Genomic DNA, 70,996 nt, shown 5'->3' with positions numbered 1-70,996 from the left:
TTGGATACCACAGATGTAAAGTATTTACCAGTAGTTCCTCAATAATTAATGGAGTTCTTCCACGGCTTTTGTCTTCACTCTTTATACTGCCTTTAGCTTTATGTTAGTCTATGGAAAAGTTAGCTAATATTCACAAATGGCAGATCTCCATGGTAACAGCTGTTTTCCCGAACTCTATAGACCCATTTCTCTCAAATATTGGATAGTGGATGTTGGTCCACTCCTCTTCAATGGGTGTACGAAGGAACTGGAACATGTGTTGTATACGCTGATCCAGAGCATCCCAAACATGCTCAATGTTGATATGCCACACATGAGAGCAAAATTAAAATTAAAACTAGGTAGCATTGTTTATTGATGTTGTAGTCACTCAGCCACTTCCAACACAGACACAAATTTCAGATACATCTATCCATCCATCCTATTATTACTAGAGTTATGGCTATATCATGGTGATGCTATAACAAAGTGCTCCACTGAACGCTGTGTGCCGGCCTGAGGGCTGAAGCCGTGTGGATTCCTCTGAAGGTGTGAGTCAACTGCTCCCAGAAGTCATGTGACCCACACGCTCATGAAGTATTAATGAGGACACCTTCACTCACCCACAGACAGACGGACAGGTGGGGGTGAGGAGCAGAAGAGAGAGGAGACGGAGGACAAGGTGACTTCAGGGACTGCAGCCTTTTCTGTGGAGTGACAAGTGATTCAAGTTTACACCCATTGATTATCAAAACATCAAAGAATATCTTAGAATCTTAGAATATATTTTACAATAACTAAAAAGAAGAATATTTGGTTTACATTCGAGTAGTTATGACTAAAATAAGAAGAATCATCTTATTTCAAGGGTTTTGAGATCTAATTTTAAGCCAAATGAGATGCTTCTTCTCTAAGTGCATGTCCCGATTTAAAAGTTTAAGACCCGGTGAACGCGTAGAAAACATCTCAGCGTTCATTTTTTTTTCTCATCAGAGAAACAAACTTTCTTCCACCTTTCAATGTCCCATATTTTTTTGTTTTTGAAGCCCTTCAGTCACAGATGCCTCTGATTGGGCTGCAGTCGGATCCTCTGGCTCAGTGCTGGGGACATTTTTAGAGTCTTCCACTTGACTTTTTTTGTTCCATAACCCTCGGGATCTGACTGTTACTGCTTCCCACCTTCGAGAGGCTCTGCTTATGCAGCTTAACAACCCAAACACGCTCAAAACCTTTGCATCAGGACAATGTCATGACAGCATGAATGCCGTCAATCCATTTTCTTCCGCTTTCGGGGTTCCGGGTCGCAGGGGCAGCAGTCTCAGCAGAGATGCCCAGACTTCCTGATCCACTCACACCTCCAGCTGTTCTGGGGGGACCCCGAGGCCACACCAGGCCAGCTCAGAGACATAGTCCCACCAGCGTGTCCTGGGTCTTTCACAAGGCCTCCTCCCAATAGGACATGACCGGAACAGATGCCCTAGCCACCTCAGCTGCTCCTTTCGACGTGAAGGAGCAGCGACTCTACTCCGAGCTCCTCCCGGGTACCTGAGCTCCTCACCCGACCTCGAAGGGTGCTCCCAGCCACCCTGCGAAGGAAACTCATTTTGGCCGCTTGTATCCGCGATCTTGTCCTTTTGGTGATTACTCAAATCTCATGGCCATAGGCGAGGGTGGGAACGTAGATCGATCGATAAAAGATCGGTGAACAGAGTGAATACCTGACAGAAAATGACACTGAATCCACAATTTAGCACAGATCTGATCAGCTGCAAACAGATTATTTCAGTTTAATTGTTAAAGGTCAAAGGTCTACTCCCATTTCTTCCTGATGAGATCCAACCATGCACAGTGTGCATATTTGCCATCTTTCAACTGGTTTTAAACTTTGGATTGGGACTGTATTTGTTCTACAAATCTTCTGGAAAATTCACCATTTTCAACATTGTTTTTTGCAGTTTTTTGCAGTTTTATACGTAAGGGATAATGTATAGAACGCTGGTCATTATCAAGACCCCTCCGCTTCGCGTCGGGGTCCGGTTCGCCCTGTCGGTACTTATTTTCCCGATAATGACCAGCGTTCTATACATTATCCCGCTTATTATACGGCCATTTGCCAACTGAACACACACAACAAACTTCGTACGCTTTCATGAAGGCCGAAAGGTTTATTTAATGACATCCGCGACAAATAGTTCCCAAAAGTTTGCGCGTTGCGCTGCAGCGTTTGGCTAGGCTTGAAGCAGCAAGGCTAGCAGCTAGCCTAGCTACTTAGTTGAAGGCGCAGTTGGAGGAATGGTGATGAATCTTTGGGTAAATTGAAAGTTAGACTCACGCTAACTTCACGAGCAATTCCCCCAACTTCTCTCTCAGTGACGGGGACAGAGAGAGTGTCCGCTACTACGTACGCGCGGAGTGATATGAAAGCACGAACTCCGTTGCCATGGGCAGCGGTCATTATTTTTTTCAGAGGTCCTTTATCAGAAAATAATGACCGGTAGAACGTTGGGAAATCCCATTCAAATCAACGGAGCGTTCTACTTACGTTGTGAAGAGCCGTATAATAAAACTTTTTAATTTACAATTCTGACTTGAATATTCATAACATCTCAGACCTCCAAGGCCAGACAGGACCACTCGCCTTTGATGGGAAGGAAGTGAGTTTGGAGGCACTGCCTTCAACACCAAGGGTCCATCCAAATTCCTCCAATAATAGCTCCTATGTCCTGATCCCTGTGTCATGTGATAACTGTTAGATCCCGCTGCAGTTAGGAACCAATATTAGGAACTTGAGCTTCAGAGCAGTTTGCACAATCCAACCGTCCTCACCCAGCGGCGGAAACAAGAGGGGAAGTGACATCACCAACAGCTATTTCATAAAAAACTACATCACCACATTCACTTTATTCCGGAAGTTCGCGTGGGCGCCGCCATGAAGTGTGCCCTGCCCCTTTTCTCTTCTCTGTTAACATGGGACTGGAGAAGTCCACATAAAATCAGTCACTACACGAGCCGTTTTTCGGCCGCGCAGAGAAACGGTGCAGAGTTGACATGTCGGTGCAAATGAACATTGGACGTTTTACACAAATCAATCGACTAAACATCAGATTTGAGTTGCGAACATTTCCCCTCGTTCTCCACTGAATGAACAGGCTTCGCGCTCGACCGGAAGTGTCAGGACAACGGAAGTGCCGAGACAAGGCAAAAAGAGGCGAAAGTGGGCGGGGCGGAAAAAGGTGAATAGTATTAGACAACAAAAAACACTCGTACTGCTGCCACACAGTAAACATCCGGTGATAAAAAGCTGAAAAAAGTGAATTAAATGTGCGCATGTCAATCAACAGTGGTTGCCATGAATCAGTTGAGCGTGCGTGGTGTGGGGCTATGCGGCGCGGTGGTTTATGGGATGGCATGTAGTTCCTAATCACCGGTGAGGAACCTCCATAGGTCCCTTTGCCAAAGGAGATATGATAGGAAGCATTGAGGCTCCTTTTCTTAACTCCTTCTTAACTGACAGCCGTATTCAGACACTTTTTGTCATGGCAGACGCTGACGCACATCCGGTTTGGGCTTAGACCTCTTACCAATCTGCTCGTTTCGGATGTACCCCAAGGCAAGGCAGGGCAAGGCAAGGCAAGGCACCATTTTCCGATCAGGAAGTGACATAATAAACATCACACCGAATGCCAAACCAGGGGAAAACGAAATCTCTGAAATGAGTGAAGTTTTCCAGGCAGATTATCGGTGCTGCTGGGAGTGGAGGAGGCCAATTTTTCATGCTCGTATGATGAAATCTCCTGCGTGCTCCAAAGTCAAACTCTTGTTAAAAATAGCTCCGCTGAAAATAGCCCCGATGCGCTCCAGATGCAAGACAAAAATTCCTTTCATTCTCCAAAAGTCCGACCCAATGAAGAAACACGTTAACAAAACATACTGCTGGTAATTGTCACATTCTTTTACAATTTTTCATGAATAATCCATTTTCCCCCGTCCACACAGCTTCCCAGAAATGTTCACGCTCTTATCTGCCTTGCTGCATTTCGGATTTGTTGCACGTGCAGAGTAATTAACCGGTGCGTGTGTGTGTGTGTGTGTGTGTGTGTGTGTGTGTGTGTGTGTGTGTGTGTGTGTGTGTAGTAACGGGCCATATAGCGCCAGTTACAGTAAGTGACATTGCGTTTCCTGTCAGAGAAGGACCCCCCTGACCTCTGCTCACGTCACACGCCTGGACGGCCCGGCCAAGCACAACTGAACGTCTGCTCAGGCTTACAAGAAAGCAGGTTACGCTTCGAGGGGGGAGGGAAAAAAAGAAAGAAACTAAAAGACTGTGCTACCGGTAATTTCTCCCACTGTTATGATGGAAAACATATCTGGAGCAGGGTTTTAATGGGGGAAAAAAAAAATGGCACGATCTCGTTTAAGATTTGCAAACAGAGAAAACGAATTAGACGAAAGGGGTGACTTTTGAGAGAAAACAAAAAGGTCAATTTCAGCCAAAACTGAAGCTAAAGTTTGGTATTTTGAATGGTCTTTTACAGTAAAAACTGTTGAGCGATGTCATAACTTGAAATTCAATGCCAGTTTGAATCCAATGTAATGCTTTTAAATGACATTTAAGGCCTTGATTCTGGCACAATTCACTTTATGATTTCTAACCACCCCCGCCTTAACCGAGTGCATTTTCCCCAGTTCAGTTTTACCCAAATCTAAAAGCTTTTTGACTGAAGCTTACAGACCACAGGCCAGAGTAATGCCTCATTTGAAAGCTAATACCAACAAAACTGATCAGAACCTTTATGGCGAATTGTCAAGTGTTTTTATCCTTGTTTTTGTCAAGATTTTGACACTTTTCAAGACGTTTTTTAGATTTGGGTAAAGCCAAACTGGAGAAAATGTGCTTGGTTCAGGTGGGGGTTAAGAGGTTAAGGAAGCCGACGAGAAAAAAATAATAAAAGTGAGATCTAGTCTGCTGTGAGGGAATGTACTTTGAAATTTGTGTCATGTAAATAGCTTAAAAACCTGAGGCTACGGCTAAAAATAAACCTTCTCATACATAATTGATTCTCTGCTGCTTTCGAGCGGTTGGATAAAAAAAGGATCCAGATTAAATTATGTCTTGGATGTATTAATTGTGTGTTATTAAATGGTATCTTTCTGTGAAGCACTTTGGTGGGACAACTGTGACAAATCAATGGTTTGGGTTAAATCTATGGGACGTGGGACTAAAGGCTATCCCGGGTAAAATGGGACATCTGGTCACCCTGTTCTTGCTCTCACAGAACCGTCCGCACACTCGGGTCAACCAGGAGCTCGTTTCAGCCGGAGTTCGTAAGTGAGACGGAATTGAGATGAGAACAGGATGGACTAATGCTAATGGTAACGCTAACGCTAATTTAGCCTCTGACTTCCTGGTTTGGGGGGAAAATGCGCTCTATTTTGACACACAACAGTGCACTGGGTCTGTTTTTCTGTCACAGGTGTCACGTTTAAGGCAGATCTATGGTGCTAAATGAAATTCACTCTACTGCAAGAAAAAAAAATAGATTACCGCTGCTTTAATTTCACTGCTGGTAAATAATAAAAAAAATAAATAAAAAAAATCAGGTACTGGGGCCAAGTGTTTTTTAGCTCTAGAGAAGTCGAGCTGGACACTCAAATATATTCCGATTAACCTCTTAACTCCCACCTGAAACAAGCACATTTTCTCCTCTTGAAAAAAGGCGCCAAAATAGGGATGAAAACGAGATGTAAACACAAAAACGTGACGATAAAGTGACAAAAAAGCAACAAAAACGTGACAAAAAAACATGACAAACGCAAAAGAATAGTTACATTTCCGTCTTGTTTTTGTTGTGCTTTATTGTAACAAAAAAGCAACGATGCCGTAACAACACGGTTTTGGCAGAACGGGCCATAGGCTGTGAACTCTCCAGTCGAGAAGCTTTTAGATTTGGGTAAAGCTAGCACATGCGAAAGCTGATCAGCAACATTTTTGACTCATGCGGCATTCTCTCTTTTACACGTCACATTTGAGGCCCTCATACTGTGAAACAGGTGATTTCAACACGTACCTATGTACTATTCTCCCACTTGCACTTGACCCAGAATCCCGTTGTGATGAGAGACCCAACATGTCCGGTTATGTGGGCCGGGTCGGCAGCGCCCGATGCTGAGCCTGAGGGACCCACCACCTGCGGAGGAGCCATAAGGGGCTGGTGCAGCTGGAGTCATCTTCTGCGACCTGGCAACGGATAATCGGATGAAGACGGATGGAGTCTGTGGTTATTGCATTTTGTTTATTTTTCAGTCATACACACGCCAAACGCGACAAACAAACAGCAGGGGCATCATTAATCCCTGCTGAAAATCACTTTGAGTTCTGTAACCTAATAGGAGGTGGGTACAATTACAAAACTGGACTGTGCTTTATTTTTGCAAAGGCAGAGTGACCTGAACCGGCGACCAGAGGGGAGTGGGCTGTACTGACTGTGCAGCGGGTGTGTGACGTCTGTGGCGATCTGACTCGGTTGTTGTAAATATCCATTAGGCATTCCTGTTCCTGTCTGATTATTTTACTGTTCAGCCTAATGATTTTGTAGAGTGGTTTGTGGTGAATGGTGTTGAGAGTTCCAGACAAAAGTGTAATATTAAATGTTCCGACTGACTGAATGAAGTATTTATAGAAGGCCATGAGGACTGACGATGGACTTGAAGCTTACAGAGTTTCCTGAGAAAAGTCGTTGCTGACGCTTTGAGAAAATGTGTTCACTGTTGGGTTGAAATGGAAGTTTGTGATCTAATGTTGTGCCGATATTTGTATGCTTCAAAACACTCTATTGCATCATTGTTGATGTGGTGTGTGGGTGGGCTATGATGTCCCTTATGGTCTATTGCCAGTTCTTTTGTTTTGGATGTGTTGAGGTTAAGACAGTTGCACTTGCACCATTCTGTAAATATGTCCATTACCTTTGTAACTGTCCGTCTGTGTTGGCTTTGTCCATTATGACTGTGTCATCGGAGTATTTCATGTATGTGATCCCAGTGCAGGTGCTTCTGCATCAGTGTACAGTGTGAATAAAACCGGAGAGATTACAGATCCTTGCGGTGCACCTGTTGAGATGGTCTGTGGTGTGCTGAGGTGTCCGTTGACTTTGACCCACTTTTGTCTTCCCGTCAAAAGTGACAAGACCCATGAGATTAGATATGCATTAACGTCTATGTGGAGCAACTTTTGTGCGTTGGAAAAGTCTCCAGATGTGTGAGGGCTACATGCAGAACAGTCAGTACAGCATCATCAACCCTCCGGTGTTGCTTGTGTGCAAACTGAAGAGGTCTGCCCGTGTGCCAACATCATTCTGAAGATGGGACAAAATCAGCCTCTCAAAACATTTCATCACAAACGCTGCTAACGCAACTAGGAGTTAGCATCGTTATTAATTAAATGTTTTGAGCAGTCTTTAACTGGTGTTAGCATAACATTTGCATGTTACATTCATAGCTCGTGTTTTAGCTGCTTCTTTCCTCTAGTACAGGGGTACCCAAACTTTTTGTCTCCGAGGGCCAAAATGAAAAAGTGCCTGTGGGTCACGGGCCAAACACGGCGATGACAAGTGAATAATAATAAAACAAAAGCCTAGTTTAATAGAAAATTTAAAAAAAATGTAGCAGTATAGTGCAAAACATAAACAACAGCAACACCTGTATCTACAGTACCTACAGTGACTTTACCTCTTTCATTTGTTAACTCAAAGAAAATGCCATATTAGATTATTTTTTAAAGTGTCAGTTCAGCATAAATTATTTTTTAAATCAATTTCTACCTTTGTTGATGTCACCAACCTTTGCAATAAAAGTTGGCAAACTGGGAAAGTTGATGCTACAATGCTCTGTGATTGATAAACACAAAGACACCTCAACAGTGTTTCCTTAACTTTGCGAAAGGAGTGAAGCCCCAATTTGACGCTGGTGGCCAAAAAGTGTACTGCATCCATATTTACCATTGAGAATGAATGGGAGAGTTAGTATTAATCATACCGGCGCATAAGTCGTCACCCTCTGGCGGGCCAACGGAATTGTTTCGGCGGGCCAATTTTGACCCGTGGGCCCCACTTTGGGCACTCCTGCTCTAGTATTTGCCTTGACACCTCTATATGATTCCATAACCCTCACAGAAGGCAGCATTTGTCCACATTTGTTCTCATTGTGGCTTACAAAACTTTTCAGGCCGTTCTGTTGTTGCTTTGCTACAGCGCACATCTGTGGGGTTGTGTCGTGTAGTGGAGACACAAGCGTGTACTGGGTAGAGTAGACACGTGACAAGGCGAGTACATAGACTGAGGCGTGTGGGACACAAGTGTATTATGTGGAAAGACGCCTATACTGAGACTGTAGAGGGTCTTCTCCAAAGACAGTGTAAGGTCCTGGCGGGCCTCCAGCTGATGGGCGGACACTTAACCCACTGCTCCACTCCTGCCGCAACTGTAATGTAAATATGTTCTTTATAAGCAATTGGGGGGAAAAGTGAGTTTGAATAAGTTGGCCCTTTCAGATGATGTCGACTGTGTTCATGTGATGAGACGGTAACAGAGATGAGTCACTGCTGGAAGGCCAGACCCACAGGAGCATATACCGAGGAACTTCTGGATAATAACACTCTAATTAACTGATAATGCATCACACTATTAGCTCTGAGGAAACAACGGTGACCACAGCTCGTATGATGTTCAGTGTCCGTCTGCAGAGGCAGGAGCTGATAGGAACCACACTTGTCAAGATACCTGGGAATAATTAGGACAATGACGCATATGAAATCCTGAATGACGAAAACTTAAAGCAACAGAATCAAGCAGAAAATGACAAATGAAAAAAAAGAAGAAAAAAAAGAAAATGAAACGTTACTGCAGCAAAGAAAATGTACAGGAAAGGATGCAAACATAAAGGATTGATGTAAGTGCTAAATAAAATGGATGTGAAATGTTTTTTTTGTTTTTTTTTAAACTTGCATTGACGGTTTTACTTCAAAAAGTCAGGTGCGTAACAGGTTTTGTTTGCTGTTTATTTAATTCAAAAACCACAAATTTAAACCAAAAAGTGTTTTGGCTTTTTTATAGATAAAAACGAGAGGTGGGACTTTTTATATATTTTCGATGCTTCTTTGTATTTTCTTCCATTTGAACTCACTTTGGTGGAGACCTGAGTCCTGTGTGATCATTTAATAAGTTTAACTTTAGGCTGAGCTGTTTGAATGAAAAAAACTTGACGGTGAAATTGTTTTGTTCGTCTCAAAGCAACATCTGCAGGAAAAAGAAAACTGAAAAAGTGCCGCAAAAGTAAAGTGAGATTTACTACAATTCATATTTTTAATCACACTAAACCTTGTGTAATTAATTCATCCGAATGAATGGGGGGAAAAAAGTCGACATAACTTGCAATTACATTTTTCCCACAAATAAAAACATGTTTTTTTCACAATCGCACACCTTCCACCTCCCGCTGCCCTTATCTGACCGCTTACACTTATACAACTTTGTCCTCAATAAGGAAAAAAACAAACAAACCGCCACCGTGTCTACATGGGGCCAGCCGGGCACAGGAAGGACCATATAAGGGCGGCGGGGGGTATCCTTGTAGGATACATTGATTTTTTTTGTAGAAGTTTGCATTTTTTCTATTTTTTTCACTGGATATGATGAAATGGGTGTATTGGTCATCCTCACCTCCTGTGCAGTATAGCAAGGGGGGGAGGGAGGGGGGAGAGAGTAGAGGGGGGGGGGGGGGGAGTCAGGGGTGAGTAAGGGATGAGTCAACTTCCCTGCTCTATAAGAGATACCCTCATCATGGAGCCGACCAGTGGCAATCTGAACACACCAGCCGAGGTAAGGGCCACTTTCACTCTGCATACTTTTGTCTTTACTGCGATAACTGTGTACTCTGCTTCAAAACAAACCTAAAAATTATGAAATCCATTTGAAACTTCTGTTGTTTATTAACGTCATAAACTAAATGTTTGGCTTGGTTAATGTTTTCGTATAAACGTGAGGAAAAATGACCTGATGGTCTGCATCTGTACCGACCTAAAGTGAAGAACGGATAGAAACGGGTTTAGGTTTAACGCTTCGTGTTGGATACAAATCATTTTCCGTGATTGTGCATATGAGGAAAAAAAAAGTTATAATAATTCAAATTTCACTTTCTGGGTTTTCAAAACTTCAATACATTGGGCTAGGAATCATACACAGAAAAATATAAAATGTTTTCACTGGAATTGGATATCAATGAGGTTCAGGGTCAAAGAGCGTGAGAAGAAAAAAGCAATAGTATATATCTAAGTAAAAACAAGGCAGCCATTGCACAGTTATTACATATTATATGTGTTATTGTAAAGCTCAGCATATTCGGCTTACATTCTTTCTTTTTTGTTGTTGCTATTCCAAGTATTCCAGTTCCACAATCTGCTTGACGTGCTGAGTTTATTTGTCAATACGTGACATAAGTTTTATTATGTGATAGAATCAACTTTGCTCATAGATTTAAGAACCTTTCATTCATAAATTAAAATGATTAGTGAAATTGTAATTGCTTATTGGCGTTTTCTAAAAATGGATCTTTCTCACACTCGGCATCTCCATTTAAGTTTCACCTACAGACACTGAATTTAGATTTTTTTTTTGTTAAGGACAACAAAAAAGGTGAAATTTGGATATTTAGATATAAGTAGTACTTGTCAACAGTTTGGAAATGCTTTTTATGTATCGGTTTTTCTTTATTTTTCAACGCTGTTTCCATTGTGTGATTCTCACTGAAGACATTAAACTATGAATGAACACAAAACTCAAAATATGCTTTATATTAGAAATTCCCTTTATTCTTAGCGTTTTCTCCCTGAGCTTCTTAAGGTCCTCGTCCCTGTGAAGTGAACATTTCTGTGGCGACATCGTGAAGCTCTTGGATTACTGCTTTATGCACGTCAGATGCTATTTTGAAGAATTTATTTCACTTTTTTTAAGATTAAAAACATAATTCCATCTGTGCTCATTCATAAATGAGAAGCTGCAATGTAAAGAGTCTGGAAATTAATGAAAAACCAATGCATAAAAAACGTTTCCAAACTTACGGTACTGTAAATGCCTTTTTTCCTCAGAGAACTAATTCAGACTTAATACATTTATATACCTAATATTTTAGAAAATAAAGCTGCTTAAAATAAAAGCCGTTTTGATCATTCACTTTGCACAAACTTGCAGCCTGACTCGGACCATTTATTTTCACTTCTAAATCATTTCCCTCCAGTACAAGAAAAACGCACCGTGAGCTAAAAATACTCCTCTGTTTAAAAGCATTTCCTGACAATACCACGTCTATATTTGGGAAAACCCTCGATTGCGTGGCCAGATAATCTTTGTACTGTTGGCACTGTCCAGTTTTCACAGGTGTGTTGATGTCCAATATTTGCTGAGGGAGCGTGTATAAATAAGTGTTTGTGAAGTTTACCGGGATGGTCTCTCGCCGCAGGCTCGTCTCTTGTTTCTCGTGGACTGACTCGACACCTCACCATGCACTGCAGCCTGACCTTCCTCCTGTCCCTCCTGTACGTCTGCGCCCTGGCCACAGCCGCGCCGCTGTCCCCCAAGGACACGGTCAAGTGGATGGCCGAGCAGCTGGGGGTGAAGATCAACAGCAACTTTAGGGTAAGAAAACACACAAATATATATATTTTTTTTCATATTTAATGTGATGGAAGTCTAGTTTAACTGTCACTGGAACATGAGCACAGGTAACTCATTACAGGAGCTTTTGGATAAGTGAAAGAGGCAACACTTTATTTTATAGTACCCCTGATATGTTGTACCTAACAAAATTTATCACAAACTAGCAATAATTGCATTTGTAGTTTGTAGGTACATAATGTAATAAGACATAACCCTAACCATAAGGGTCTCGTCTCCTATTACATTATGTACCTACAAAGTACTAATACAAGTTATGCCATTGTGTATCTAGCCCATAGGTACAAGTTATTACACATTGTTACAGAGCACATTACATTGTGCTACATTTTGTTAGGTACAATGTATCAAGGTAGTGTCAAATAAAGTGATAGCGTGGAAGAAGATATATGTGATGCACTTTCATCTAATGAATCAACAAAAGCATGTGGACATATTCGGTCATAGCTTAGTTTCATTGAGTTTTAGCTGAATTTTCTCCAGCAAAAATATTGCGTAGAGTAATAATAATTTAATATTTAAGTCAACAAAATTAACACTATGTTTAGCTTAGCACCAGCGACTGTCGCTGTAACAGAACTTTGATGCCTTGTATTATTCCTACAATCTTCATATTCTATGCTCAACCCCAAAAGCATATTTGGGGTTTAAATATGGCATATTTAAAACCATATTTATTCCTATTTTCTGCATTTTGTCTAAAGTTGTGTAGAGAATATATTTTTTGGTCCAGTGAAATCTCTGACCCCACAACAGTAGAAATATGATCAAACTAGTCCAAAATAGGATAAAACATTAGGAACCACTGTACCACCCAGTGGTTTGCAAAGTGGGGTTGGGGCCCCCCAGGGGGTCGTGAGGCCTTGGGGGTCCCCAGACGATTTCAAGATGAAACAAAAAGAAAAATGCTACTCTTGTTCGTATATATTTTTGAGAGTATTCAGCATGTACAGCATGTGAAATCCATTATTCAAAAAGAACTGTTTAAATAATATTTATTTGTGTGTGGAGTTCGCATGTTCTCCCCGTGTCTGCCCCGTTTCCTCAGGTTTCCCCTACCCCTAAAACATGTACAATAGGTTCCCCTCTGGGGCCAGAACTCCCCTGTAAAAGAGATTCTTAATCGTAGTGAGACCTACCTGGTTAAATAATGGTCAAATAAATAAAATAAATATCAACTTGATTTAAAGAATAATAATAACCTCAGTGTATATTTTCATTGACGGAGAAGGTATTGAACTTTGTGACAAGGCTCAGTAATGACAGCGATATTAGCCGGTTACCATAGTTACCACCATAGATTTCTTAACCGCCCACCACTTAAATTTGAGCTCTTCAGAATGTCGAGACGTCTCGTGAATGCAACCTATATTGAGCTAAAGTTGGATGAAGTGTAAACCATGGCTCACTTTTGGTCCGCAGATCCCGCCTCTGCTGACCACGGCGCCGCCCTCAGGGGAGCAGTATGGGGCCGCTTCTCTTGTCCTCATCCTGAAAGGTTACAACAACCTCATCCTGGACTCGTTCAACGGCGCCCCGGAGGTCAAAGCCGACATCGAGTCTCTGTACAGGTTTGTGGACCAGTGGAAGCAGCGTAACTGCGCCGAGAAACCCCAACCGCAGGCTCCCCGGGCCCTCGTGGAGCTTCGGAACCGGGGCAGGTACGGCGTCAGCATCACTTACTCTGCGCTCTACCGTGTCAGAGAGTACCTGAAGAACCTGCTGAAGAACCTGGAGCAGCTGGAGACGTGCACATGAAGAGCTTTTCATGACGAACGCTGGGATTGTTCTATTTTTACTCACTAATCCAGGAGTCACGCACATTTTGGACTCATTTTGGGGGTCAGGAGAAGTTTGATTTTTGAAATTGTTGTACTATTTACATATTTATAAGCATATGTATTTATTTATGTTAAGTGACCTTGGAAAGAATGTTAAAATATACTGTAGCAGTGGTTCCCAAACAAGACATTTTAATCCCAACATTAGGACCACATTTTTGCATTTGATACTGTCGTGCTGGGACTGCTTTGTGTATTAACTTAAAAGCCCTATACCAGATTTTCTATTTATTTTTTTCTCATAGATTCAATTAAATTTAATGAACTTGCAGGCGAGTAATCTACTATTTATGTGATAGTCACCCTGCCAGTTGTGAAATTCATCGCTGTGACTGGGATGTTAGAAATGTGCTTGACTAACAATAGAATTCACTCGCTCCCTCTGGGTGTATCATTATATTTATAAATCTAATGTTGTAGGATTGCTTCCCCTCGACACGTTTTTATGACTTTTTTTCTATGCCTACTTTGCTATTCATGCAGACACTACTCCGTTATCTCCGCTAGAGTTTGAAAGATATATTCTTGTAATGTCATAACTGTAAGAGTGTGTTTTTCTGCCGGCTCACTGGGAAACGTCCCGACTCCCAGTGACCCAGCAGCACGCCACTGCTTTTTGATGTAGCACTTTAAAGAGGTTTGATTTTTCAGACTTTGGGAACCAGCGCTGCACATGCAATTTTCTGCTTTGCACTATATGAATGAATGAATGAATCGATGTTTTTGCTGCTGCTGAGTCAGCTGAGCGATGGTCCGGAGGAGAGCGCAGACGTCACTGCAGCCAGTGTGCCGTCATTCCAGGAAAGTCAGGGGTGGATGCGGGGAGAAAAAAAAGAAAAAAAGAAGAGTCTGAGTTTGCCAAGAAAAACTGTTCCTGAGAGGACTCGAACACTGCTTCTGTGCAATAACCGTCACTATTTGAAATTAATATTCCTGAAAAGTTGTATATTTTTGGATATTATATTATCTTTTTTATGCTGGAATAAAGAATATTTTATAACAAGTCAGTTTGCCTTATAACATTATTACTAAGCATACACTCTATAAAGGTCCTATATCATGCCAAATCGACTTTTTGGAGCTTTTAGCCATGTTGTTATGGTATTTCCTTATCAAAAACACCCCCAGAGTGGCTTTTGGCTTCATTCACGCAGTTCTCAGCAATCCTCCTGAATCCTGCTCTCTGAGCAGCTGCTCCGACCTCTGCTGGAAAACCACTGAGTTGCTGAGTTGTGTCGTCAGTGCTAATTCTATGCTTACGGCCTGATTTTATTTAATTTGTAAAACAGCTTTTTCATCATTTCTGTTGTAAGAAAAAAATAAAAGAGAGGGGGGGGGGAAAAAAAGGTCAGTGCTGATGCCAGACAAAACAAACGCATCCCCTGAGCGTCAAAGCAGATGTCGTGTTTGCACTGGAAGCTGTGAAGGAGCTCTTTCTAACCTACTCTGGACACCTGTTCTTTTTTTCTTACCCAACGATAATGTCAGAGAAAAGCTAGTTTGGCTGAGAGGACAGGACTTTCATCAACCTTCCTAAAGAAGAGGCCACTCGCCAGAAGTTGGAATTGGATTTGGCGACTATCAGCCAAACTAGTGTTTTTCTGTGACTGTCTCTGATGGATGTTTGGTGAACCTTCACCAGAATCAAAGTGGATTCACTTTTATAACCAACGCGAATCCCATCACGTCAACACCTGATGGAGCGGCCAGGACAGAGCGGTGACAAACAAGCTAACACGTGTTAGCTTGTTTGTGTTAGCCATTTATGAAGCTGTGTTGTAGATGTCCTTATAACTACATCGTGAAGTAACTTCACTTTTTGCTGTTTAGTGTTTCTACTACTACAGTAAAGTTGTATGAGCGGAAAGAGGGGGCAGAGTTAACTGAATCGAAGCGTTGTCTTTTCCGGGTTTAACAAATACCTCCAGAAAATACTTAAATTTATCACAAACATTAGTGCTCCATAGTGGTAGAGGTAAAATATATCATATAAATGCCTATACTTTACTTTGGAATGGCTAAACCAGCATGATACAGATCCTTTAAAAGGTCCTATACTGTACATTCTTGTCCATTGATATTTCATGTTTTAAAGCAGTAGAAAGTAACTCGTGCCCCTAGAGGCTATGAATTTTTTACTCATTAAATTGTCCGTGAGAGTAAATACTACACTGACAGAAAAGACAAAGGAAGAGAGGGATATTGTACATACAATTACACAATGGAAATATTTTTCTTTCACTCAAACTTCGCTTTAAATACGTTTTAAGTGGCGCTAGCACGCAGCTAGCTTTGCCTGTTAGCTTCTTGTTTGTGATTCCATTAGTGCGTATTGGAGCCTCCGACCCGGAGGCAGCAAATAAGCAATTTTGGTTTTCTGGCTAGAGACACCAGGGGGAGATGAAAGACACCCCAATAAATCCATTAACACTTGTATTACCCCCAGAGGGACTATGAAAAGGATTTAATAAGGCAAACAAGTTACTTAGTACAGCTTTAACTTAAAATGATATGAGTAAATGTCTCGATGTTACACAATCATACGCGTCACATGATTTGTCAATTTGTCATTAGTATTGCTCTTGCTGAAGCAGATTGCTTTGAAGCACTGCACCAGTGCTAAAACACAGATGTTTTCTCGTCCATACTTTGGCGTAAACCATAAGGAATAAGTAAATGTGCTGCAGTCGCCGACACACCATGTCGGACACACAATCACGCACGCACTCTCCAGTCCCTCTCCTTCCGTTTACGTGCAATATTTCACTACTTTCTCATCCGTTCTGCCTTTTTAGGAATGTGGATGATAAAAGCCCTAGGGCTCCTCCCCTTTTAACTCCCCTGAAGCCCCAAACACAGCCTTAGCCTTTACTCGTCATCTTGTTAACCTCTTAACCGCCACCTACACAAGGACATTTTCTCGAGTTATTATTCAGGTATGCAGGCATTACCCAAATCTAAAAGCTTCCTGGAAAAAAGCATCAAAATAGCCTACAATGGCTAGTTTTTAAGGTTTTGGCCGTTCAACTGGGGGGTAAATAAAGCTGATTCCACTGTAGGTTGTGGTTCTTGCTCATGTCTCCTGGTTTAAGTTGGCTGTAGCTCACGGTGAGCAGCACTAGATGAGCAGGTGAGGAGTTTGAATGTCGCTCACAGACACGTGGCTTTACTGTTTTATAATGTCACATAGTTTGTAAACCTGTTGTGTCCCAAACAACATTACAGAAATTGACCCAGGAATATTGATTTTTCCACCCTTTCCGGTTTTCAGTGACATGATGAGTGTTTGCTAAAGAGACTCGACTTGTTGCCTCACTGAGTGGGAGTGTGTGTGTGTTTGCCCAGTGAAGTGATGTGCTGGCCTTCACGTAACCAGCAGCATAAAAAGTAGTAGAAATGTGCTTCTTCCTGCAGTACATTTTATAATCTTACTTCTGCTAAACATCATTAAAGCACAGGCACTGACTTTTTTTTTTTTTTTTTTTGTGCCAGTCAGTTGGTGAATCCCAATGCTGTAGTAAATTGGGTGTGGTCAAACACATCAGAAAAATAAAGTGGAACGTAGAGAGTAGTAGAACTGCTGTTTTTACTCAGGTTAAAAAAGGAGAGTACTTCTCATTCCCACCTCATAACAGGTAGTTCATGTATGTCATTTAATATTTATCTCAACTATAGGATAAAAATATAACAGAAATAAGGAGAGAATACAATTCACTTCTGTACAACTTTACACAAACAGAATGAGGAGTTTTCAGTGACATCACAGTAACTATGAACATAGCCTGACTCGTTTCAAAACATTTTGTCTTTATTTGAGATTCATTTCTTTGCCAGTGGGGTAAGAAAATGGTTCTTGTCCAATTGGCAGTTTGACTTTCTTATTTCAAGCGAGAGTACTGTAAAACCGGTCAGAATTCTCATCAAAGAGCAAAGGAAACTCGGTCCGAACTGGAAAAAAAAGTCTAAATGACTGAAAACAAGATAAATATTCTTAATTAAAGTCGTTTAAACCCGCGCTTGATATTTATGTTTTGTCGTGTTCAATGAGAGATTTTGTTCAAACTAGGTCTAGCTCATGGTGCACATTAAAACACGTCTGGGAACACGTTTGTAGAGGTCTAAACTACATGGTGGGCAGGACTTAATAATCCCACTTGGCGACGGGATGTTTCGCTCTTTGCAACAAAACAATTGAGACTTTGATAATCCATAATCCTTGAAAACAAATGATTGAACACTTTGTAAGAACAAAAAATAAAAGGCTAAAATACCTCAACAGTTTTTGTGGCTTTGTAAGAGCCGTTTGTCACAGTGATGTGTTTGAACTGTAAACATGGGAAACCTCTAACTGTCGAACCACTTGCTCCTCTTGACCATCTTGTCTGCGTTGCCCATTAGTTTCCTCTTGTACTGCTCCACCAGGCTGTCGAAGCGGTCCGGGCCCTTCCGCTTGAACGGCTTTGTGGGCTTGACCTGCTGGAGGAGAAACAGCGTGGCCGATCAGCGCTCATTTTGGCCTACGGAGCCAAGTCAATGCTATTTGTAGTCTGGATTTGCTGACAACTTGCATTAGCCACCATTAGCATTAGCTAGTTTTTACTTTTCCCTGCTTCTTCCCTCTAGGTTTTGGCTTATTACTTCTGAAAAATAAACTCCATCAAAAAGCTAACTGCATTAATTGCAGTTCGCCATTAACGTTTGGGTCCAGAGCCTGTTTGTCCACATCTGTATTGAAAAACCTGTTTGGAAATTCCACTTTAAAATATTACAATAACTTACAGAAGGACATGGATCTGGTCATATCAGCTTGTGACTCCCTGACATGCAAGGCCAAAAACCTCCACACGGTGGTGACAAAACACCACACGTTTCTCCAACTGAGGGGCCAGTTTGTCATCAGTTCTTTGTCGGGCTGGAAATTGATCTTTTTTCCCTTGTATTGATCGAACTTAATTTTCAATTCAATTTTAATTTTTATAATAATTATAAATACAGGTAGCCGATTCATGAACTCTGACCTTTGTTGTTAACAAACCTCAGCTCAAACAATAACAAACGCTGTCCTCCAGTTTCATTTAACACACAGAAATCTCCCCTCGTCAAACCTGACGATAATTGAGATTGACCAAAGTAGGCCTTGTGATTTCGATTCAGTTTCGCTGAATTGCCCAGCCCTAGTGCTTAGCTCTAACTCACCTGGACCCTGGTCTGTGTGGGCTTCTCCAGGTGTCTGGTCTTCTGCTCCCTCCGGCTCGGTCCAGGTCGGGCTTTCTTCGGCGCTGGAGCTGGCTGCTTTCCTTTATCTCTCATTCTGAGCAAAACACATTACCACAAATTATGACAGTAGAAACTAGAACAAATATATATATATATGTGACAAGTTTAATATTATACCTAAATATCAACCAGTCTGAGTACTTCTTCTGAGGTACACTAATAACTTGGCCGGGTCACTCTTGTGAAAGAGATTGTATCAATGAGTTTTTTACCTGGTTAAATAAAGGTCAAAGTAAAAATAATTGAAAAATATAAAATTACTTTAAAACTACAAAATAGTAAATTACTTTAGACCTATTTTGCTTTATCCAAAGGGTGTTCATCCTTTAGAGGCCAGGTTTTTTTGTATTATTTATTTTCACACATTTTATGACATATATATAAGGTTTTAAATAACTGCACTAAACTTTGACCCAAAAATGGGTTTTGTCTGGGTAGAGCTCAAAATCGGAGGAAACATATTGTGCAAGGGAGAAATGGACAAAAGTGTCCCCCAGTCTGAGCTGGCCGGCCCCGGAGAACAGCTACTGGTGCACAAAGTACCATTTTCACTCTGTGCTTCACTTCTTTGGAACTAACTCACCATCGGAAAATCTTTGCCTTAAGACCTCCATTGGTATTTTTATATCAAAATGAAAGATTCTACTTGTTTAATAAAGTTTATAGACGTTATAGAACTTGCTTTTGCATTTGTTACTTGAAATTCCCCTGACAATATGACTGTTATCTGACTAACCCTGTAATAGGGGCTCAATAACAGGGTTTACGCAGAGGCAGAATGTTCCATTTCAGGCCAAATTCAATTATCTATACATGTAATACATCTGTAGAAGTAATATGAGCAAAAGTTAGATTTAGGTAAAATCTGAAAGAAAATATGTTTTGGACCATAACTATATTACATTTGATGAACTTATGGAGTAGCAAGGTCATTTTTTTCAAAGAAATGTAGATGTAATGCTTGCAAGACTCATATTTCATGCTGTTAAAAATGCATTTTTTTTTAAAATTCCATTTAAGTTGATGATGACATTAACTGCTTTTTAACACGCCACAGATACACCATTTAAATAAAGTCGAACCTAAACCTAAACTACCGCTACTAGAGTGAGCTCCAACGACTGACATATAACTCCACCAGCGACCCCAGGCCGAGCAGGAAGTCCTGACCTGATCTTGGGCCCGCGGTGTGACGGCATGTGCAGAACCTTCTTGCGTTTCTTCCCGTTCTCCAGATCCACATGCTCGACCTCGGGCGTGGTCTGAAACCCGGAGAAATACCTGCCTTGTCTCTGCTGCTGGACAGGAGCTGCAGACACACATTTATTCATGTACAAGGTGCAAATATAACAAATACTACATAACGTGCAGGTTTGATGCTCTGGGACACAGTGAGTACCTTTCTCTGAGCCGGTGTGACCCGACGGTGGACGGCCTTTCCTTTCACCCTTATATGCCGTTTGTTTAGCTCCACCTGGCGCTGGTCTGTTATGGACCTGGAAGTACAGCAGTATTTGTGGAAATGAAATAAACTGTGGGCTCTGCTGTGACCAAACGCAGTAGCGCTTGTCGTAAAAGCACTTGTTGAAAACTGTATCTCTCATACTGAATCCGTTAACTAAACATACCTGACTCTTCTGCTTCCGCAACTCTTTTATTTGGAGTTTCCGGGAGTCTTCCAAAGAGAACTCCATGATCGGTCTCTGTGAAGCAAACATGTAACTCCCATCAGTATCAGAAAAAGTGGAATGTCAACCTGCTGAGTGGAGGTGAGGAGAGCAGCCAAAATGTTCACTCAAGTAAATAGTAAAATAATACGAACGTTCAGATTATTCTTAATAACACACCTATGGCAAAAAAGAAACAGAAACGCAATCATTAAAAAACTCAATCATTTAAAGTCAATAAATTACATAATCTGCATCTTTACGGTATATGTGGTGAGTTATCCTGTACCACTGGCAGAAATGACACTTGTTTGTTTTTGCCTTTTCTGAAATGTCTTGACCTAATTTCATTGGTTTAGTAGGTTTTGCCGGCTCCCAGTCTAGTTGGACTTACTTTGGATAGGGAAACTTTGACAATGATTAGGCTATAGAGAAAACTAGCCAAATATCTCTGCAGCGTCTCGCCTTAAGACGCCACACAAATACTACACCACTAATAGATTTACTCACTGAGGAAAGAGTAACCCAAAGTTTGCTGGAGTAAGAGTAAATTCTAAAGACTCTTAGTAACTGAGTTAAAGTGTACTCTCCTGCTCCTGTGGTTACCTTGTTGGGGCCAAAGATATCCGGGTTGTTGTTGAGGCGTCTCAGGGTGCTCAGGGCGTGCTCGTGTTCCCCAAACTGCACAAAGCCGTATCCCAACGACTGGCCCTGGCTTTGACCCTTCTGCGGCTTCCTGTCATACATCACTCTGCACTGGAACAGCAGAACACACAGGAAACATGAGGGGGGCAGCACCCTCTAGTGCCAGCAGAGGGTGCTCTCCCCACAGAGGCTTGATTCAGACTGAACTGCGATTTCTGACTTGATTCTTCTCATTTTGAGTTACTGATCAGAACTGCTTAACTGCTTTAGATTCACCTACAGCAAAAATGAATGATCAAACCGAATCTCTAAATACCTGTAGTGTAATGTAGAGAAGCAGAAAGAAAATCTAGTGGAGTAAATGCAAATCAACTTGAAATTTACTTAAGTACAAAAACCTACATTTACTTTACTCTTCACTGCTGGACTTTTTCCGCATGAACCCTTTTCTGAGCTGGAGCTGTGGGCCGTCTTTGGATGACTACTCCTGTCCTTGAGGAGGACAGTTTCAAGTACCTGGGTGTTCACTACAACAATACAACAAGGGCCAAAGTGGCCTCCACCTTCTGAGGAGACTGAGGTCCTTCAGAGTGATCAGGCCTCTGCTCAGGACTTTTTATGACTCTGTGGTAGCCTCTGCTCTCCACTACACTGCCGTGTGCTGGACCCCGAGCAGCACAGAGCGGGACAAGAACAGACTAAACAAGCTCCGTCCTGGGCTGCCCCCTGGACGCTGTGGAGGAGGTGAGGGACAGGAGGGTATTAGCCAAGCTCACCTCCATCATGGACAACACCTCCCACCCACTGCACGGGACTGTAGAGGAGCTGAGCAGCTCTTTCAGTGGAGGACTGAGACACTCTCAGTGCAAAAAGGAGCAGGTTCTTCATCCCCACTGCTGTCAGACTGTACAACACTACTGTGAACTAACTCATGTGCAATAACCTCTTTGCAAACCTACACGCAATAATCTTTGTATCAGTTTCCCTTAATCAACCGCCTATATTATTAATGTTTCACAGCTTGTACTGTAACTATTACAAATGGAACATGTGTTTGACACTGGGACTTCATGGTTATTTTGGGGCAGTTGTCTGTATAAAGAATAAGCCTTTTGTGCAGCACATCTATGTAATGTGTATTGTTTTTTCCCCAGCTTCTCCCATTTGGATTCCTTTCTGCCCTCACCTCGGTGATGCGCACTCCCTTGGTTCCCTTCAGCCCCTGGAGGCAGATGTCCTTCAGTTTCTTGTTGTCCACAGACTTGGGCAGGTTGTGAACACACAGACGGGTCTTTGACACAAAGATGTTCATGTCCCGCAGCTTTGTTCGCTTTACTTCTTCAAACTGAGGGGAAAAACACCAACGTCAACAAAGCATAATGAGGAAATGTGATACTGAATAAATATGTTGTGATTATGTATTTAAACCTGTCACAAGTCAAAGTCAAAGTCAAAATAACAAAGCCGAAACCAACACTAGCACTACGCTAAAGAAAGCTCAACAGTCCCACCTCCGCTCTGGAACAAAGTAAACATTTCAAAATACCATCCATTTTCTGGACAATTTAGAAAAATAATTAAACACCGTTATTTTCCTCATATTGATCGATCTCAAATGTTTTTATTTTGTTGTAGATCTCTGATTAAAATTGTAGCACTATTATTTTGAATGAAAGAAAATAGCTGATACTTGAAAATGTAACAAATGGTTTCATACCTTTTCCAGATAAGTATTCTAATTAAAATGGTTTGTTTTGTGATGAATTACTACATAGTTGATTAGTTTTATTTGTGTTAAAGTCCTGCTATCATCATCTTTAAATGTACATGTTTCTTTTCCAGCAACCACATTCTCCTGAGATCTTGTACCGCTGGAACCACAAAACTCTACTACTTTTAAGGGTTAACTCTCCCGTGAGTTGGACGTACCCGTGTTCTCTTTGCCATGTCCGCTTCAGGGATGCCCTCCGCTGCCTTGGTCCCTGCACGGATCACTGGGCAACAGGGAGATGACAGAGTTAGGAATTCAAACATCCAAGACAGGGAATCGCCCCATCACACAAAGGTTAGGATTTCATTATTTCATTAATAAATACAGGAAAGCAAAATGTAAGTTTTTAACATGTGTAAGGTTCATTTAGCCAAGTTTTAAACAGAGAGGATTTCATTTCTTATTTGGGCTCTGATCAGTGTTAAATTTGTTATCGAAGATGTTTTGTCATATTTTTTAAAACTCAGATTTCACTAAAACTAAAATCAAAACTAGTTCATGATGATTAAAAACATATTGTGCTTATTTCCTATTTATGAATATTTCCTGCCATGCGAAAACCATCCACCAGGCGGTGTTGTATCACCCTCAGAAATGCGACACAGGTATGCTCTTCCCTGATGTTATACCGTGGTCACTCTTCTCCCTCGTGGTTATGAAGCGAGGGGTAATGACTTTAATCAGCTCATGGAGAGGAGAGCTTTACTGCAGCAGGAAGGGAAAGACGGGCAGAAGAAAGACGTACTGGGAGCATATAAAGTTGATCTATTTTGCCTCGTCAATACTAATCCAAACATCCCCATGCAGCGTGTATATTAATTCTGTTTAAAAGAGGCGTGAAAGCGCAAGTAGTTCAGTCCAAGGTCGTCTGCAGTCACGTCACACATGCTCCGTCCCAGAGAGTGGCTGTTCAAACTGGCCCAAACAGCTGCGGTTGGATTCACACTGACCCAAAAGTGCCGCTCTTGGGTCGAGAGTTTGACCTAACGAGGGCCTGAACTTCCAGTGTGTCATTTAAACTCACTTCCAAAGGAACAGTGACCATGTGGGAGAAGCTCCATGCGGAACATAATATCACTAAACTTCCATATTGACATTTTCATCAAAAAAAAATGCAAGGAAAATGCAAGGTGTGGTTCTTGTGGGGCTGTTGTTGGTGGTCACTATGCCCGCCCCATTCAAATTGGAGCAAACACTGGAGCCATGGATAAACTTACAGCCTTCTCTGGCCAGGTAGAGATTCCTGGTGCCAGTCTCCACTTTTTTCTTGTTGTCCTTGAGCTTGGAGGCCTCTTCTCTGGTCACTGCTGCCACGATCAGGAGCTTCCTTCCATCCACTCGGATACCACCATTCTGTAACACAAACTGCCCGTCAGCCCAACAACCAGACAATCCTACAAGACGACACCTTGTTTTGTAGAGATCGCTGACCAAAACCAAACGCTATCAAGGGGAATTATTAAACAGATTATGTTTTATAATTAAAATGCTCACGAGTCCAGTGATGGTTTATGGACTCACAGCCAATCACTTCTCCTACAAGTTTAGTGGCAAACCAATCACAGTCAGACACTTCATCAAACGTTTGGAAACACATCTTGAATAAATCGACTTTTCTTCATGGGATTCTCACTGAAGACATTCAACTATGAATTGAATGAGCTTCATAAGGTCCTTGTCTCTGAAATGGTTTAACAGTCTGTGAGGCTGTGAAGCTCACTGAGAAAATGTCAAAACAGCAATCAAAGCAAAAGGAGAAAACCAGGAAATGAATCTACTGTATATGTAGCTTCAGCTGTTTTCGATCAATATTGCGTTTTATAACCAACAAAGTGTGAGCCCGTGATGAAAATTGAGAGAATGAGAATGACTTTCCATTCATTATACAGTATGTCGTACCTCGGCTTCGTCTTGTGCTGCCGCGATGCATTTCTCCGCTCCCTCTTTGGTCTTGTATTGAGCAAATGCGCAGCCTGTTCGGATGACAAAGCTGATGAGTTCACACGCTCCTGTAAAGACACTTGAAAAAAAAAGGGCGTAGCCTCACCTTTCGAATGCTCCGTGTCCGGGTGCAGCACTATCTTGATGTAGTTGAGCTCTCCGTACCGTAACAGCACCTCCTCCAGGCCCTCCTCCTCGGTGTCAAACGACAGGTTTCTGCAACAAACCAGGCCCGAGGGATTCAAATTGAAGCTTAAAGTCAAGCACACGTTGGTGTTTTTGGTTCAGTTTAGTTGCCTAGTCCAAGATTTGAAGTTTGAAAAAGCTACTCTGTAAAAAATCATTACTACGCTTATACAACATGAGTGTATTTAAGTTAGGGAGGAGGATATTAAACTGTTGACTATAAAGCTGCGCTCCGCGATGTCTTTTGGAATCTTCATTGTCAATAGGTGTCAGTAGTGAATCCTGCTCTCCCCCTCCTTACCTGGCACACCTCATTTCAGAAAAGTGCCGTTGTTAATGATAAAATGTGTTGTTTCTTGTATGTTTTTCAGCAACAATGCAGCACCAAAGACTCCTTAGAAGGTTTACCTGATGAATATAGTTCTGCCCTGGTTAATGTCTGAAGGAAGGGCTTTCTTTGATGTCTTCTTCTTCTTCTTTGGACCCCCATCATCATCATCATCCTCTTCATCCATATCGTCTTCATCATCTTCATCTAGATCTGCACAACAAGAGACACAAAAGTAAGTGTGGCTTGAAGGCCTAAAGGTCATGTTTGTAGGACGTGGTCTTCATGGCTTAAAGCAGGGGTCGGCAAGTTTGCTCGGTGGAGGGCCGGTTTTCTTCATCGTCAAAAGACCAAGGGCCGGACCCTCCAATTGAAGTAAATCATCACTTTCTCCATATGCCAGTGTTGTACATCATATACTGGAAAAATGTCCATCGTAAATTAGATAAATTACTTAAAATCGCTTTATGTTAAATTTGAGTCGGTTTGAACTAATCTAAGATCAGATAAAAACACCAATGCCAATGGAACAAATAGAAATCCCACTGGAAATCAAACAAATTGATATTAATTGTTCACTTGAAATTATATTTAAGTAATTTCTTAGTATTCTTAGAGTATTCTTTTAGGATTATAGCATAAAAGGGTGCTCTGCTAAGACATTTTAAGGAATTGACAGTATTTTTAACATTTCTAGAGTACTTTAACAGGCATTTGATCTATGATTTGGGTCATAATATTTCTCAAAATCATCACGAGGGCCAGAGTTTGATGATGGAGGGCCGGTTTTGGCCCACGGGCCTGACGTTGCCTACCCCTGGCTTAAAGGAACTGAGATATGTTCTTACATGAGCTTAGACGAGTTGATGCGTACCCATCTGGTCTTTGTGCCCGTGCTCAGTCACACACAACGACCAAAGATATTGTTAGCATTTGGCCTCTCCCAATGTATTCCTATAGCTCCAAGGTGAAGTTGGAAGTTGGGTGAAGTTGGAAGCTACCACGCTCTTTCACGGGCACGCACAAAGACCAGACAGGTACGTATCAACTCGTCTAAGCTCAGGTAAGAACATATCACAGTATGGAAGAACTGTGTGCGCGCAAAAAGACCAAAGTTGTTGTTAGCATTTGGCCTCTCCCGGTACATTCCTATAGCTCCAAACGGGCTGAAGTTTGAAGTGACCACGCTCTTCCACGGGCACACAGACCAGACAGGTACGCATCAACTCGTCTAAGCTCAGGTAAGAACATATCACAGCATGCAAAAACGGTGGCCTGTTCCTTTAAAGAATGTGTATTGGTCTAAATATGATACTGCGTCGTCAAAGCAGCTGCTATCGAAAGTGCCAAATAATCATCAATATTACAATTACCCAGGGACCTCAGGTCAAAAGTAAATATTACTGACGTCCACTGAGCTTCTATTCCTGCATGAATCTGCCGTGTTTTTGGAAGGTACAAATTCCCCCAATCTTTTCCTTTAAGGTAAGTGTGCAGACTCCTCAGTCCTCAGGTGATTCTCGCCCCGTGTAAATCGACATGGAGTTTTGAACCAGCGTAATAAAGTGTAATAAAGTCTAACTCATCCACTGGGTCAAAGAAGCTATTTGTGTTCCGACCACTGGGGGCACTACAGCCCACAGCTCAGAAGCAGAACAAAGGGCTACACAAGTCATTTTCTTCTTCTGGTGTTAAAAACCTTGTAGGTGGTCACTGTCAATGTTCATAAACGAGCCTTAAGGCAAATCGGATGTGATTGTGCAGCTCTACAATAATTACCCTCATCATCATCATCATCATCGTCGTCTTCATCATCGTCATCATCCTCCTCCTTCTCCCCCTGGTCCACAGCGCTCTCCTCTGATTCAGCGTCACTGTTCTCCTCTTCCTCTTCCTCTTCCTCCTCCTCCTCCTCCTCACTGCTGTCGTCAGCGCTTTGGTCTGAGTCCTGCTCCACAGTTTTCACTTTTACCGAACTCGCTCTAAAGACAGATTTTGAAGAAATAGTAAACTTTACATAATTGTTTACAGTTATACATATCATAATGTGCATTTGTAAGTCATACTCACTTTTGATTTTTGGTGATCTGAGGCTTCTTTGCTTCGTCGTCCTCTTCCTCTTCAGCCTCACTGGCTGTGTCTGGTGCTTTAGAGGTTGTCTCCTCCTCTTTGTTACTCTCTGCAAACATCAATAAGAATAGGAATAATAGGAAATTGTATTGAACTTGTGTCTCACCACCTTCGCAGCGTAGCTCATAAGAGATGGGAGACCGTTTGGTAACACTAGGAAGCCTGGTGAATGTGGTTGGTGAGTGAGTGGTGGTGGTCGGAGGGGCCGATGGCACAGACTGGTAGCCTCGCTTCCATCAGTCTACCCCAGGGCAACTGTTGCTACAACAGTAGCTTTTCACCACCAAGAATGGAGTGAATAAATAATGCAATGCAAAGCGTCTGTGAGTGTCCAGAAAAGCTCTGTATAAAACGGATGCATTATTATATTATTAAATCCTCCATTCTGCTGTTTTGGATTTTTTGGATGAGAGTAGATTTTTAGAACCGGTCACAAAAATTTTGATCAGCCGATACCGATTATTGCCGATACCGATCACATGGTTTTAATTAAATTATTATTATGATTCATAATTTAACAGTGACAAATACTGGACTTTTCTAAATGTAAATTGTTGTACTGGGTGATTTTTTTTAGATTCATTGTTTTTATTTATGGCATATTATCTTACTTAACTTAACTTACTTTAAATGAATTTCCCTCATGGTCCAATAAAGTCAGTCTTTAACCTTTTTAATAGTTTATACTGTAGTATTTTTACAGTGCGTGTTATTTCGGCCAATTAAATCTTTCTCTGGGTTGTGACTCGTAGTTGCTTCAGAAGAGCATTATGGTTTACAGAGAGACCAGGCAGAGAACTCAGCCTAAACACAGTGGAATTAGGAGCAGCATTTTGGTTTTGGGCTGCTACTTTGGACAATATTTGAAGAAAGAGAAGACGACCTGCACAAGGAGACGGCGACATGAGCTGCACAGACACGTTTTACTTTCTCTTTAGACTCGCAGCCATTTAGTGACACTTCAGCACTAAAGCGCACTTTTTCTCCTGCCTCTGATCGTAGTTTCCCACACATATAGCACTGCTTTGTGTTAAATTTCGTGTCTGTACTACCTACGGGAGCGCACATGTGAAGTCATGCTGTAGACGCAAATGTAATAAAGGCACATGGCTTCCTGTTAGAAGTCCCATACGCAGACACTTTATGGTCATAAACCTTCATTATGCTGTTGTCTTAAAGTGTATAACGGGCTAGCTCCGTGGTTGTTTATTTTAGTTACGAGTAGAGCCGCCAGGTGCAGCACATGCAGAGCTGTTGTGTTACCACCCAGTTTAGAGCGGTGCTATATGCCAGAGTTTTCACCAGAATATCTACTGAAAGAAAGTCCCTTTTGATTGGCCAGTCAGATCGACGCATTTTACTGATCACATAAATTAGGCCATGATTGTCGACCGATCCGATTGGTGCACCTCTATATTAGAGTATAACGAAAAGCCCAGTAGAGTGGTATAATAAAGGGGGCCATTAAATTATACTCTTTGATACTTTTGTGGGTTCATACCTGCACTTGAAGCCGGTTGAGTGGACACATACTTGTCCTTTGGCACGGCCCAGTCCACAGCTACAGGCCGACCTTTAAAACGAGGAAATTAAAGCTTCTTTATTCTGCATAACGGGCCATTCCAACAGTCAGGAGTGACTCTTCCTCACCTTTAATCTCCTTCATGTTCATGGCAGACAGTGCTTTGGACGCCTCGGACACGTTTTTAAACATAACAAACCCGAAGCCTCGCATCTTCCCATCTGTAAACACAACAGCTCAGTGAGAACGTGGAAAGTGGGCAGTGGAAATGACGTTTTTTAACACACCTGGTTTGAGAGGAATGCACGACTCGATAACTGTCCCAAACTTGGCAAACGTTTCTCGTAATTCATCTTGGGAGCACTGCCAAAGACACAAAAGTAGAGTTTAGGCAAAGGTTTATCTATACTTGTGCACGAGTTGTGTCTTTTTCCTGATATTTACAGTGTGCTCTTTGTAAATGTCACATTTTTTATGTTATTCTGTTGTGTGTGTCCTTTTACATCAACACTAAAACATGAATTCATCTCTAATAATCAAAATTGAATCAATGAATATCTACTGTATGCGGGAGCTGTGGGACTCACTAAATTGGGTTTTATCCCTCATGCTACACTGTTTCATCAACTACACGGATAAATGTACGAACAAGAATTACTGTATCAACTTCAATAAATGACAGATAAACGATACATTTTTGGGCTCAATATTTATCGTCAGCACATTTATTTGCATTTTTTGTAACATTTTCTAATGTAATACTTTAATTCTTTCCCTAAGTACATTGTATTACACTGTATTTCTTGTTTATAGTGGGATATTTTAAGATGAAGTACTTTTCAAACAACGCTTTACTGTCATTTTTAAGCTTTACAGTTTATCACGATACTTCCATGGGTCAAAATATCGATCATGGCATTTTCCATATTTCTCATACTGTGTTAAACAGCCTCATGTCATTATTTTAGGAAAAGTTTTGGTGAGGGTGTAACGGAGCCACTAAAGAGGCATAAGGAGAACCAATGTAAATAAAGAATTACAGTATTACAGCTCTTTACTCACATCTTTGTTTGTACACCATAGCAGCTTTTGGCAGAACAAATTTCAATCACCTCTAAAAATATATTTAATTTGTTGAAGCTCAAAGAAGATTTTTCAGCTTAGCTTTAAACATTATCTGAGTTGTTTTATCCTAAACTGTATAATGACATTTCAAAAGATTTGATTTAATTTGATTTAAGGTTTTTGATCTCTGATTTGTGTAATGATATTTTTCTAAATCCTGTTGCGGGCCAGAGGGTTGTCCTGGATGGCCGGATTTGGCCCCTGGGCCTGACGTTGCCCCACGAGGTTTACAGACTCCTAAACGCCGGCTTCACATGGAGCAGGTTTGATAGAATAGTTTTGCGTTTAGACCTGACCATCCTTTAAAAGTCGTTTTCTGTTTGAGTAATACGAGTGTCCTGGGTAACGAGAAGATGAAATATTGACCACCTGCTTTTGTATTCGACATAGTACCTTGAAGCTGAGGTTTCGCACGATGAGTCTGGCTTTCAATTTCATTTTCTTGACTCCTTTGTTGTCCTTTTTCTCCACTGGTTCCTTCTCTGGAGCTGAAACACAAACAAACAGCGTTATGTTTCCGTATTCCCCTCATGACTTGTATGGTCGAAGTGACACACAAACCTGCTTTCTTCTTGTCCCTGATCTTCCTTTTGGCCACCGACAGGAAAAGCCTCGCTCCATCAAAGTCTTTGACTTCTTTCAAGGCTCGCTGGGCATCTTCCTCCAGAGAGTAGGTCACATAGCCAAAACCTCGGCATTTGTCTGCACCTGGTTCACACAGTTACATCAGTGCCATTTGTGGCATGTTGTTCGGAAGGGCTGGGCAATTCACAGAATTTTAATCTGATTGCGATTTAAAAAAAGGTTGATATCAATAATCAGGTGGTGTGTTTAACTCAACATGAGATCTGGAGGTCTCCTTCATCTGACTGAGACACATTTGTTTTGCCAACACAGCTTAAAAGGGGATTGTAAAAAATACTTTAGGACTAGGACTTTATTGATAATGATTTAGCAATGACTTGTTCCTGACTCATTAATGTTCTTTAACAATTTGCAGAAAAAAACACTTTTTGTTTGAATTCGATGGAATGGTTTAGTAAAATATCACAATAATAATATTATCACAATATCCTGACTGCAATCTATTATCGCATTACAGAAACTATATCTTCACAAAGAAAATAAATACCTACAATACAAACCTTATACACAGAAGTGGGTAGTGCGCAGATACATCTACTCAAGTACATGCACGCAACGTTTTGAAGTAACTGTACATTGGGTAGTTTTTTTCATTCAGTTCTTTATACTGAGTGATATTACGTGACACATCTTTATTTTAGCAGTAAATCAGATGTATTTTGTGCTTTGTTTGTGTAAATATTTGGGTTGCTAGTTTTTACTTCTACTTGAGTCAAATCATTTTAAAGTCACAACACTCTTACCTGAGTGAATATGTCAGCTACTCTACCCACCCATCATTAATATTAATAATATAATAACTTAATAATTTACTCAATAATTAGTTAGTAGAGCTGTCACTACAAATCCCACAACAGTCAAATAGGTCACCTGTTTACCTTTCTCTTTAACGACGAAACACTGCTTGACAGGTCCGACCTCAGAGAAGATCTCCCCCAGCCGTTCGTTTGTGGCTGTCGCCGGGAGGGAGCGGACGAAGATGGTCGAGACAGGCATGGCTCCGTCTCCTCAGCTGCTCCGGGACGAAATCAAACCAATATCACCAGGACTCTGCCGACACCAGGGCGGGTTTACAAGCTAGCTATATACACAATTAAACGACGGGTTTAGGAAACAGAACGAGCCCTGTAAATGCGTTCAACTTCAGCATAACGAGCTCCAAACGCACCACGTTTGTTTACATGCGAGGGCCGCCATGTTGAATGGATGGAAACGGAAATGACGTCTTCTTCTGCATCCGCTGTGAAAAACGGTTGCTGTTTTTTATTTTATACATGATTAGCAATACATTATTATTATTATTATTATTATTATTATTATTATTATTATTATTATTATTATTATTATTATTATTATTATTATTATTATTAATTTTAGAAAAAAAATGTCAAGGGTTGCACCTATTTTTCACAGCCCAATGTTGGCAAGTATGTGTGCTACCCTTTACATTTGTTCTATTATTATATAGCATTTTAACATATTTGACTTATCAGTGCTATCTTTTTGTAAAACTGATAAATGTTACAAATGAATTCATCGTGAACGCGTATGTTCTATTTTAGCCACTAGGTGTCATTGTTTTGCCATATTTGCGGGGAAAAAATATGTGACGAGCCTTATTTTACATCAAATTTAATTGACATGTCAATAATACAATCTAATTTGCAAATGTACTATCCCTGCGTACCCTTTGGCAAATTGAATCCGATTTTAGTAGCTCTCAGAAAGAAAGAAAATAAAAAAATTAAATGGCTAACGTTTGCTGTTTATTTTTGTCATATCAACCAAAACTATTAAAGTACGACATTATTGAAAAGTGTTTTATAAGGGTATTTAATAACAAATTAACCTCTTACTCCCCGCCTGAACCGAGTGCATTTTCTCCAGTTCAGCTTTACCCAAATCTATAAATGGTCTCAACTTATATAGCGCGTTTACACCTACATTAGGCACTGAAAGCAATTTCCAGCAAGGATCCACTCACCCATTCATACTCTCATGTGGGTGAAGTGTCTTGCCCAAGGACACAACGACAGTGTGTACTTTCAGGAGGTGGGATTTGAACCCCCAACGTTCTGATCATGAGACGACCCGCTCTACCATCAGCCCCACTGTCGCCTCTAAACAAATCTATTATCCCGTGTTGTCGTCACTTTTTTTCAAAAAAGATTTTCATTACTTTTTTGTTGCGTCACACATTTTTTTTGTCACTTTTCCATTGCTTTTTCATCTATTTTTTCCTCACGTTTTCATCTTTATTTTGTTGTACTTTCATCCTCGTTTTTGTCCCATTATTGTTGATATTTTTATACTTTTTCAAGAAGCTTTTTAAATTTGGGAAAGCCAAACTGGAGAAAATCTGCTGGGGTTAAGGTGGTTAAAGTGGTTAAGAAACAAATACAAAATGTTAACCACATTTAAAATGTATTCTCTCTGCAAGAACAGAAATAATAACACATTATATTAAAACAAAAAGTTCAACATTTTTCCTTTAAATGAACAAAACACCTCTGAGTTTGCATTACAGTAAATAACAACAAACAACAAAATAAACGGTAGTTTGAGAGCAATGCAAATGTCTCTGTAGTCTCTCTGAACTAAAGCTAATAAGAGTTTAATCAGCTTTGTTCTTTTTTCTTTACTTTACAGGCCCTGTACCATATTTTTTTCTAATTAGTAAAGAAATTACATTTGTTTCGTCCTCCTCGAGTATGTTTAGTTTAACAGTGTTAGGGAGTAACTGAACACTTGTATTTAGAATATACAGTATATGTAGAGTAACTTTATTCTGGAACAGTTACACTTTCATCTGAGAGTATTTAGAATAGACTACCTCAAAAATGCACAAAACGCCGAACCGTCAACCCTCCGGTCAAAAGACGACCCGTAGACTATGTCACGTATTGTGACTGGAGGGTCGGCATCTGTCGTCCCAAAAGAACTGGGGATGTTAGAAATACATAATAATACGTCATTTCTAACATCCTCAGTTGAAAAGTTAGTTTTAAGTTTCATATGTAATTTGTTCAAAAGAGAATCTCTCAAATGTGTATACAATTTTGAATAAAAAGTTACAAAGACTAAAAAATAACAATGTTACTTGTTAGTTGTAGTATTATGTACCACCTCTGTGGACAGTGTGTGTGGTGTAGATTTTCTGTAAGTAGCTCAGAAGTCCGGTTTGTCCAGTTTATGTGGCTGTGGAGTAGTGCTGGGTACTGTTACCCAATACCAGTGTGGTATGGGAAAAACACGTTGCTACTAAGGCCAGTTTCATAAGATTGAAGCATACACTGCTTTTATGCATTAATATTATGCAAATAAACGTGAAAGTATTTGAAGTATTCATAACACAGTACTTTGATTAGACAAAGTAACGGCGAGTATTCAGTATTCTGTAACTAAATACAATTTCAAAGTATTCTCCTCAACAGTGACATGGACAACATTTTCTAGCTTCAAATAGTGCAGCACATTAGCTCACAATGTAAACACTGAGAGGAGTAAAGTGGAGCCTTCGCTTGGCAGCATGGCTATTGTCAACATGACACAAACAGGCAGATAAACCACAAAGAAAAACACAAAGTAGCAAATGTAAATGTAAATTTAAATAATGTAAATAAAACATCAAAAAGTCTTGATGGCACAAATCTTTTGGGTTTAAATGAGAAGAACCGACTTCTGTGTCTGTTTCCAAAGATGATCAAATCCAAGGCAAAGTGCAGAAGCCCTAGTATATTCATATTCTAAAATACATTAGAAAACTCTTATTTAAAAGTGTGCAGTACGCTAGAGTTTTGACTGTAAACATCCCACATCCAGCGAGTGCAGGAAAGTGTTGATGGTGCTGAGGTACTCCTGTGGATGTCTCTTCAAGTGTCCAGCGTGTGTGGAATCCTCCCATTTCTTCTCCGTCACGTTGATGCTGCGCTGCCTCCAGTAATCCACCATCTGATCGATGGTCTCCCAGTCACTGAGGGCGTCGTTCTTGCAGTAGAAGACCAGGGCCGGAGCTTTGACAGGAGTGTTCCAGAAGACGTCGATGCCGGCGTCAAAATAGTCCAGTGTTTGGCGTTTGAACAGGCTGAAGTAGGTCAGGCTGGCGTGTCTTATCAGGAACTCAAACTGGGGAAACATGGTCTTACCCACACCTGGGGACACAAACAAGAGAAAGAACTGTTAACATTCTTTATGGAGGAATATGGAACATAGAAGGTAATGTGATGGGGAAAAAAGGTCAAACTGGCACTTCCAATTTAAACAAACCCAAGTGAGACTAATACATTCAGTATAATTAGAATAATAAAGGACCAGAATAACTTGACTCAAAGCTGCATTATGTAACTTTTCATGTGGAAAAAAAGTTGATATTTGTGCATTTTAAACCTTGTAGTGACAGTGGGGCTATATGAGTGGTCAACATGGCGCCTTTACTTTCCATCACTTATCTTGGACGCTTTAGGATGAATAGTTTGGAAGGTTTTTACTGCTGACTGAGCCTCTCACCAGAAAACCTATAAAACAATTTGGGCGTTCTGCTCTCCCAAAATTCCACCCGATGGGCGGGGGGAGCGGTAAAACAAAACATCCGTCGTTGCCTATTTCACTTCCGGTTGATTTAATGTAATGGCGAATATGGCTTACAAGCGACTGACAGTGCCTGAATTGCGTGAAAGGTTGAAGAGAAAGGGTATTTTGAGTGTGGGGAAACGAAAGGAGGAATTGTTGTTGCTAGTTGAACGAGCGGATGGTGTTAATGAAGATTTAGAAGAAGATGATAGCGAGCAGAGCGAACGAAAACGTCTGTGTGTGCGAGTGAAAGACGGTGACAATGTGAATGAAGTTCAGCTGAGAGTGAAAAATGTGATGATGTGATGATGAATGATCTTCAACTATAGCTATACACGCGATCTGCACAAGGATCTCCCTAGTATTTAAGCACATATCCAGCCCATATGTCCGAATAAAGGACTATTATTTGTGCCAGTGGACAATGGTTATTCCAGGTTAGCCCCATTAGCTTGTTACAGTCGCCTACAGCTCATTGTTGATAAAAAGTCTGCAATAAACCACAAATGCATCAAGCCCGGCTCAGTGTGTGATCATCTCAAAGGCTGCTTTATATAGTTACCGGCTGTATTTACGTTATTATTGCATAATACTTGTTTTCACCGGATCTATGCGCTGCTAAGGAGCTAGTTAGCTCCGGCCGAGCGGTTAGCAGCTCGGCTCCGGACTTATTTTTTGACATGGCTGATGTTCTCACGGTGAAAACACAGACTTGATAAAGTTGTATTGGGCAGAGAGATAATCAGAGGCTGTCAGTGCTTTTTACTATAGTCTCCCAGGGACAGCTCACAGACCCCTGGGGCAACGGTTAGTTATCCGGCCCAGCCCTCGAGGCTCCGAGCCGGGCAGGAGACCGTACAGCGGGGCAGTGCATGGCTAAAAGTGAGTCGGAACAGTCGAAGTCTGCATCGTAAAATATCAGCTACAGAATTGTATTCCTCTCTTAGCAGAAGATGAAGCCAGCAGAGCGAGCGAAAACGCTCCAGCAGAACCGGAACTTGCGAAAACTATCTGTCACCCATAATGCACCGCAAAATTCAGTCGCTCCCCCGCCCATCGGATGAAATTTTGGGAGAGCAGAACGCCCGAATTGATCCTGGAGCATTGTAGGGACCACTATGATTGAAAGTAAAGGCGCCATGCTGACCACTCATACAGCCTCTGGGTCACTACTAGGGCTGGGATGATCCACTTTTGTCACGATCCGCTACGTATCACGATAGTCAACCAACTTTTATTTTCCAATAAAAACTTGCATAATGCACCTTTAATGATATGAAACTTACATGAATTTTGAAGGACACTTCCCTGACGGTCAGTGATCGTGTGTTTATGGCATAGACATAAGGCATACTATGTCATTGAGAATTGTGCACTCTGTATTTGCAAAGAGTTATGTACTGAGCATGACCAGGTCAGTGTAACATAAATAGCTCATAGTGTCTCAGCCCCCTCTCATTCACTGCCAAGTATGCTGGGCCCCACAAGCGAGCACCCTGCCTCACCTCTGCTCCAAATATCTGTTATGTTTGAACATAATGTAGGTGATTAACCTCCGATATACACTCAAAATACAGATTTATTTCAGTGTGACTCTGCTTTATGCTGTTGATCCAGAGACAACTTTAAAGGAAGTGACTAGTGACTTTTTCCCAAAAAATACTTTTCCCACACAATGTTTTCATATTTTTGCCCCAATTATTTGTCGTTTTCCAAATGTTTGTCCCTCATGTATGCTCATATTTATTACCAATATTTTCCCTATTTCACCCCATTTTTTGGGGAAAAGTATCGTTCAGATATCGCTATCAAAAACAAGTATTAAAGTACTGGTTTTGATTAAAAAGGTAACGGTAACCAACTCTACTTCAGAGAACACTGATCAGTGTTGGGTAAAAATGTTAGGTTATGTTTAAACATTACAGGGGTGATTAACCTCCGACATACAATCAAAATATAGATTTATTTCAGTTGACTCTGCAAAGTCCCCGAAGGTAGAAAACCGTTTTGAGCGCAGAAAGTTAGCATCATGTTGCTCAGCAGCTTTTACAGTGCAAGGCTTATTGCCATGAGAGGGTAGGAGTGGTGTTGTAACTATACATTGTAACTATACATTTGTAACTATACTGTACCTATAGGCCATGAGCGAGCTAGAGTTCTCACTAATGTAGTAAAACATGTTAATGGAAAGTTTTTATTCAATGTTTTGAATAAAAAAATGTCATGGCTGTGAACATTTGTCAATTTTCTATGTGAAGATTTCTTTCCAAAGCCGTTTCTCGCCCTCAATGACATCATCCCATTGCAGAACGTGAACCTATGGCGTATGAACTGGATAAGTGATGTTTTTTGGCTGTAACCCTCACTGACCTGTGGCCATGTGTTCCACGGAGCCTGCCACCATACTGTCGTAGACTTGGCCCTTGATTCTCTTGGTGAGGGTCTGGTACTGCTGGACGTCCTTGGACACGTGCACCAGCAGCTGGGCGTAGGTGTAGGCTCCGATGGAGAAGGCGTGGACAAGCAGCGGCCTGGACATGAACTGCTCGCTCTGCAGCAGCTCCAGCACCTTCCGGCTGTGGTCCAGCCCCCAGCGGGGCCACAGGAAGTGAGAGACCTGCCACACACAAATAATGTAACAATACAAGATACAAGAAGAAGACAAACCCTGGACTGGAATACGTCTTTAGTGAGCATTGTTGTTGTTAGACAATGACTTCAGTCCATTAGGTGAATTTGTATTTATAATGATAATGCAATAACCATATAGTGCTTTTCCACATACTCAAAAACATTTATCATTAGTCCTGGTTAGTTTATACACCAGTGTGAAAGAAATCAGAATAGGATCAGATTGTTGGTCTCCATGGAAACGTAGCCACTGACCATATGACTGACTCTGAAGTTGACACTGCTTCAGGCATACATATTGTAATTTAAGTACTTTTCCTCCCAGCAATTTATGCTGAAATATTCCAGTAGGCTGTTTGCTGGTGGGCAACAGTCTCCCGATGCCAGGGGCGAAAGAATAGGGTGATTAGGAGATTAGGAGAGGTACTCGCGCTGTTATTATTCATCATGTGTTCAACAATTTCAGTTTGAGTATATCTCAAATAAGTTTCAGCTCTTTGGCTTCTGCTCACACAACATACAAAGGGTGCAGGCATTCACAATAAAACAAAACATTCATTAATGATGTGTTATAACTTATTTTACACTATGATGGTGTAATAACACTGATGTATTTGAGTGACTTTTCTTTTTTCTTTTCTTTTTTATTGTGTCCTCAATAATTTTTGCATTTAAATGTCTTATGCTACTCAATTTTATCATATTGTTACTACTGTGTTATTATACAATTATACTTTGTTTTGACCTTTATGGTTTGATTAATTTTTGTGTGTGTGATTAATAAAGTGAAGTTAAAGTGAAGTTTTATACTTCACTTGTCAGCTTTTGAGTTCCTCTGTGAGCTCCTGTTGAACCTTTCTCACATTTGTGCAGACAGCCTATCAGTATGTTTTGCATGTGTTTTGGTGGCTGCCAGACGCCTCCCAAGGACTTCTCTCGCTGTTTTATATATGTGTGAATTGTAAATGTATGTGTTTCACCCTTTGCTGCTGTATTTTGCATCTCTGGAAAGCACTTTGTTCGTTAGTGGTTGTTTATAAATGTGCAATATTGATAAACTTGAATTGAACTTAAATTTTGAGTTTTTTTGGTGGCCACTTTTGGTCTCATTTCCAGTGTTTGTCTAAATTTCACTACTTCTATGCACATGAATGAACACCTTGCACAGTGCAGGATTTTAGAGGCAGTTGTGGTGAACAGGTCTGGGCTCATTCTACACATTAGGACATTGCTGGAACATGTAGGGGGAGGAAAATAGTTTTGACATTTTTAAACTCCTTATAGTCCCTTAAGATAAGATGGTCCCAAGTGTCTGAGGAGAGGGAAGTCTGGGAGTCCCCCCCTCGACCCGGCCCGCGATGGGTAGATAACAGTATGACATTGACCTGGTGGAGAACGTTCGCGTAAGGATATTCTCGTAGTAAAACATTCTGAAAAAATAAATAGGACTGTCCCTGGATGCTTTGAGTGGCTCAACCTTTGGACCAAACAGACTAATAAATACATAAAACCTGCAGGCCATGGGTCTTTAGGGACAAGCAAGTCTGCTGCCGTTCTGACTGAGCTGTTTACACACTGCCTTCCCCCACGGCCACATTCAACAACCGACCACCACCATAAATGAGCCAGTACAGGACCTGTTAGTTAGTTCCTACTTTTAGCACAGACATGACTCAGTCTCTAGGGCTGTCACAATAATTACTATATCGACCTGTCAATCAAAGGCCCTGATTAGTATACGAGATTTCTAAAATGTACCTTACGAAAACCAGCCGGATTTCTTTAAATGTAACTTACCCAGCATTATCACAGGAGAAATATCTAGTTATAGAAAGCTTGAAAAAAAAAATTAGAAACCAGTCTTTACAGTTGCTTAGAACGTGCGTAAAGTGCAATGCTATCTAATGGAAAACAAGTTTGTTTTGCAGTCCACATATGGAGCTACTGCAGCGATGGCGGCCCCAAGCGTCGAGGTCATAAAGCAGTGCAGCCATTGGACTAGATGCAAGTTGTCATTTTTATACTCACTACTGCCACCTCAGGTCTTAGGCGTAACTGCAGGTTTGATATTAAAGGAATAGGCCACCGTTTTTACATACTGAGATATGTTCTTACCTCACTTTAGCCGAGATAATATATCCCCGTCTGGTCTTTGTCTGTGCGCTCTGTCACGCAAACGGAGCACATACGCAGCCTCTCCCACATGTCACATAGCTCCAAAAAAGCTCACGATAGAAGCTACCAAGCTCTTCCACGTGTTCCCTATTTAAATAAAGTTACGTGAAGTGTTTTCATGCGAAGTATATTTACACAGAAATGTAGCATGTCGATTTTAGAAGCAAATAAAAAGGGGGACTATATTGTGAGGCGTAATGATACGAGGAGTAAAACGTCCGCGCAGTAACTCCTAAAGACTTCCCCCCGCTCACTTCCGTCAATAACCTTTAGGTTCCGTTTGCCTGGCAGAGCGCACGGACAAAGACCAGACGGGGATATATTAACTCGGCTAAAGTGAGGTAAGAGCATATCTCAGTATGTAAAAATGGTGGCCTATTCCTTTAAGCTCGTGCATGACGACCAATGGGCGCTGGCTACTCTGCTTTATGACCACGACACTGGGGGCTGTAGTACCTCCATAACGCCGCTAGTGCCCCATTGAAAAGCATTGGAGTTTAGACGCGTTAAAAACAAATTTAACAAATTTAACTTTAATTTTTTAATTTTTTCAACACTAAACTAGGCTAGATATTCCTCCTGAGATAACGCTGGGTTAGTCACAATTTATGAAACCAGGCTGATTTTCGTAAGAAGAATTTTAGAAATCTCGTACTTAATGAGGGTCGGACTGTTAGCATTGGAGCAGCGTGAGCTACACGTCACGTAGGGGCCGTGTCTACAGTGAAGATCCCGCCCGTATGCCCTTTTTAGGGACATGCTTCATCAGAGCTGGGGAGGGGGAGTCTGTAAATCCGCCATGAATTCCCCCACGACCGTGGTCATTATGGTAAAAGAGGAGGAGTGAGCAGAAGACGTCCATTATTTTTTACAGTCTATGATGACGGCCCGAATTCACACCTTTTTGAGTGACAGTGCAGGATTTTAAAGGCAGTTGCGGTGAACAGGTCTGGGCTCATTCTACACATTAGGACATGGCCGGACGCAAGTCGGGGATAGAAAATACATGATTTTAACATTTTTAAACTCCGTCTAGTCTCTTTAAGAATCAGGGTCATGTCCACTGAACCACCAGTGACAACGTTTAAAAAGGTGGATTTTCAGAGGATTTTAGCAATAAAACAGGATGAGGAAAATGTAACACTAGCCACATGCTAATGAAGCAAGCTCAGCTTCACTCGGACCAAGTAATTTTAAACAGAGATTTACAAATTGAACACAAAGTCTAAGAAGTCATTGTAAAAGTATTCAAAGGTGGGGGCATCCAGAAAGGAGATTGAAGCCGCATCGTTCACATAAAGAGAAAAGTTTGGACAGTTGTTCCATGGCTCTTTCCCCTACATTTTAACACCGTCTTTATGTTTGGTTGTTCCCTAAAACGGCGTTCATTTTATATCATTTGATTCCAAACTCTTAAGCTGATTAACCTCTATATTTTCTTATCATGAGAACTGCCTTTTCCTTAGGCAACTTTCCCATCCTCTCAGTGAACTTTAAAAGTAAATAAAGTGAGTAGTTTGTGTACCTCACTTGTCACCACCAGCACGTCCAGGCCGGTGCGGAAGTAGATGTCGCAATACTTGGCCACAGCCTGTGGCCGGGAGCCCAGCCAGGGCAGCATGAGCAGCAGGGGCCGGGGCTCCTTTGCGGGGGCCTGGGGGGGACTGAAGTGGGCTCCGGTCGGGGCCAGCTCGTTCACGTATAGGGTGACGTTCTTACTGAGACGCTGCGTGGAGATACCTCTTCTCAGGACGGCCCGTGCAAACATCTCCACTGCTGAGGGGAAACGGCTCTACAAACCTAACGGGAAAATAGACACATGAGACAACATACTTAAAGTAATATACATACAACATATACAGTGCCTCTCGAAAGTATTCATACACCTTGGACTTTTGCACATTTTGTCATGTTTACAACCCCAAATATAAATATTTTATTTTGATTTTTTTACTGAACGTTCACACACAAGTAACATACAACTGTGAAGTGAAAGCTAAATGATACATGATTCTGTTATTTTTCAAAAAACAGAAAAGTGAAAAGTGGGGCCTGCATAAGTATTCATACAGCATTTTCTGAGTGCATTAAATTGCCTTTATAACATTCCTAATGACTCCAGAATGTTCACACCTTGTCCTAACCATTAAATAGAGGCCACCTGTGTGTAATCTACTCTCAGTATAATTTCAGCTGTTCTTTTAGGCTCTCAGAGCTATGGTCGGAGTGTATTGGTCACTAAACAACATCATGAAGGTCAAGGAGCACCAGAGAGGTCAGGGATAACGCTGTGGAGAAGTTTAAAGCAGCATTAAGTTATACAAAGATTTCCCAAGATTTAAACATCTCCTGGAGCACTGTTCAATCCATCATTCAGAAATGGAAAGAGTAAAGCACCACTGCAAACTTACCAAGACACGGTCGTTCACCTAAAATATTAGATCGAACAAGGAGCGCACTGGTAAGAAATACAACCAAGTGCCCCAAGATAACTCTGGAGGAGCTGTGAAGTCCTGCCGCTGAGCTGGGGGAATCTGTACATGGGACAACTATAAGTCGTACTCTACACAAATATGGCCTTCATGAACCAGTTGAAGAAGAAAGCCATTATTGAAAGGAGGCCATAAGAAATCCCGTTTGAAGTTTGCTGGAAGTCATATGGAGGACACAGCTCCGTGTGGAAGAAGGAGCTTTGGTCAGATGAGACAAAAATTGAACTTTTTGGCCCAAATGCAAAACGTTATGTATGAAGCAAACCTGACACTGCTCATGGTCCTGAGTGCACCATCCCCAGTGTCAAATATACGGGGGGGGAGCATCATGCTGTGGGGCTGCTTTTCCTCAGCGGGGACTGGGGAGATTGTAAGAATAGTTGGGAACATGGATGGAGTCAAATACGGGGACATTTTGGAGGAAAACCTGCTGGAGTCAGCAAGAGAACTGAGGCTGGGACGGAGATTCACCTTCAGCAGGACAATGACCCTAAACACAAAGATAAATCTACAATGGAATAGTTCAATAAAAACATATTAATGAGTTAGAATGGCCCAGTCAAAGTCCTGACCTAAATCCTATTGAAAATCTGTGGAATAACCTGAAAACTGCTGTTCACAAACGTTCTCCTTCTAATTTGATGGAGCTTGAGTTGTTTTGTAAAGAGGAATGGGCTAAAATGTCAGTCTCTTCATGTACAAATCTTGTAGAGTCAGACCCCAAAAGACTTGCTGCTGTTATTGAAGCAAAAGGGGGTCCACAAAGTATTTATTCATGCTGTATGAATACTTATGCACGCCCCACTTTTCACTTTTCTATTTTTTTAAAAATAACAGAATCATGTATCATTTTGCTTTCACTTCACAGTTGTCGGTTACTTGTGTGTGAATGTTCAGTAAAAAAATAAAAATTAAATCTTTATGTTTAGGGTTGTAAACATGACAAAATGTGCAAAAGTTCAAGGTGTATGAATACTTTCGAGAGGCACTGTACTTATATATTTACAACATGTACTTACAGCAATATATTTACAACATGTACTTACAGCAAAATATTTACAACATATACTTACAGCAATATATTTACAACATATACTTACAGCAATATATTTACAACATATACTTACAGCAATATATTTACAACATATACTTACAGCAATACTCAACATATACAACAACACATACCCTGGCAGACTATTTTTCAGAGAATATGAATGATAACGCAAAAACGTTATTTCACCCATAGTTAGTTGTTGTGTGAACCCATTCATGGTCAAACAACTGAGTTTGGTCTTTTTAAATCATAATGAAAAAAATAATAATAATAATAATCCAAAATGACCCTGATCAAAACTTTACATACCCTGGTGATCTTGACCTGATAAAATGCACACAAGTGGACACAACTGGTTAGAAAGGCTACTAAAGGAAAGCATTCTCAACTGTGACATGACCTGTGTTTGTAATCATTGAGTGTGTATAAAAGTGAGTCAGTGAGTTTTTGGGCTCCTGACCAGGGTTGCCAGGTCTGGGCAGCCAAACCAGCCCAAAAATATCAGAAACCGTGGAAAACTCGCGGACATACGGCGTGGCTGGAATCTTCAATATTGTTTACAGTTAACAGAGCCCATGTGCTCCTGCGATGATGAGAAACCGCACCTACCTCCCCCCCCTTATTGAAAAAAGCAGCTCACAGAGCCTTGGATTTATCTTCGAAATAGTGATTTTGATCAAAAATAAGATAGAAATAGACAATTTGACATTAATTACAGCAAGGCAAAAAAACACGGACAGTTTTATTCACCCACGGAATGGCTTTAAAAACTGCCCAATTCCACGGTTTAACCACGGATCTGGCAACCCTGCTCCTGACAGACCCTTGTATGTGTCATCCAGTGCTGCACTGGTGTTTCCGGTTTCTGATTCATGAGGAAAGCAAAATAATTGTCAGAGGATCTGTGAGAAAAGGTAGATGAACTGGAAAAAATGGGGAAGGGTTATAAAAAAAGATGTCCAAGGAACTGAGAGCATCAATCAACGGTGTTCAAACTCTAATTAAGATATTAATATTAAGGATATTGCAGGATTCTGTTGAAACCAAACCACGGTCAGGTCGACCAACAACAATTTCAGCAAAAACTGGCAGGAAAAGAAAAACCCACAAATAAACGGAAATACAGGACTCTCTCAAGATGCACAATAAGGAGGAACTTGAAGAAAAAATGGGCTGCATGGCCAAGTCGGCAGAAGAAAGCCATTACTTTTCAGTATCCACTTACAATATGCCAAACAGCTCAGAGACAAGCACCAACATTTCAGAAACAATGTCATTTGGAAAGATGAAACCAAAATGGAACTTTTTGGCCACAACCATAAACATCACACCTGGAGGAGTCAAGAAGGCCTGTGATGAGCGGTGCACCATTGCTTCAGTGTAACACGGAAGTGGATCACTGATGTTTTGGGGATGTGTGAGCTTCAGGGAACTTGGTCAAAACTGATTTCAGGATAAATGCAGCATGTTATTAAAGAATACTAGAGGAAAAAGTGTCACTCATCAGCCTGGAAGCTCCGCATGAGACGCACTTAGACGTTCCAGTTCTCATTGGCTAAACCCTGAAACAATCATATTAATCTCTGATCCAGGCATAAGCAGCTGATCTACAGGACCCCACATCCATAGGATTTTGGCTAAGGCTGTAGTCACAGTTTTTCCTGACCTGCGTGTAGGGATCCAGGAATAAGATACGCTTGACCCCAACACAAAGTACAGACTGAGTTACTGTTTGAGTTTTTGGACCGCACTGTTCTCAGTCGAGATGAATAACCCAGAACTCAGGGTGGATGTTTACTGAAGCAAAACAGATGGCACCGAAACGAGCGTGAATGTGGCAATCCAGCAGTAGTGTCACCTGTGCCCAAATGTTTAAGCGCCAATGACAGAAATTAGCCCAAATAAACCACGTAGAAGAAAAAAAACAAAAATGGCTAGTAAAGATACTTATGCTCACCACAAATCTGATCATAATCTCATATCTGGAGTTACGTGTGCAAAATCAGATGAACACACCGGATTTCTCCTGAGCATGTGTAGAGACGCAAAGCTGTCAATATAAGAGACACAAGCAAATGAAAATAGCTACATGGAAAGGTAGTATATAATGGAAAGAATATATAAAGACACAAGTACTGAAACAAAGATGTATGCAAAGATTAGAGCACATGTAAGGTCAAAGTCAGGTAAACTTTGGAGTCAAGTCAGGACTAAAGTTCAAGTCAGGACTTTTATGTCCCATGTCTATGACACTCCTTTTTATCTGTGTTGTACTCATTAATCTGTTATCACTGGCACTAAAATTTGCTCAGGATACCGTTACATAATTACAGTACTTCCTTTCAAAACAAAGATCTACAAACCACACATCTTTAATTCATCAGACTATAGGAACAGGACACTCCTGTAAAGAAGGTGCCTCCTCCAACACTGAGAGTCATTGGATCGGACTTCTTCACGTATATTCCAAAATTGGTTAAAATAGGTTTTAATAGTATAAACAACTATTCAGTGGAGTTATTCACAGTTGTAATGTGAGGAAAGTGTGATTTAGCCAGTTAGTCTGTTGTAGCATGTTTTCGTGCAATACTCACCCAAAAACAAACACTAGCCTGGAAGTCGATGGATTTGGTATGAACCGCCAATCAATGCATGTTTTTTTCTGAGATCGACTTATTTTCCTAAGTGTTATAAGATCGACTTAGAGTGTTATAAGCAGCCACGTACAGAGCAGTCTTAAGAGCAGACCGCGGCGTCAACACAGTCAACACAGTCAACACAACTCGTGCAAAGAAATGAACATCTCGTCATCTGGTTGTTTTTTCTAACCTGAAATGGAAGCTGCCGCGGTGATTCGCTTGTACCCGTCCAGGCACATCCCTGAAGATGAATGAAACGATCCCAAAGGCTCAGACAATCGAGTCAGTCCCATAGACCGGGTGTGGGCTTGTTCCATGGATCTATCATAATAAACTGGATAAGACACTCCCCCCTTGCCCGCGCGCCGGTCGGCGGACGGCCGCTCGATGGTACTGCAGCAGCAAATTCACATTGTGCCCAGAAAGGATTTTTGCCATAGAGCGGCCATGCGAAAAAAAACTGTCCGTATTCGGCTGACAGGACGCCTACAATTTTCACAAAGGTCGGATTTAGTGTCGATTATCATCTGCATTAACATCATGTACTTTTTTCCCCTTCGAAATTTACGTATCGTCTAAAAAATACATTTGTAAGGACTTAGCCGAGCTCCGCTCTAGCCACGCTCTAGCATTCCGCCGCGTTGATTGGTCAGAATAGGCACGTGGTGCAGGCAGCGCAGCCGGGATCTATCATAATAAACGGCTTGTTCTTGTGTATGACCATCAGTAGAGGTGCTGCCATCTAGTGGGGACACAAAACGCTCTACACATAATGTAAGGGATAATGTATAGCAGTGGTTCTCAACCTTTTGGAGCCGCGACCCCCTTTATAACAGTTAAAGGGGTTCATGACCCCCTGCCCGGGTCACACCGTGAGAAATCGGAACATTCGCCTACATAGTTCTTAAAAAACAAAGAAAAAAACAAATGGCTAATATAAAATTCATCAAATTATGAACATATAATGGCACTCTAGTAAAATAGCAAACACATGCTACGATAAAATATTATATACGCTAAAAAAAAGTAGGCCTATGTATATGTTATCTACATGATCTGGCGACCCCCCAAATTTGTCTCGCGACCCCCTTGGGAGTCCCGACCCCCAGGTTGAGAACCACTGATGTATAGGACGCTGCATCGGGAAAGTACCGAGAGGGCTTGTTTCGCCCTGAAAGTACTGGCAGCGGTCATTGTTTTTATCAACAACAAAAAAAAGCCCGGTAGAAAGTTGGAAAATCCTATTCAAATCAATGGAGCGTTCTACTTGCATTGTCAAGCCGCTTAACCAATGGGCTCGCAGCCTCCCAGGGGCCTATCGTATTTAAGGGCCTATCACGAGGTTCGGCAACCCGCGGCTCCGGAGCTGCGTGCGGCTCTTGGCTCTTTGTCCCACTGGAGCAGCACCGAGTATATCTACAAGGAGAACCGGTTCTGATGAGTAATTCATCTTGTGACTCCTTCATTAACCACGCCACTGCCTCTTTATACTATAAACCTGCAGGCGCGGAGCAGAGCAGATACACGCCTGCAGATACACGCACCTCTTCGTCCCAAACGTCTGCGCTACACGTTGGTTGTAATGAGCCCGTCTGAATCTGTCCTCTATATATACGCTTATACGTGCAGCTGCTACGTTATTAAGAACCAAAACAAAAAGCGCACGTGCTGAAACATGCTTTATGCGCGCGCTCGCTCGTATCATTCAGAAAGTACGACGATGAAGGGCTGAGAATATCCTTCGACCCTCGTTCATAAAAATAGTGTCTGCCCCACTGGAACAGCCTTAAATCCCGTTAATTTAACAACCATTCTACATTAGCCTTTATAAAAATGCGTAGGCTAAATAAAAAAAGAAGCACATGGCCTATTATAATTTATAGCCTATTTTTGAATGAATTGATAAGCGAAACGATAAAGAACCATCAATAAGAGGGAAAAAAAAATCTAAAATTAAGCAAATAAAACATAATTAATCATTTTAATCAGGGAGGGGCCTACAATTCTGTTTAAGCCCCGGTGTAGCGATTTCAAACTACCCCCCATTCACCTTACCCCCGGTACTTTGAAATTGATTTCAGACTACCGGGGGTAATTGAAATCGATTTCAAATTACCCCCAGGGGTAGCCTGAAACTGATTTCAAATTACCCCCAGGGGTAGCCTGAAACTGATTTCAAATTACCCCCAGGAGTAACCTGAAACTGATTTCAAGTTACCCTCCCCTGATTTCAGATTACCCCCGCCGCAATATTGTTTGTTTGGCACGGCTGTGTTAAATAGAAAATGCCCGGATGTTAATTGCTAATAATAGCTTCAACTCTCGTAACTTTTCATCTGGTTAGCTTTAGTTCGTAAACTCCACTATCCTTTAGTTTAGGGCTAAGGTAAGGTTAGCTTTAGCTCGTAAACTCCACTATCCTTAAGGTTACGGCTCCAACCGCGGTTCCTGTAAGGTATTTTATGGATGAAGAAAGCAGTCGCGTTCATCTTACCCCCGGGGGTAACTTGAAACTGATTTCAAAGTACCGGGGGGGTAGCCTGAAATGGGGGGTAGTTTAAAACCTTTACACCGGGCCTATGGGTGCTTTAAGGTGGGCCTGATCATTGCTCAAGAACAGTGTTTTTCAACCTTTTTTGAGCCAAGGCATATTTTTTCCATTGAATAAATCACGAGGCACACCACCAGCAGAAAATGTAAAAAAAAAAAAAAAAACTCTGTAGCCTATATTCACAATATAAAGTCGTTCTCATCAAAGTGTTTTGGATAGGAACACCGTATAGTCTTGCCAGCCACAATGCCTCTGTCACACCTGTCGCATCCACGCATCACTAATTCTCTTGTCTCAAAGAAATGAGCTACCTGCGGCCATAACATATAACATGGTTACTCTGTCGATCACCAGACAGCTCAGAGACTCAATAACAGCACATTATTTGAAGATGATAATTAATTTGTCTTCAAAAAATATCTTTTCATACCAATAAGGTGAAATTGGATAATTTCGGCACACCAGACAATATCTCATGGCACACTAGTGTGCCACGGCACAGTGGTTGAAAAACACTGCTCAAGAAGATAACAGTAAAAACACGTTGCCGAGCCACTTCTACATAATGTCATTTTGGTGTCATATTTATTAACATTTTGTATCCACAGTATGTGCTTTACATGTGCGAGACTTTACAACAAAGCCAACTGAACTAAACTCACAGTCTTTCTGACCTGATGAAGTCCTCCTCAGTGTTGTGGTCTTTTTGCTTGTGCAGCTTGGTCTGCCCTCCCCCCGTCCCCTCTCTCTGCCTCCTGTTGGACGGGGGGTGACTTGTCCAAACAGCGGCCCACTGACTTTCCCAAAGCCAGCGTGAGCTCATGTGTTTGGCCTGGCTTTGTTTCCGCTTCCAGGACCTGAAATCACAAACAGAACCCTGCTTTCCTGTGCCATCCCCGGGCAGACAGTCGAGGCCCGGGAGCTCAGAGTGATAAGCAAAGTAAGAAGAGTATGTGATGAAATAATACTTGTTGAAATTTGGACTGATTTCCAGAGAGTGCACAACAAAAGTTAAATACAATACTTTCCACTCCGCTCCAGTTTGGCTTTACCCAGATCTAAAAGCTTCTTGAAAAAAGTGGTAAAATCGCAACAAAAGAGAGGCAAAAGCATGACTGAAGAGTGATTAAAAAGCAACATAAAAAAAACACAAAAGAGCCGAAAAGCCAAACTGTAAAAAATGCATTTGGTTAAAGTAGGGGGGAAGAGGTTAAATAAGTCTCCAAAGTAAACAACCAGCTGCTTATTTTGCCCTGTGTGACAGAACAGTTGGTGCCGACGTACTGTCAATGCTTCAGGCTCATGACAAATATCATTATCCACAACTATTGTTTTAACTGATTTGTACTTCATAATTTCAGCAGCAAACACTTCAATACTTTAAAGCAGTACTAAGTAACTTGTTTACCTTAATAAATCCTTTCCGTAGTCCCTCTGGGGGTGATACAAGTGTTAATGGGATGATTTCATCACCCCCCTGGTGTCTCTGGCCAGAAAACCACAATTGCAACTTTCCAGCTTCCGGGTAGGAGCCACCAATACACACTAATGGTGTCATGAAGAAGAAGCTAGCAGGCTAACAGGCAAAGGTATCTGCGGTGCTAGCAACACTTAAACAGTATTTACAGCCAGGTTTCAGTGAAAAAAAAGATCTCCATTGTGTAATTGGATGAACAATATCCCTCTGTCCCTTTGTCTTTTCTGTCAGTGTAGTATTTACTCTCAGGGACAATTAGTGAGTAAAAAACCGCAACATGCTACAACACCTTCAGTGGCGCTTATTGCCTCTAGGGGCATGAGTTTCTTAGTACTCAGAATTGCCTCAGAATTATGGCCATAGACAGTGAAAATGGATCTTAGAGAAAGCTGCAAGAGACTTTTTGGATCGACACTCTCGGACCCGCACAACAAATTGACTTCACTCCTTTTATTATGACATTTGGGTTTTGGTTGTACCTTCACAATTGTGTGTCACTTAGTGTGTGTCTTTCACATAAAATTTCAATTAAATATACTTGTGTTTATGGTCCATAGTATGGCAAAATGTCGAAAGATTAAAGGGGGGCCCATACTTCTGCATACCACTGTATGCTTCAAATAAAACCATAGCACAAGACTCTGCTTCTGTAAGTGGACCATTGTCTGAAGAGTGCAGCTGATTGAATTAAGCCACGTGACCGTTGGACTTCCCCACTGATTAAAGACCTCACAGACTCCCATCCTGACCAAGAATGTGGGAATGTCAACGCTGGTGAGTGATCTTATTTAAAGGATGTTTTGGCCCACAGGCTTTATTCAAAAGAAGGTGAAGATCAGGGAGACACGTCAGTGGATAGGTAGGGGGGTTTGGGAGGCTGCTCCTGGAAAATATAAAATAAAACATATGCCGTTTCCTCTCATTTGGTTTATTTGTCATTTAAACACATCGAAACCTAAGGATATAAGGTTACATTGTTTCTTTTAGGCTTCTCTTCTGCCATAAATACATCTTTAGAAATATTGCTCCCTGTCTGTAAGTTAATCAGATTTTCTAATGTTGCTGATGTCCCAAGACCATTGGCCATCTTTCTGAATGGCTTATTGTTGACAAATAAATCATAGACATTCCAACACTGCTGCTGGTACCTGTTTAAACTGAGAGTTCTATCCCCATACAAATGAATAGGGAAGCCAGATGCAATACTTAAGAATGGCTTATATGTCATTTCAACCTGGATAGACTCAAACAGACAAAAGCAGCGATTAGGAAGATTTATTGACATGTATATTAGTTTTGGCGATCAGACCCCGGCGGTAGACATCGACGTATGTATGAAAGTCAGCTTGTAGTTAGGGATGTCTTCCCCCGGAGCCTGGACACTGTTGGTGGTATGGGAGACCTGTGAAGATGCAGCAGGAAGAAGCCGTGGATGGAAGAGGCGGAGATGGGGTGGAGGCGGGTCGCAGCGCAGCTGGGAAGTGAACGAACCATGATTGCTGGGGCTTAAAAGTGGGACCGAGGGCGATGATTGGCTCCCACAGAGGTTCAGCTCTTACGCTGATGACTGAGGTGGAGGTGTGGCCCTCTCGGAAACGATCATCGGCTGGAGGTCGGTGAGGCTGAAATTAGTCTACCAGGTTGAATTAACGCCTAGGCTTCATTTCTGTGGTGTTTTTAACATTATCATATTATAACAGGATGTTGGATGTGTGTCTGACCCCACGAAGATCAGAAATGTGACTGAATGTGATTTAGCATTTCGCTCACAGGACACTTTTCTACGCCAATTTGTATTCAAATCAAAACCTCAGACATTCGTTAATGATTTATAACTAGGCTTTGACCTGAATGTGGTCTATGGATTGACAACAGCTGAAAACATTTGGATCATTAATTTGCAATGTTTAATGGCTAATGCTAACACCTATGGGAAAAGGAGCAGGACTAGCCATCTTGCTAGCTGTCAGCATACAGACGGCGTCTCGTCATAGAGGGGGGCGTGGCCTCACCGAGGGGGAAAATAGAATCTTTTGGGAAACATAATTTTTCACTCTTTTAGCCATTTTCTGTCGAAATATAAACATATCTGTCACATAGGCTACAAATAAAGTCAAGTCTATATCAGGTCCATATGGATGCTTAGTCACAGCAGATTGTTCAGTAGAAGTGAAAAAACGGCAGTCTAATGCTAGCGCTAGCTAGCATTAGCGTGTAGCACGGTGCTAACATGAAACACCATGTTAGCATTCTCCGTTATTTATGTATTTATGGAATGTTAAACCACTTCTCTCCTCGCCATGTCTCTGTATCTTTATTTAGTAGAAAACTACATTCACAATTCAGCATTTGATGAAGTAGCCTAGTTTTTTGAATAATTAGAGAAAGTTTAGATTTTTCTTAAAATTGTTATCCCCTAAAATGACCATATATGGCCGATTCCAGAGATGCCGGATCGAACGCCGCTCCTCCTTTTCATTTCTATTATTGTTAATGTCAAAGTGGGGTCAGGATGTTAGAAGTTTTCCTTTAAACTGTCAGTCAGGTAGTTTTACCTACTGTTAATATCTTGTGTCGTACTAGGCCTATATTCACATGAAACAAAAAGTGGCCAAAAGTTTAATGTTTTCTCCGGCAAACTAAATAGGCTACTTTTTTTTTCTTTTTTTTTCCAGGCCACATTGTTTTTAAATGGTCGAGTTCTGTCTGTTAAGATGGTGCCTCTTCTCTCCCGGTCCATTTCCAGACGTTTCCACCGACGCGCGCTGCACCACTTGTAAATCACATGTAAACCCCCATTGATCTGCAGCGCTGACGAAACCCACACACTGCTCCCGTTACCCTGACATACTTCCACATTCTCTTTCTCCCTCTCTGCCTCTCTTCGCCTCTCTCATCCCACATGCAGCGGCTCGTGTGTTATCCCCCCATGCTGGCGGCGCACAGGACTGGTGCGTGCGTGTAGCGGCTGGAGGAGGAGGGGTCTGTCCCATGTGTGGACCGTGTCGAGCAGAAGGAGACACGGACTGCAGGACTGCGCCACAGAGCTGGTGTCGGAGGGGCTGGTGATGGGATTCAGAGCACTGCGGGCAGCGGAGATGTTTGGGGCGAAGCGGCGGAGAGCGTGAGTGCACAGTTTAATCTGCTTGTTAGCGCGTTGCGTTGGCTTGACTTTGGAGACAGCGTGATAGGACGCTAAAATCATACCAATCCACCAAATTTCGCTACGTAGCCACAGCTGCCCTGGGGTAGTCTGGTGGAAGCCTGGCTGCCAATGTGCGTCAGTGGCCACAGCGACCATATAACCAATCATTCACTCAAACACCACACGTTTGATGTTTAGTAATGGACTTCATAAAGAAATATAGAACCTAAGTCTGTTTTACCGTATGACCAATGTGCTTTTACCGTATGACATTTTTTGTGATTTTATAGCACTTTGTAAAATGAAAGAACAAGAGACACACCGTGCAAAAAGTGATATGTTGAACAGTTAATAACTGTTGATAACTTAAAGGTGAACTATGCAACTTTTTATGTGGAAAAAACAGTTGATATTTGTGCATATTTGGCCTTCCAGTGATTTTAGGGTTTCTGGTAGGTTTTTGGGATATAATGTACACGTAACCATGGAGACGGTTCAATCAACAGTGAAACCCTACCAGAAAACCCTAAAAACAATTAATCATGGAGTGTCTTCGGGGCCACCGAGATGGTATTTTATTTTAAAACAGGGAGCGGGACGTCTCCAGCTCGTCTCCATGGAGATGTCAACTAAAGAATGGATTTTCTCAATATCAAACGTGGGTTTAAATGACTTGAATTGAGAATATCTTGGTTTGAGCAGTTTTCACTCATTTAGATTTAAAGCAGTACTAAGTAACTTATTTACCTTAATAAATCCTTTCCGTAGTCCCTGTGGGGGTAATACAAGTGTTAATGGGATGATTGGAGGGTCTTTCATCTCCCCCTGGTGTCACTGGCCAGAAAACCATGTTTGCAACTTGACTGCCCCCGGTGCGGAGAAAGCAATACACACTAATGTAATCACGAAGAAGAAGCTAACATGCTAACGGGCAAAGCTAACTGCGGGCTAACGTCACTTTAAACAGTATTTACAGCCAAGTTTGAGTGAAAAAAATATTTCCATTGTATAATTGGATGCACAGTAACCCTCTCTCCCTTCGCCTTTCCTGTCAGCGTAGTATTTACTCTCCAAGACAATTAATAAGTTAAAAAATCGTAACTTGCTACTACACCTGCAGTTGCACTAATGGCCTCTAGGGGGAAGAGTTACTTAGTACTGCTTTAAAATGTTCCTGGCCAGACCAAGTTTACTTTGTTAGAAATGAGAACGTATAACTGGGTTAAGTGACATTTTCTTAAACCACTGGCAAATATATTAACCTGAAATAAAGATAAAATGTATTGAAACGGGTCAGAAGCATTTTAGAACAAGTGATATAATCCAGGTCAAATGGCCAACTAAATCTTAATTAGTCAAAACAACAAAAAAATAATGATTATGTTCAATTTGAGACATTTATTTCTGCAGAAATAGGATCATCTGTGTCGAGCTGCTCATTAGGACCATGTTTTGCATTGGCAACAGTGTAATCCAAAATGTTACACAGTGTGCCACTATGCAAGAAATGGTACCTAGTTTACTCATTCTACACAACTATAACTGCAATAATTAGCATTTTATTGTGAACCAGAGCTGCATAATGATTCCAAGCCTAAATAAAGGTGTGGAGAAAACCTTTGCCAAATGTGCCCAGATGTTTGATGTTTCACTGCACTGACCACCATCTGTGGCCCTTCAAGACGTGTGTCGACTTTAATATGTGGCCCACCATGAAACAAGTTTGGACACCACACCACTGCTCTAACTCTAACTCAAAGGTCATGGCCACATAAAGAGCAAGTTTTATTGGACAGTCAGTACGATTCACTGACTAGGTCAACATACTTGCATACACTGCATACACAATTACTACGCAAGTGACCATATATTTTTTTTCTTCACATTTTCAAACTCCAAACTGCTTAAAACTGAAAGGCATTTTGGATTAAAGCGTCCCTGGCAATGGCGAGGAAAGCCCTTTTTTGTGGTCTTCATGGCGGGGAGCTGACATTGCTATAATACCAACCCATGGCCAGGGGCGACTCCAAAAGACAATTGGTAAACAGGGTTCCTATGTAGCTTTAGGCCTTATTTAAAGTGCTTAAAAGCCTGGCTCTAAAGAGTTTTTTTTTCTAAAACCCATGTGACAATGCTGGGGTAGGTGTCATATTTCTAGCCATGCTGTTTTTTGTACATCAGCAATGAAAAGTGGAAGCCTAAACCTATGACTGACAGTCTCTTAAGCGCGGTGGAGGCTTGTAGTCGGTCTGGGCTTCCTGACTTTTTGCCCTTTTAAGGAACAGGCTTCATAGGAGCAGACTGAGCAGCCATGTTCATTTCACAGACCACAAGGGAATATCTCTTCTATCTTCTATCTCTGGTCCCAGGTGATGGTGATGTAATGAAAGGAAGTGTGGCCAAAGCAAAGCAAAATCAAGTGCATAATTATTATGCAGCTATTTTCCCTCGTGCAAAAGGGGTAGTAAAAGACATCTGAAAATGTCTGACAAAGTCACAAATTGATCAAAGGATGCAGCAATTTTGAAATTTCAAAAAAAGAAGTGACATGAGCGGAAAAGACGCTAAGTAACAGTCAAAGATCTCAACAGTCCAGTCTATACATCATTCCTGACCCAGTCTAAACACTTCAGCGTATGCGTCTAGTGGTCGGGTTTCCACTTTTCTCACATGTCTCATTGGCGATGTCTCTCAGTACTGAACACCTTGTACTTCTGGACACTTCAGGTCGCTTACAGCTTTTGAAAATGGCAGAACTTGATGATAAAGGATTCCGGGTCACTTCACACTTGATGTTTCTTTAGTCCTTGACCGTCTTTAAACTAACTACTTCTGAATCTATTTTGTCCAGATCCCTTGGCAGTTGATGTGGCCTCCACCATTAAAATCCACTGACTTCCTTGCACCATGTGACTCAAAAGTTTGCACTCCGCCATGATGCTTCTATGCAGTTTGTATCTCTTCGTCTATGGTTCATCCCTCGTGTCGGCGCTCCCTGAGGAAGGCGACTTGGAGAAGCAAAATGGGTTTCCCACATCTCCCTTGGCAAAGAGGAGCCCACTGGAGTTTTTTCTACAGTGGTCATCGTCTCCGGAGGAGGACACCCAAGGAGCTCTAGGGGAATATGCTGAAGCTGAGTATGTCCTTGGGAGTTCAGAAGCACCAAGAGACATCCTCACAAACCAAAATGTACAATCTTCACTGGAGTCCAATGGAACGGCGACAGAACGTAGGGAGAAGCAACCAACGTCACGGAGCGAATCGCCGGCCAGCACTGGTGTGGAGTTACTAACATCTGCTGGGAATTCAACTACAGCGGCCAACAACTGGGAATGGACTTCTCCAGCGACAGAACAATACCTAAGTGCAGAGGGGGACGCTGCGAGCAATGAGGGTACGTTTGAAGCTTTTTGGGCTCCTTCAGGTGACACTCAAGGCCATGGAAATAAAAAGTAGAAGCGGTGTTCCATCATAACGTATGCGAACGCTTAGCAAGTTGGCTAATTAGGGCACCTTTTCAAAGTCCGTTAGCCTGCTCAATGTATTTTTCCTATAGCCGTTAGCATTAGCCATCAAACATTGCAAATTATGATATAAAGAGTCTCATAGTCTCTTTCGGCAAACCCTGTATAGATCTTTTTTAGTGCTGTCCAAAATATTGCAGTATTATCACGTTATCGCAAAACAATTATAACAGCGCAGATTTTTTTTATCGCGCGATTAACGCTGTTTGTGACCTTGTGTTTTTTTTTTAAGCTGTAGTTTAGTGAGCAGCAGCTGTTCATAAATGCGCACCTCTGCTGCCTCCCTGTCAGCGATGTATTTAAATTGCGTGTTCATTTAGATTCGCTACGGCCGCTGTGGGAAGCTTTGTCGCGCGATGCCAGCGCAGCCGTTGTTCATGCAGCGTGAGCCGACAGCACAGCTGTGCCTGCGCACCCACCCAGTGGCTGATGGTTGGACCGCGACGCTAGGGGGCCGACATTGTCCGCCATTGCTGCAGTACCTCCATATTTAGGCGGAAAAACAAGCTAGTTTTCCATTAGTTAGCATTGCACTTTCCACACATTTCCAAACAACTGCAAAAACTGGTTTCTAATTTTTTTGAACTTTCTACAGCTAGATGTTCCTCCTGTGATAACGCTGGGTTAGTTACAATTAAAGAAACCGGGCTGGTTTTCGTAAGGTACATTTTATAAAGCTTGTATATAAATGAGGTCCGGACTTTGATAGAAGGCCGTTAGCATTAGAGCTAATGGCTCATGCAGCGTGAGCCGACTGCATAGCTGTGCAGCACACGCACTCGCGCTCAGAGGGAGCACACTGAAGATCAGGGAAGAGACAGGTATCACCAGATCATGGCTCTGTTTGTTTTTGTCCATCTCAAAGTGTGTGAACGAAAGGGGGGAGAGAGTCAGCCCCTGCCCTCAGCGTTACCATGGAGACTTGTTTTCACCATTAAATGTATAGCGAAAATGGAGAGTGACAAAATAATGTTAAAAAGGCTTAAAGGCCTACTGTAGACTACAATCATTAGATGATAAAAAGCGAATTATTTTAGGTTAATGGCATTCTCTGTTCCTAATGCAACAATATTGATGGTTTGTACATTTTAGTAGAACGTAACATTATGAATACATTGCTCATTTAGGTCTATTTGTCCTCACTTTTGATCCTTTGTCCTAACTTTTGAGCTCCAGTGTCCTACTTTCCAGTGTCATGGAACTGGTCATCCGATATAAGAGTATTAGAGTATTAAAATAATAATTCAACAGACATTTAGAAAAGATAAAATGTGTGATTAATTTAAGGTAACAATGACATTCATGTGATTAACCAGGATTTAATATTTTAATCAATCTTTTGACTTTTATGCTCTCACGTCCTGTGTAAAATACAGTATTTTACATGATATTTAACAATTCTAAGTTGTTTTTGGGATGCGGCTTATCATCCCAGCGTGATTGTGGGTCCCGACGCCATATCATTTGAGAACCACTAGACTAAAGGGTGTCGTCCAAATCAATTATTTGATTACCCACTGAAAATGTGTTTGTAGCGGCAACAGTAGAATTCAAAATGTGCCACATGATGCCTTTAAAAAAACTTTACGTAAATTCATACAATTCATATGAGATTTTCCACCCAACAGCACTGAGAACAAGAGGCATAATATGTGTTATTTGAACACATTGGCACAGATTACGTCCAGAGCTAAATGTTATAATGCAGACTGTTGTGGCAGTGTCATTGAGAGAAAACGTCTCAGTGATAGTTGGGTCTTTAGAACCCTCAGCTTGGTGGTGCATGCATTAGAGCTAAACAAACAGTCCTTCACACTGAGCTGTTAAGTTAACCAAGTCCATAACAAACACCACAGAATAACACAGGCCTGTCACAATAGGGCTCTGTTGACACACACAACACACAGGTCCGGGAGGAGTTAACCCTTCAAATCCAGCATGGGAACACTTTGCCTTACAGAGCCTTGTCAGTGCTTGATGTTTGAAACAATATCCAAATCCATTCTTTATTGGATGACTAAAAAACATTTTATCCTACAAATCCAGGTGGGGGCAGTTGGCCGGGCAGTGAATGTGGCCTTACTATATTTAATGTATAGATACAGATGGCAACGCTTCATACAAGGTGGCATGGCCTAGCCGAGGGGAAGGGAATTTGTTACAGGTATCACGTTTTCTGGCAGACTCTTGATAAAGACGACAATCTGGGTATTTATCACGTAGCCCCTTAGCTACAAAGTCCGCAATTTAGCATTAATAAAACTGTTCGAGCGGTTCATATGGCATCTTTTTATAATTTGCTATGTTTGAGGCTAAATATTAACAGATATAGAAAAAAAAAAAAAAAGACCAAAATACAGAATTTTCAAAGTTGCCCCTAACTGTGTCTGAAGGTAGTACGCGATTTGTTGTTTCTGTATTAAGTTGTTTCATGTTAAATGTTAAAACTACCAAACCTCAAATTGGAGCCTTTATCATTAGCGCCGTCTAGTCATCATGACGTGCCATCTTCATCAATAAACATATTTATCACACACAAATAAAGTCAAGTCAAAATCGGGTCCATATGGAGGTTGCAGATTGTTCAGGAGAAGTGAAAAACTATGTAGCATGAAGCTGTAGCGATAGCATTAGTTAACATACTCAGTTATTTATGCATTCATGGGCAGTGGAACAACTTTGCTTCTCTCTGTGTCTATTTACTAGAAAATTATATTCATAATTCAACATTTGTAAGTAGTGGTGGAGAAATGGCAGAAAGCTTAGTTTTTTCCCGTTTGTCTGTCTTCGAACATAGACATATAAGATAAGATAAGATAAGATGACACTTTATTGATCTCACAGATGGAGAAATTGCATTCGATGAGAGAGCATCCGGCAGCAGCACCCATTCAGTGCGCACCACTCTTTTTTTTTTTCTTTGGTGAAAGATGGTTGTGTCGTATATGGGTGAATCCAGACTTACTTGTAATTTCACCGTATTTGAGCTGAGCTGTTACTGTAGTGTTTCCTCAGTGTTCATAGAAGTGAGCCACACATGTGTTTATCGTATTGAAGCCATTGACAGTTGCTAACCGGTAGCATGCTAACGTCTTGAGCAGCTTAAACACTGGCTCAGACTGAGACTCTGTTGACATGACAAACTGTAAAAATCACAGAGAAAGTTTTTCTGTTTCCTCTTTGATGTGTTAATTTAGTCTGTGGAGTGAAACAGATCTTTAGTAAATCCTGTTGTAGCTCGACAGATTTGCTGGTTATATCACATAAATGTGCGCTCTCAAGGGTCGTGTTTTAACTGTTGTCTTCTTGAGCAAAATGGCCGCCGGAACTAAGCATGATGTCATTGGAAACGCATGTATAGAATTGGTCATCATAGTATTGGGGGCACCGGTTCACAAAATATTCCCAATCCTTCAAGTGGCACTATTTCATGCCACACATTATCAACCATATCATGTCACAAAGTCATGCTTTAAAGTGGGGGTATTATGTTTTTTTCAATCACATAGCTCCAGTCTATATCACACTACAATGATGACGAAACCTTCTGTTGGTCTGTAAATGCAGTAAATTAGAATAACTGCCTTGTATAAAATTGCTCTCTCAAAATGGCTGTAGTGAATGTCTTGAAATAGGCCTCTGTCTCTTTAAGAACCTCTGACCCTTTCTGACACGGACCCTCCACACGCTGTCTGTGGCATCAGTGGGGAGGGGGTTCTGCTGAGGAGCAGTGGTTGGTTACTCGGCTGGTGACGAAAGCTCGGAGGCGTCTCCAGGAGGTGGGGGCGTTCCTAGGAGGACTCAGGCAAACCTATCCCTAAAATGGCTGCCATCAGAGTTTATACAGATTACTCAAAAATACATGAATGTGCCAAGGCAACACTTCAGGCATGTTTTTAATGAGGGAATGACAGAATAACATGATGTAAAGCTTGAAAAAGTCGATTTTGCATAATACCCCCCCCTTTAAACAAAAATTAAGTCACAAGAACAGAAACAACTGCATGTTCAAGAAATCTCATTGGAAGGAAACGAACGCTCTCATTTTTAGAACAATTCCCAGACGGTGTCACTTGGACTAGACGCTAAAGTAATGGCGGTGAAGTGTTCCCCAGCCACAGTGTGTTCAGATGAGGTTGGAAATGACAACGCTCTGGTCACCGACCTCCACCAACCACTCACTCACTACATTCACCAGGCTTCCTGGTGTTTCTCAAACGTTCTCCCATCCAAGTATGGACCAGGCCCTTCCCTGCTTAGCTTCTAAAGCCTGACGGGATCAGGCAGAGCAAAGGCGGTATGGTAGTAGTAGAGGACACTGTCTCTGTCCCCGTCCCTGCGAGAGAAGTTGGGAGAAATGCTTGTGAAGTTAACGGGAGTCCGACTTTCAACTTACCCATTGATTCACCATCATTCCTCCTCTCCAACTGCACCTTCAACTAAGTAGCTGGCTAGCAATAAGCCTAGCCACACTGCCTGGAATCATAACAAACGTTGCCCTTTATAAACATTAAATAAACCTTTCGGCCTTCATAAAAGTGTGTTATTTTGTGTGTGTGTTCAGTTGGCAATAGCCGTACTTATTTTCCCGATAATGACCAGCGTTCTATACATTACCCTTACATAAAAGCCCCACTGAAACTGTTATTTGATTGACTTTCTGTAATTGTATCAGCCCCAACACTAGTCGGGATTAAATATTGAAGCGTTAGCAGCAGGTCACACTTAATAATAGCCCCTGCCGTCCCCTCAGTCAGATTGAGAGCAGCAGTGTGAGGTCAATACTGGCTAATCAACAGCCTCCCTCCTCTCGCTCTTCTCTGTGTGACCCACTTTACAAACCCCCCGCCGCCACAGCCCTGCTCTCTTTTATTATAGATTCATTCGCGCTCGCTGCTCTATTTTTGGACTCGCAGAACTGGGTGCTTCGGATCGGCTCGGTTCACGTCGGGTTAAAGAGAGGAATAGTTCTGGGGGCGTCTTTGATTCTATTGGGGACGAATACGCAAATAAAAAAAATGGGGCAATTGTCGAGGGAGGCGTTACGGATGCAGCTCCGGTGGAGGGACAGCTATTTGAGGCTCCGTTTTTCTTTTTGACAGCCCTAAAAAGAGACATCAGTGTGGATGCAAACTTGTCCAAAGCACATACTGCCGTTGTGTCGACTTAAAGGGATATTTCAGGATTTTTGACATAGGACCTCATTTCCTAGTAATCCAGAGTGTTGCTGCATTAAAAACAGTGTGACCCGCTCCACAGTGCACCTGAGGCAAATCACTTATAACACCAGACTAACCATATAAATGTCTGTGTCCATAGAATAATTTTTGGAATATTACTGACCTTGCATCACATGAATGATCGCATTTTGAGGGACTATTTTCTAGCAGATCACTCCGCCGCAGCGTAGCTTATACAACCACGAAGCTGATGCTGCTCAAATATAAGTTATTTTAAATGCAAAACGGTTAAAATTACTCTATCAACACAGACATTTATATGGTTAGTCTGGTGTTATAAGTGATTTGCCTCAGGTGCACTGTGGAGCGGGTCGGACTGTTTTGAATGCAGGCTAGCTGATACCATAGAAATGCACTAGCCTTGCATTAGCCTAGCGCCACGAAACTCTGCATGAATTACAAAAAAAAAATCTCCAGAAATGAGCAACACTCTGGATAACTAGGAAATGAGGCCCTATGTCAAAAATCCTGAAATATCCCTTTAAGATTGATATGTGTTAATGTTGTTCGCCCTGGCATATCATGTACCTTTAAGTAACATATTACAACATATTATTATAGGTAGTGTATGTTTAGAATCCTAGAAATCACAGAATTGCCTTTAGCTCTTAGCCTGTAACTAGAAATGCACACCTTTTGTTTCTTTTGTCCTTTTTTTGTGGTTTCTTTATCAGTAACATATAATTAGATGTTTAGAGACCATTGGATGTGACTACCCGACAGAAATGAATTTGAGTTAGCATTTAGCTCAGAGGACACTTTTACACGCTAATTTCTACCTTAAGTAAAATCTCCAAAGGTCTGTAGTACATTCATTAATAATTTCTAGCTAGGCTTTGACCTCACCCATATGGTCGATGGGTTGAGGTTCATGATTTGTGATGTGGCTGACGCTAACGGCTATATGAAAAATACATTGAGCAGGCTAATGCTAACGAACTCTGAAAGGTCTCCCGGACTAGCTGACATGCTAACTCTCCGCATACGTTAGTATCGAATGCCGCTCTCATTTGTTCAAAAAACGCAGTGCAGTCATATGGTTTATTTGAAAGCTCAGGACGTCACTGACCTTTAGTGGAGTAGTAGAGCAGGTCATCTGATTATTGGGAGGTTGGAAGGTTTGAATTTGGGCTCCAGCTGGTGTATGGCAAAATGAATAATGACTACAATAAGCGCTTTGGGAAATACTACCTAAAATAAATGTGTGATAAATGACTTGAATTGAGAATGTTTCTATCGGTTTTCACGAATGTAAATAAAAAATAGATAAATTAACATATTTATATAACCAGTCACCCATACCAGTGCACGCATACACAGGAGGCAAGGTGGGTGAAGTGTCTTGCCCAAGGACACAACAACAGTGTGCACCTGTGGGATTCGAACTGTCGCCAACCCTCTGGTCACAACACAACCCTCTCTACCCTCTGCGCCACTGCTGCCCCAGACGTTTTTCCTCATTCAACCTTGATTACTTGGCTTGTTTGATGACATTTCAGACTGGTTGTAAAGTAATCTCACTTGAAATAAAAAAGTAAAACTGGCAAGAGGACAAGAGCTTCAGAGATTTCAGATGGCTAATACATTAATTAAAATTAGATGCAATTTCTTGAAACAAGGTCATCCTAGAACAGGTGAGATAATCTAGGTCAAAACAACTCAACCTTGGATAAATATGCTGAATTTGAGTCCTTTAAACTTATCTAGATATTTATTTTATGCAGTGTGAAACAATCCAAATGCAAGTCATTATTAGCATATTTCTAATCCAGCACTATCTAATATCTGTGTCTTTTCTTTCCCACAGCTGCGTCCAAGGACTTCCAGAATACCACCATAGCTCCATGTGGAGCCTCCAACCGCTCCTGGACCTCCAACGATACTGACGACTCACCCCAACCATCTGACCCACTCCAGCTCTCTCTCCCCCTCAGCCTGAGCCTCTTCGTCCCCCTGTACTCTGACTGGAACTCTGCCCTGGCTACGTGGGGACTGGCCTGGGAGGCGCACACCTACGGCTTGGGTTCCGTCTTCGGGGCGTTCGGCGTGACTTGTCTGGTTTGCCTGTTGGCTTTGCCCCTGCGATGCCCTCCGGGAATCCTCTACTTTGCACTGCTGCACTTTTTCCTCCTCTCCTTCGCCGGGACACAGGCTTTCATTTTGATATACGATGCTTACAGTTACCAAGATCGCCTTCCGCCGCTCGCTTTGGTACCGGTTTGCGCGCTGCCGTTTCCGTGTTTGATATCGGCATTCTCCGCAACTTTTATACTCCTTTCTCTGCGTTCCAACTTGCAAATTTCCTTACCTTTGGCGATATCTCCGTCGTTTTCCGCACTACCCAAACCTTGCTTTTTGATTTCACTGTCTGTTTTCCATTTTGGATTGTCGCTGGGCTGCGTTGGCGTACTCGAGCTTTTCCCAATCCTTCCGTCTATAATTCTGCTGATCCCTCAGGGTCTCTTTGTATGCCTTACCATTTTCCTGTCTTGTTCGTTCTTTGTTTTCTACTGCCTGATACTAGTAGATAGGAAGCATATTTATAGACTGAATGACAATGGTGAAAGTGCAGGTTCTCCTGAAGTCATAAGGCCTCCCAGATCCCCATTCGCCCAGTTGGAAGACTGGCGACGAGCTCTACGATCCGGCTTAGCAGCATCGATGTTTTTGCTCGGCTGCGGAGGTCTTCAACTCTACGCGATGTTGCACGCGCTCGGATTTGGCGGGTACGACGATGTAGGTTTCTACCCGTGGCCATGGTGGGGCTTCCAAGTGGGTTGTCGGGTTTGCGAAATTGCCGTTTGTCTCGGTCTCGCGCTCATTGGAACGCACCCCATATTTTGCCAGAGTAAGTCCTCCATCAAAAGCATGATCAAACCTAAAACGGGATCTTGGAGCCGACTTTCACCTTCGCGGGAAGCTTCCGATGGGGTCGTCCTGTCTTCCCATGAGTCTTGGGAGCAAAGTAAACCGCAAAATGAAGATATCGCCAAAGCGAAATCAGACACTCTGCCGCTTTGCCCAATGGAGTCTCCTGGAAGCAGAGCGGAACTTGCCCAGAAATCCAATCAAAAACTCCTTCCTTCCAAACAAAGTCCGTCACGTCAGCCCAAAAACGGAACAGAGATCAACCCATCGTCGCTGAACAGACTCGATTCGACCGTCGACCTGCGCCCGCCATCGCCAATTAACCTTTCCCGAAGCATTGACCAGGCCCTGTTTAGCGAATCCCTTTTTTCGCATAGCATTTTCGAATGGCCGAGACTCTTCCAAACGTCTTCAAGTCTATCTTTAAACCGTGACGGAAAATCCAGCCTGTTGGAGAACGGCCTGTACCGGGCCTCGTCTTGCAAAGACATTGAGCAGGAAAAGCAACTGCAAAGCAACCAATCATCCAAGCAAACTGACTGGAAAGGAGGCGCCAACGTGTCGACGCAGGAACTGTGCAGCAAAGCGAAGGAGGTCGGGAAAGTGCGCTCGAACTCGTGGGCCAATAGGGGCCACAGTTTCGCTCACAGCAGCCTTCCCAGGGCCATCACGCACTTGGCGCACTACAAGAGGTTCCGGACTTCAAGCACGGCGTCCCAGGATAGTAAGGCGTCGAGGAGGCTGGGAGGGACTAGGCAGTTGAGTGAAAGTAAGCAGCTGGAGTGGGATATGGCAGTGCAGGCCGAGTTCGTCGACGTGTGCCGGCAAATCGACGCGCTGAGTGTGTGCAGTGACACTATCGATCTGTAGGGAATGCAGAAAGGATTGCTATGGAGGTTTAGTGGAAATGTTTTTGAAAGAAGTCGTCTGGATGTGCACTTTTTCAAACTACGATGATTGCGCTGGTAGTAATAAGTTCATGCAGTACATATTTTGCTATATCCTGGTTCGGTTCTTGTTTAGACCTGGTATAGACCTGGTTTTACTCCTAGCGTAGCGTAAATTGGCACAATCTCATCAAACACATTCTAATAATCCAGTGATTGTCAAAGTTAGGCTAATTATGACTTAGTTCGATAGGATCATTTGTGTGGTGAGCATTCATCATTCTTTTACACCAGTGAAAATGCAAGGTTTCATCAGAAAAAGCTCAAAGTTGTATGTTCTAGACTAGACTAAACTCGTATAGAACATTGACACATCATCTTCTCAATCGTTACCAAGGCTGCACAACAACAAATTCTACCTCTTGCTTCGTCATTGCCTGTGCCCTAGGACAAGGGTTTCCAAAAAATGTCAGGCAATCATGTGAACAATCCGGGCCCCCACTGTACAAAACTATTCAACAATACAGTATATTCATCACTAGATACTAGATTAATAGATACATTAAGCAATATTTATTTACATTGTTTTCTTTGTTAATCACCCCAGCTCAGGCCTCGTGACTCTCGTGACACTGCCCTAGGATAAATAATAAAAGTCACAACAAATTTCGAACCAGGGAAAACTATAGGCAACATTGTGGAAAATCTGATCACAACTAAATAATCTGTGGACAAAATGCTGTATTTTGAATTCCACAGTGCTGGTCTTTCAGACTGCCGTAGTCTTGGTTAGTATAGGTTTGGTTCTGGAATATCCTGTCTAGGTGCTTGTTTGCTTCACGTCTCCTTAGAATGTGTGCCAAACGTTTCCTTTCCACTTGTGGGAAGAGTTGAAGAATCTCTGCTGTATAGTAAAGACTTTTAAGCCTGATTTATTTATTTATAAACCAGATTAATGTTGAATGTTTTCTGTTGTGTCTGCTTTAAAAATGTTACTTTAAAATGACATATTGGTTTTGCAGTTGAAGTGAGAATATTGTACTGTGGAAACTGACAGCATGAGCTTAACTTATTACTGCCCTCTAGTGACTCTTTTTGGAATGAGAGTATTGTGTGAGAATGGGAGTTACACATTTCAAACTCAAATATATGCACAAGCAGCAGCTCAATAACTGTATGTTATCAATTTTGCTTTGCTTGCACGAACAAGATCAATAACAACATTTTCCAGGTTATTATCCATCACAAGCAATGAAAACTACTGTGAAATGGAGGGTAGCTGCTTTAATAGTGAAGTATTAATACTGTATGTACAATCAATTTGACTTGGTCTGACACAGGTCAATTTCCAGTTTGGCATTTAAAGCCACTATTTATTATTTATAATATTTATAAAGGCAAAGCTGACTGCCATTGTAATCTGTTCACAAAAGCAGGGGTCTCCAGTCTTTATTACAAGTCAACTATTTTTACAAAGCAAAAACTGCCGGAAATGTCTTCTAGTAGCCTATAGAAATGAACAAGATTTAAATGTTTTTCCTTGAAGGATTTTTAAATTTCCTTTAAATATCAAATTCCTACACCTGATATTTTTGGTTTTGAACCTCAGAAAAACAAGGATAAAGTAGATTTTTTCTTCTAACAGATTTATTTCAACAATAACTAGTTTAATCAATGGAAATCCCAAATCCCCTCTTTTTTTGCATGTAATGTCAACAGAATAAACCTATAAATTCAAACATGGCTCTATCATTATTCAGATTTTGAAAATGCATCAATAAACTTGACTTGACTTACAGTATAAGATGGCAGGAATAGAATTCGACTGATCAAGCTTAAGGAGAAAATCTTAGAAACCTTTGGGAAGCTAATTTGGGAAAGTCAGTATCTCCCGAGCCACATGACGGGACATCTATTCAGATTTTCAGTTTGCAGTGACCTATTTGAGCATTTTTATTCAGTCAGAAAACTATAGGTGAAGGTGGACGCCCCTGTCAAAAAACAAATCAAATGAAACCAGTAGCTATCAAATGTTATTTATTGAAAGTACCAGGAGACAGACGGTGGACATGAGTTTTCAAGTTTTCATAGGGCTGGTTTTCCACGCTTTTGATAGAACATGTAATGTGTACAATGCAAGGACGTTGGAAAGTTTTAGAAAAATATATCTGCATGATTCCAATTCTATATAGAAATGTACATAATGCAGGGAAAATAGAGATTGTATACATAACTTTACAACAGGCATGTATTTCTAAATGCAGCAGGAGTATATCGTATTTGAGTGAACCTTTGTCAATAAATTCCTTTTCCTTGGACATATACAAGACGCTTCGCTTGTTACTTTCACATTTTAAGGCTGGCTCTAAAATGACATTAAAATCACTCAAAATATACAACATTCATCGTTCACAAAATCATTTACCATTTTTATTTGTACGCAGTGTTTGTAGGATATACTATAAACTCCCATACTGGTCATAAACTATATTATAAAAGTCATAATGGTGTCTGCCCTACACAGTAATTCAGTGAGTGTTTGTAAGACTATAACAGTTATATGAAGCCACAGGGTGTGACATTTTAATTAGAGACAAGAATACAGTCCATACCACAACTTTTCAGACATAAATCAGATTCATAGGCTTAAATATTCACAGACACATGTCCCAACACAGAACTAAAACGTTCAACGTGGATTTCCTGTTCTTTTTCACAGCCCCTTCATCTGAAACCATGACGTCATCCTCAAAACTGCTTTAGAAAAGACACACGTGCAAAGCCTCCATCTTCAAGTTTACAGAAACATTACATACTTGACTCTCCTATCAAGGTGCAGATGTTGGAGTGAGGTAGGGATTTTGCTACGACAGCAGTAAGTATGTCACGAGGAGGGTTTGAACACGGACATCTCATGTAAAACAGATGGAACCCTGAGGTTGCGGTGGCGTCACTTGCGCGCAGTGATTGTCGTCGGAACGTTCGGCCCGTGCACGGTGCTCCCTCTTCTTCCTTTTTCAGTATAGTCGCTTCTCGTAACTAAAGGAGAAAAAGGAGCGTGGCTTTAGTTCTAACACTTACAAAACATGGCTTCAATAGACAGGTTTACTTACATGGCACAAAAGAATATCTAATAAGTTTGCATGGAGAAGAAAAAGGAAGTGAGTTTGCTAAATGCACACGGGCTACAATGAAAGGACTAAATGTGGGATTATTTAGAAATGAAAGCAAAGAGAGAGCACAATCAAAAAGTAGTAGATGAACGTCCTACTCACGAGTGCAGGCCGTGGACTCCTCCCTCCATCTGAGCAGACATGGTTCTCTTCTCAAACTTCAGCTCTCCAGAATACATCATTGACCTGTCCAAACAAAGCACACAGTTAGAGTCAGGGGATCAGTAACATGCTCAGTTCAATTTGACTGATAACTATGGCACAGGAAGAACAGATCGTACACTTCAACAGTAAAAGAAGAAACAACCAAATCTAACAGGATTACGCCATGACTATGTGGGACAATGTTATAACATGGTTTGAAGCAAAAAAACATTTTTCTTTTGTTACAAACGTCTCCTTCAAAGCCTTTTAACCTTTTTTTAACCCCCACCTTAACCAAGTGCATTTTCTCCACTTCAACCCAAATTGAAAAGCTTCTTAACCTGAGAAGCCTATATAGCCAGTGTAACGGCTCATTTGAAAGCTAAGGCCTAAGCTCTTTTCTCATTTTTATAGTCACGTGTTCGTCACATTCATCGCATTTTTGTTGCATTTTTATCATGTTTTGTTCACATTTTCGTTGCATTTTTGTCACATTTTCATCATCTTTTTGTTGTGTTTTAAAAAAAAAGAAAAAAAAATGTGACAAAAATGTGGCAAAAGTTGGGTTTGTAAGCCTTAGCTTTCAAATAAGCCGTTGCATTGGCCTATAGGCTGTAAGAAGCTTTTAGATTTGGGTAATTCTCCAAACTGAAGACAATGTGCTCGGTTATGGCGGGGGTTAAGGGGTTAAAGTCATGTCCTGTCCCTGGCCATATGACATTTTATAAACATTATGTTTTCATGGAGTTGCCTGGGGCTGTGTGATTTGAATGTACTCCCCCAGGACACAAGATGGACAGTGATGTGTTAACTCAGGTAAGTGGTAGTTTTAGTGACAAAGTGCAAGGAATGTGACTGACCACTTTGCTATAGTTGCAGCAGTTTGTACATACCGTAATATGGACAGACTCTTGGCTCCTATGTCCTGGCAGCCGTGTTGGATTCCAGCGATAAGGTATGGGACAAACTTGTGGATGGAGCCTTTATCTTGCACTGAGCCAGACACGCCTTGGGCTACTTTAACCTTATCTCCTTCACTGTAATAAGAAGCCAGAGATTGGCATCACGTTCACACTATTGTCATTTTCCTTTTCTGACCTGAAGTAACGTTTCTGGCTGTTGTTTTTCTCCATGGCGTCCAAAGAGCCCATCCCGCGGTATTTCTTTAATCGCACGCCATCAGAGAAGAAGTACTCTCCTGGGGCCTCGGTGGTGGCCGCGAGCAAGGACCCCATCATTACTGCGGAAATGGGAAAAAGAGTAAAAAGTGTTTCTTCAGTATTTCTTTAAAATAAGTGATGATTCATTGAAATGATGTCCTTAGTTTATGTTACAGGCAAAGTAGATAATGCAGTCATTCTATAGAATGCATGGCTTTTATTATCGACTTTACCTAGAAAAGTGTGAAAGATTTCTGTAGCTTTTTGTAGTAAATAGCTCTGCGCTGCCAAATGTTAAATGTGTACCTCAAAGACAGATACTAACTTTACAGTTTATTAATACTGCTCACCAGTAGAAGCACCGAGCGCCAGAGCTTTGACCACATGTCCCACTGTCTGTATCCCTCCGTCTGCGATCACGGGCACCCCGAAGCGCCGGGCGTACTCAGCCACTTTGTACACGGAGGTCCCCTGAGGCCGGCCACAT

General features: G+C 41.6%; 5 protein-coding genes across 9 annotated transcripts in view; 2 read left to right on the top strand and 3 right to left on the bottom strand.

Annotated features, from left to right (window-relative positions):
- Positions 1–11,502: 11,502 nt before the first annotated feature.
- On the top strand, positions 11,503–13,460 carry LOC306971079 (leptin-like; the record flags this gene model as incomplete). Its single annotated transcript, XM_079567223.1, has 2 exons — positions 11,503–11,663; positions 13,125–13,460. The coding sequence occupies exons 1-2, from the start codon at positions 11,529–11,531 to the stop codon at positions 13,458–13,460; spliced, it is 471 nt and encodes a 156-aa protein (XP_079423349.1). The 5' UTR covers positions 11,503–11,528.
- A 4,250-nt stretch (positions 13,461–17,710) lies between these two features.
- On the bottom strand, positions 17,711–31,856 carry rbm28 (RNA binding motif protein 28). Of its 4 annotated transcripts, none has more exons than XM_079567814.1 (20): positions 31,659–31,856; positions 30,697–30,843; positions 30,529–30,623; positions 29,298–29,373; positions 29,139–29,231; positions 28,990–29,061; positions 27,429–27,537; positions 27,138–27,340; positions 25,439–25,571; positions 24,951–25,060; positions 24,803–24,876; positions 24,121–24,256; positions 23,062–23,126; positions 22,319–22,477; positions 21,094–21,243; positions 20,449–20,523; positions 20,220–20,316; positions 19,991–20,129; positions 18,740–18,854; positions 17,711–18,016 (listed from the first exon to the last, which is right to left on the bottom strand). In XM_079567814.1, the coding sequence occupies exons 1-20, from the start codon at positions 31,774–31,776 to the stop codon at positions 17,888–17,890; spliced, it is 2,295 nt and encodes a 764-aa protein (XP_079423940.1). In that variant the 5' UTR covers positions 31,777–31,856; the 3' UTR covers positions 17,711–17,887. The 4 variants fall into 4 exon arrangements, with proteins under 4 accessions (XP_079423940.1, XP_079423941.1, XP_079423939.1 ...); XM_079567815.1 differs by having other exon boundaries at positions 17,711–18,019; positions 30,529–30,617; XM_079567813.1 differs by having other exon boundaries at positions 17,712–18,019.
- Positions 31,857–34,387: 2,531 nt separating this feature from the next.
- Positions 34,388–46,616, bottom strand: LOC306971520 (transmembrane protein 53). The gene is made up of 4 exons (XM_079567830.1): positions 46,531–46,616; positions 41,681–41,955; positions 37,720–37,966; positions 34,388–34,931 (listed from the first exon to the last, which is right to left on the bottom strand). The coding sequence occupies exons 2-4, from the start codon at positions 41,921–41,923 to the stop codon at positions 34,570–34,572; spliced, it is 852 nt and encodes a 283-aa protein (XP_079423956.1). The 5' UTR covers positions 41,924–41,955; positions 46,531–46,616; the 3' UTR covers positions 34,388–34,569.
- A 6,631-nt stretch (positions 46,617–53,247) lies between these two features.
- prrt4a (proline rich transmembrane protein 4a) lies at positions 53,248–66,113 on the top strand. The gene is made up of 3 exons (XM_079567249.1): positions 53,248–53,492; positions 56,365–56,907; positions 64,085–66,113. The coding sequence occupies exons 2-3, from the start codon at positions 56,448–56,450 to the stop codon at positions 66,013–66,015; spliced, it is 2,391 nt and encodes a 796-aa protein (XP_079423375.1). The 5' UTR covers positions 53,248–53,492; positions 56,365–56,447; the 3' UTR covers positions 66,016–66,113.
- A 2,818-nt stretch (positions 66,114–68,931) lies between these two features.
- impdh1a (IMP (inosine 5'-monophosphate) dehydrogenase 1a) overlaps positions 68,932–70,996 on the bottom strand; it is a 13,152-nt gene continuing 11,087 nt past the window's right edge. Inside the window, exons 11-16 of one of the 2 annotated variants that reach the window (XM_079567819.1) lie at positions 70,860–70,996; positions 70,448–70,589; positions 70,243–70,386; positions 69,308–69,391; positions 69,146–69,162; positions 68,932–69,071 (exon numbers count right to left, since the gene is read on the bottom strand). The exon at positions 70,860–70,996 is cut by the window's right edge and continues 7 nt beyond it. In XM_079567819.1, coding sequence (XP_079423945.1) covers positions 68,983–69,071; positions 69,146–69,162; positions 69,308–69,391; positions 70,243–70,386; positions 70,448–70,589; positions 70,860–70,996 — 613 coding nt within the window. In that variant the 3' untranslated portion in view covers positions 68,932–68,982. The remainder of the gene's footprint in view (positions 69,072–69,145; positions 69,163–69,307; positions 69,392–70,242; positions 70,387–70,447; positions 70,590–70,859) is intronic. The other variant, XM_079567818.1, reaches the window with a different exon arrangement.

This window comes from Gobius niger (genome assembly GCF_951799975.1).
Source record: "Gobius niger genome assembly, chromosome: 12".
NCBI lineage: Eukaryota > Metazoa > Chordata > Actinopteri > Gobiiformes > Gobiidae > Gobius > Gobius niger.
This window is presented reverse-complemented; position numbering and strand designations above follow the sequence as displayed.

Bases quoted from the DNA above. Each gene is read 5' to 3' on its own strand.
- rbm28 (XM_079567813.1), bottom strand. From the start codon at position 31,776: ATGCCTGTCTCGACCATCTTCGTCCGCTCCCTCCCGGCGACAGCCACA. The intron at 29,062-29,138 runs GTGAGGAAGAGT...CTCGTTTTAAAG, and splicing joins GAACATGAAGGAGATTAAAG to GTCGGCCTGTAGCTGTGGAC. The intron at 25,572-27,137 runs GTAATTATTGTA...CTTGTTGTGCAG, and splicing joins TGATGATGATGATGATGAGG to ATCTAGATGAAGATGATGAA.
- LOC306971520 (XM_079567830.1), bottom strand. From the start codon at position 41,923: ATGTTTGCACGGGCCGTCCTGAGAAGAGGTATCTCCACGCAGCGTCTC. The intron at 37,967-41,680 runs GTACACAAACTA...TGTGTGTGGCAG, and splicing joins TGCTGGTGGTGACAAGTGAG to GTCTCTCACTTCCTGTGGCC. The intron at 34,932-37,719 runs GTCAGTGAGGGT...TTGTGTCCCCAG, and splicing joins CGTGGAACACATGGCCACAG to GTGTGGGTAAGACCATGTTT.
- prrt4a (XM_079567249.1), top strand. From the start codon at position 56,448: ATGATGCTTCTATGCAGTTTGTATCTCTTCGTCTATGGTTCATCCCTC. The intron at 56,908-64,084 runs GTACGTTTGAAG...TCTTTCCCACAG, and splicing joins GGACGCTGCGAGCAATGAGG to CTGCGTCCAAGGACTTCCAG.